Source organism: Rattus norvegicus, chromosome 19 (assembly GCF_036323735.1).
Source record: "Rattus norvegicus strain BN/NHsdMcwi chromosome 19, GRCr8, whole genome shotgun sequence".
Lineage (NCBI taxonomy): Eukaryota > Metazoa > Chordata > Mammalia > Rodentia > Muridae > Rattus > Rattus norvegicus.
In genome coordinates, this window is record NC_086037.1 from 26,884,610 (window position 1) to 26,956,698 (window position 72,089).

The following is a 72,089-nucleotide window of genomic DNA, read 5'->3' on the forward strand; positions in this document are numbered from 1 at the left end:
GTAGTAGGATTTCAATCATATCTTAAATCCTCATATTTTTCAATAAATAACTTCTTTCGACCCAACCATTCTACTGTTTGTTTTGAAACATCTACTTGATGTTGAAGTCTAGTATCAGTTTTAGTTTGCTCTATCCATAACTCATGTGAATCTTTATGCCAGTCTTCAACAAAATGCTTTGTCTCAATAGATGTTTTTAATGCTATGCTGGAAATGGCTGCCAAAGTAGCAACAGAAATAAGACTTAAAATAGTAGGTACAAACTCCAATAATTCTTTTACTGTTCCTCAGCAGATTATTAAAAAAATCAATAATCATATAATTAAGAGGATCTTGAGACCAATGATGTCTCAAATTAACAGGCATCCATACATATATTTTTTGCTGAATATCATAATAGAATATTGATTTATATTAAACTAAATAGATGAATTAATACATGAATACTAATGACAATTAGTACAAGCAAATCCATTAGCAAAATTAAATCTACCTATTAAAAAGAAATATGGCATAGGAATACAAGTAGTAACCTTTTCTTTCTTAAATGTTGTAAAATTATACTGAGAGGCAGATTGAGCAGTCCCAGAAAAGCTTCCATTAGCAAGCACAGCTTCTTTTAATGCAGTGACAGTCTTCCACAAATGAGCTTGAAACACAGTAGGATCTTCCACAGAGGCCAGTCGATTATCAGCAATGCCTCCATCTCCACACTCCATCAGCAAGCATCCATTAAGGCGTTCATTCTCCTCTCAGTTCATCCTGGTAACATTTGACAAATCACAAGTGGTAACATTCCATTCTGAACATGTATTAATAATTGGCCATAAGGACCCCAATTTATTCATTTATCTTGAATAATTTTTCGAAACATGCCAGGGCAGTATTTCCAATTGCATGGGAGATATTTTAAGCCTACATAAGTAAACCAAGCACAAATAGGATATACTGGCTCGCTAACAAATGTAATGTTATTCCAATTTTGGTTATAGACCAAGCTGTCAATCCTGGAGACTGTAACAATTTTTCCTGGTAATCGCCAATTTTAATAACCCATTTGTAGGCCTGGTCTCTTTCCTAAACACAAAGGCATCTTTAATCCAGCATAAGGAAAATTATACAAAGCTCCATCACGTCTATTCAAAAGGTCAAATTATTCCAAAGAGATGACAAAATGCTTGGGGTGGTGTATAAAACCACATCTGTTTCCCCGCCAAGTAGCAGGTTCAAATAAAGGTGGACAAGGAATATAAGCCTGATAACTCGCATTGGCCACAACAGAAGAAACCATGAGTAAAGCACACACTGCTAACAATACGTGCTCAGCAGTAAAGGACTTTCCTGTAGGAGACAACATAGTTTTCCTTTCAGTGCTTAATCGCCTCACCTAGGTAATGGGGTTGTCACTGCATCGATCCTTCTCCGTTGTCGTTTGGCGACACTAAGAGAAGCCAGGGCCTCAGTAATGGAGGACACCTCCTTCATCTCCGGAGAACATCCATCAGGAGAGAATGTAGCTGGTTTAACTGGATTCTTCTGAGGGTAGGGAGCGGTTCTTATCATTCTGTGCTTGGATCCGTCTCCTGGGTAACCAGAATTGTCCCCCATCCTGTAAGGAGACAAAATCCTCTCCCCTACATACAGTAAAGTCCCTTCCTGTCATTCAGCATCTCGGGCAATTTTTATCCATATTGTCTGTTCCATGCCTTCAGGGAGAAGTCCAATAAAGTGTCTATCTGCTCTGCATATAACTTCACCTTGTGGTAAATTAAGAGGAGTAATAAAAAATAATGCTTATGCCAATATTACTCTGGGACTGGTATGCCAACTCCATTCAGGCTGTGTAAGGTCATCTCTTTTCCTCCTTTTTAATTTTATAATTTGTCATTTCAGGGTATGGTGAACTCTTTCAACAAAAGCTTGTCCTTGTGGATGGCATTCTATACCAGTAATATGTACAATATGATATCATTGACAAAATGGTTTTTTTTTTTTTGCTCTGATTGGTATTTTATTTCTCCTTTACAAGTTCCACATAATAGACAAAGGCTTTTTGATAACATTGTTATCTTTGCTGGAAATGATCATATAATCATTTTAAAAAGCACAAATGTGCACATACAGGACTGAGGTTTCTGCAGCCTGTAAACACCTCTGTGGGTTTAACAAGGAAAAAAAGCAATATACTGACAATTCAACTGTAACTCTTAGAAAAACACCGGTTTCCTTACCAATCACGAGTGTCCTGTACAGGGACCTATCATCCCAGATGGCAATGAGTTCAAGCCTAGGGCAGCCAGGAGCAGCTCCCCATACCGGGTCAGAAGACCCTCCCCACCCAGCACTTCTTCCAAGTGCTCCTTAACCTCATCACAGGTGACAGCAGTCACCCCAAGAGAGGACAGAGCAGCAGACACAGTGGTGGTGGTTCCCAAGTGTTGTATGCGGCATTTCACATCCAGCGTCTCAGGAACGTGTCCATGCAAGCATGCGTACCATTCTTTAGACTGCTCCCCTCATTTCTTGAGTGAGGGGACCAGGCCTTCCTAATTCACTTTTGGTGCCTGGAATAACAAAATATTTCACCAGAAGGGGTGCAAGCAGTGCTATCTGATAAGAATACGAAGAAGAAAAAAGCAGATATCTTAAAGAAAACGTGGGTTCTACTCACACTAAAATGTCAGACCAATGCATAATATACTGCAAAGCTGTAACACAATACGGCCAAACACAATGTTCAAATATTGAACTGTTCAAGCATGTGAAGATCATCTTCTGAAAGACAAACTGGGTTCTTATTTTGTAGCTACCTTTGTGTAACTTCAACTGCTGTCCCTCAACAAGGTCTGACACTGTCTTGGTACTTGTTTGGAAGTTGGATGAGACAATGTAAGCTCAACAGTCAACTCCCGGGATCTCCCAGCGCTCATTTTCAGCATTCATCCGAGGACTGGGCATCATCTTCATCCCTCACTTCTCGGTATCTCCCTGAAGACTCCCCTTCTGGATTGTAGCTCTGCATTGTAATATTCAGTCTCTCAGCTAGTTTCTGTGCTGCGAGCTTTGCCCGCATCTTCTCATAATTCTGCTTCTGCTCTTTCTGCAAAGCCAGTGACTGTTCTATGGAGAGCAGCTGTGCAGGCAGGGGGTGGAGCAGAAGAAGGTGAGCTGCTGTGACATCATCAAGATGCTGCCTAGCCCTGCATAGCTGCTCTTCTGAGGAAGCAGGAGACTGAACCCTCTGACAATGACTTGTTGAGTCACTCTGTTGTGTGGGTAACACATTGGTCTTAAACTTATGAGGAGGGGGCACTGGGTTTCTAGCTCGCATTTCTAGCACTGTCATGTAATGAGGCTTCTTAGGAGTCTCACTCTGCAGTTCTGGAAAGTTCTCAGTGCTGGTGTTTTCTTCTGAGGGTTCAGTCTGGTCTGCAGTTGTGATCTTTTGCAATTTAGTGATAAACAGACTGTCGACGCTGCTGGAAACCTCTTCCGCTTGACTTGAATGCTGGGGGAGTTGTTCATTAACTTAAGATGGGGGAGCCTGGGCTGTGATGCGGACAGACGGGCTGGTACTCACTGTGCAGCCAGTCTCCAAAGTCTCTTCATTGCCTTTGTGAGTGAGCTGTGTAGGTCCCTGAGTTTCTGAGGTTGTTTTAGATGATTCAATGTCTACTGACGAACATTCAGGAACTAAGGATGAAGTATCAAGCATCAGGTCAGAATTCTGGGCCTTGTCTATGTCGGTATCAACTCTTGTGGTTGCTTTATGCCTTAGCTTACAGTCAACACTAACAGGATGAAGTAGTTCAGTTCTCCCTCTGACCTCTTCACTTTCTGAAATGGCAGCTTTCAGTTTGGCAGTGGTGTCTGAGATCTTTTTACCTTTGTCGGGCAATTTGCAAATGAATTTTTCTTTGCGCAAAAGTCTCTCCTTGTGCCTCAACCTCTCCCGCAGCTCCGCCAAACTCTGCCGCCCCACGTCCTCAGGAACTGGGGGCTCGAAGCCTCAGGGCAGGGAGCACATTGTGTATGGGCTGAGGCTGGCCCCGCAGGCAGGGTTCCCCAGCAGGGCCCATGGTGGTCGCAGGCTTCGTGGGGGCCGCAACTCTGGAGCACGTGCAGGAGTCGCCATTTTCCTGGAAGAGCCGACAAAATTGTTTAAATTGATAAGAAATATATGTTGGTCCATAATCAGTTTTAATTTTAGAAGGCGGTCCCATAACAGCAGAAGTTTCCAATAGATGCTGTATAACATGAGCAGTGCGTACTCCTGGCAATGGTGTAGCCCATACAAATTTTGAAAAATTATCTATGCTTACATGGATATATGAAAGGCGACCAAACTCAGAAATATGGGTTCCATCCATCTGCCACGATGTATTAGGTTGCATTCTTCTGGGATTAATTTCAGATGGAATACATTTTATAAGTGAAGGCTTACAAATACGACAATTAGCAATAATTTGTTTGGCTTCAGAATAGGGAACCTTATATTTAATATGCAAATATCCTGTATTGGCATGATTATGACTGTTTTCTTCTGGGGTAGCAAATGCCACTAATTGATCTACCATATGATTGCCATGTGTTAAAGATGCTGGCAATCTTGAATGTAATCTAATATTTGTAATAAATATTCTAGAGTTTTAGAATAACAATAGTCCTTTAATATGTGAGAATAACATTTAATATCGGCTTAGATGTAGAAACAACAGCAGTCGCAATATTCTGTACTACTACAACATAAGCTGACTCGGCTTTAATATTTTTACATCATGAGTAAAATCCTGCAATACATTAATTACTTCTAATACTTCATTTTGTTGAACTGACCCAAAAGAAGATTCTTGTCCCCAAAATTTATCTTTGGTCCAATAAGCCATCTGTCTTAGATGTTTGGTCTTAGAGCCATCTGTAAACACAGTAAGGGCAGATGGTAATGGATCAACAGAAATTAGTGTATTTATCACATTTTTTTTTTTGTTTTCTTAAGCAATCCCAGAATTTACTATGGGGAAAATGAAATTCAGTATTTCTAGTGTAAGAAATCATGGGTAATTGAAAAACTTCAGACGTCTGCATTAAATATTCCACTTTATTTTTGCTTAATGAGAAAACAAAAGCAGCACAATCATATCCCCACAGTGTAACAGGTCTTTGTATGCCTTGCTGAATAATTAAAGAAATTTGTTCCTCATATGTTGTTAATGTTTTGTTAAAGATAAATTTAATATGTATCCATTCTAAAGGCAACTCATCTTGAGCTAAAGTGCCTATAGGATATTCAAGAGTATTTCAATGTATAAGTTAATAACTCTATCTGGATCAATATGTGCCAAATATGCATCTTTCCATTTTCAGAAAAGATATCCTCTTCCATGCCTTCATATAAGCATTAATATCCCCAGTTTCCTTTCTAGGTAATAATGCTCTCCTGTACTCTTCATTAGCATTTTCAAAAGCAAGCATTTTCAGCAGTTGTCCTCTAGCTTCCTCTCCTACCACTGTTCTTTCCATTGTTAATTTTAGTATACATAAAAACTTAATATATGGTTCATAGAAAGTTACTGCCTTTTTCAACCAACTACTATCTTCCTTTATAATAAGTTGGTTGGGCCACACCTTGAACCGATGATAGACATTGTCCCAGGATAGACATTCTTTATCAGCAGGTCTCAGGGTAGGACTGGATATGTGACCCTGTGCTATAGCACTGTCCAGAGTGGTAAATGCAGCTTCTGAAGAGGAATGCAGGCCTGGCCTCTAGACCTCCATCTTCCAGGCCTGTCTGCAGAGCCTGATGCCCTGGCAAAAGAGACTCCTTCTCTCCAGAGGAGCACTGCAGTCAAATGACATCTCAGTGATGAAAACTACCAGTCCCCAAAGGCATGCCACTGAGCAGAGATAGCCTCAGTCATGCACCTCTGCCCATCCCCAGTTCCTTGTGTCAGTAACTCAACCCTTTCATGAACTAGATGGCAATACTTGAGGCAGGATGATCAGTAGTTTACTGGCCAATCTGGGCTCTATGAGATGCTCTCCCTGAAATCAGAGCCAGCAGGAAATTCAGTATGAAAGCTCTTTGTAGCCAAGCTCAACAACCCGGTTCAGAGCCTGGGACCCCACACGGTAGGATAAAGTGACTCCCATGGCTTTTTCCTCTACCTTCAACACTCATGCTTTGGAATGCACACCCCTACAATGAGATCAATACACATGGAATAAAAATTAAACAGAAAAATTAATGAAGACAATGCAGACAATGTTTTAAAGGATCCTGGGAGTCCTCACTCTGCACTTTCCTTTCCTTTGCCTTGGGAACATCACCTGCACCAGAGGCTGAGACTTCCTGCAAGAGAGAGAGGAGAGATGCACTGTTCATTCCGCTGGAGCTGTGCAAAGACCAGAGCCACCTGTCTTTTCCTGATAGTGGGAGCTGGGCCCAAGTGTGGGCTACTCCTACTAGAGGCACCACAAGAAGAGGACCACCTTCCTCAAACCTTCCAGCAGGGCTGGGAGCTGGAGGCTTCTGGTATTGGCTTCTCCCTGCAGCAGGGGGCAAAACGTGGGCATATGAGGTAACATGGAACCCTGTAATTCTACAAAGTGCAGAAGATCCTGATGTCCCTCATGGTGCCCCAGAGCCTGCTCACCACACATGGAGGCTTCAGTAACATGGCCTTGTCCTGACCTGTGTGCACTCTGCATCCTCACTCTCTACCCCCTGCTTTTCGGCGTTGGAAGTCTCAGGTGTAGGAGGCGCCTACCATAGGCCTCTTCTCTCAGCATTTCAGCATTTTACATTTTATGTAGTTTGTGGTGTTCCTGTGCCATGATATGCACATGGAGAGCAGAGGACACAATGTGGACTCAGTTCTCTACTTTCACCAGATGATCAAACTGAGGCCATGAGGCTGGGTGGCAGAGCCTTTACCTGCTGAGCTGTGATACCCACTTGACCTTCACCAAGCATCCTTTGCTGTACACAGTTACATCAGCCTGTGACCCTCATCCTCCAGACTCTTATGAAGCAAACCCCATAGGTGTGGAGCTCTCATGTTAGCCAGGCCTAAAGGGGAAGGCAGCAAGCCCTTCAGGAACTCTAGAAAAATGTCTATACTGGGACTAAACTCGTGCTGCCATGTAGGGCTACATTTTTCCTTTAAAACAGGAGGATTTGTGGTGGTGGTGGTGTACACCTTTGATCCTAACACTTGGGAGGCAGAGGCAGACAGATCTCTGTGAATTCTAGGCCAGCTCCCTCTATAGAGCTAGTTCCAGGTCAGCTACACAAAAGAAACCCTGTTTCCATGAGTAAAACAAAGAAAGAGAAAGAAAGAAAGAAAGAAAGAAAGAAAGAAAGAAAGAAAGAAAGAAAGGATTTATATTTTGTATACAATGAGATGCCTGCATGTCTATACCTGAACCATCATGTTAACTATAACTCTTGTCACATCTGCATTAATTCAAATACTGAGGGCTAAATGGTTAAATATTAATGACAATACAATTGGGGGTGGTGCTGAAGAGATGGATGGTTTAGTGGCTAAGAGCAGAAGACCAGGGTTCAGTTCCCAGTGCCCACATGGTGGCTCGTATTAGCCTGTAATTGCAGTTCAGTGGAATCGTTCTGGACTTCATGGGCACCAGACATACCACATGGTGCACAAGCATTTATTAGGTGAAACACTCAGGCCCATAAAAATAAGTAAATAAAATATATGGTTAACAGACACTGTGATTCAGGAAGTTCTTAGTGACTTTGGTTATCATTTCTCTCTCACGGAGAAATGTCTTCCTCATGGCTCGGCCTCCCTGGCTTCTAGGACATTCCCTAGCTCTGTGGAGCATGAAGTACTCAGCACCATAAGCCAAGCATTGCAAAGCCATCTGCACCTTCACTGCTACACCTTCACCATGGCTGTGTCTAAAGGGAGAGACTTGGAATCCCACAGATCCAAGGCCAAACCTGTTGGGCTATGTGAGCCCACCCACCCAATAGTCAGATCTACTCCTGTCCTTGGCTATGGCATGAGGCTCTTAAGACAAATTAATCTGAAGGATCTCAACAGCTATGCTGTTAGACCTCTCATTGCTCTGCCCGACCTACAAGCTCCTTTCCTGGCTGAAATTCACACCCGAACTCCTCTCCTGCCTCAGCCACCATCAGCTCTTCTACTCCTCTCCACCTGTGCTCTGAATAATCCACACTAAGGTGGACGTTAACCTCTTGTGGACCTCCAGACGTATGCTTGTGATTACTCTTCATTGGCTGTTTTGTATGGGTAGGCGGGTTCTTCTAGTCTCATGCAGAACACTGCTCACACATTTTGGATCTTACAACACCCTCTTGATTGAGAATCCTGACTAATGACTGACTGACCTTCCATGCCTGAAGTCACCCTCTGTCTCCCAGTCCAAGATGAGAATCCCCACCCTAACCCCATGGTGTCCAGTTTCATCTCAGAAGCTAGACTCTGCACTACCCAATATCATTTGGATCTCGGCCACTAATTCTCTGTTAAATCGTTCCTCTCTTCTTTAAAACAAATTCATTTTGTTGTTTATTTTTTGAGACAGGGTTTCTCTGTTTGGCCCTGGCTATTCTGACATGCTCTCTGTAGATCAGACTTGTCAGGAAACCAGATATCGGCCTGCCTCTGCCTCTTAAGCACTGGGATTACTGGATTGTGCCAGCATGTTTAATTAAAAATTAATTAGTGGCAGTGCATGTTGGCACATGCCTTTAATTCCATCCGTTGGGAGGTAGAGGCATTGTGAGTTCCAGGACAGCCAGGGCTATAAATTAACACCTTGTCTCAAAGAAAACAAGCCAAAAATGAAACAAAAATGTTGCAATATGGTCTTAGGTATGTAACTGAGTCTGTTCTTGAACTCTGAATCCTCCCACTTTCACTCAGGTGCTAATCAGCAGGCTTCTGTCTTGACTTTCACTGTGCACTCAGGGCTGCCAGGACTGTTACCTCTCCCAGTGTAACTCCTGACTCTCTCATCAGCATCATCACAAAACTCCTACTAAGAATTAAGAAAACCTGAATTCTAAGGAACAGTCGGAGCTCCAGTATTTCCAAAGCTCACTCTAATAGAGATGGATCCTATGCTGCAGTAAAATGGTCACAGCTGGAGGTCTTAATTCCAGGACTTGGGACAGAGGGGTTGGAGGATCTTGAATTCAAGGTTATTTTTATGTTACAGTGTTGCTCAAAGCGAGTTGGGCTGCTACAAGATACCCTGTCTCAAAACTATACCAAACACACCTAAAATGAAACAGAGGAGTTTGAGTGGGCACAGATGGGAAAGCTGGGCACTTTATGGCTAAGCCACCTGCTGCCAGCACCAAAGTCCATGCACAGCCCCAATTCTGAGCTGTGTCTGGGACCCCACTTAGGAGCACGCACCAAAGTAGCTCAGATCCAGGGCTTTTGGTCTAAGAGGAATTTAGGCAGTCACACTTTGGATGCCAGTTCTCCAGCTCAACTGCCTGTCAGCCAAGGATCTGGTCTTAGTCATGGCTTGGCATCCCTAAATTCCTCCCAGCTGTGCTCTGAACTCACCCTGTGCCCGGTTCTGATGAATCTGCCATTCTCCATGGGAGTAGCCTCAAGAAGTCCCTCACATCTGAAGCACCACTCTGAGTGCACTAAATACTGCAGGGGAGGGGCGTGGCCAGCAGAGCACCCACCCCTTTCAGCTGTAGAACATTTAGCTCTAGAGTGAGCACTGCTGTGCATTGTGGATCTTAAGCAGTATTCCAGCCTTGGCCTGGGAAGAGCCGTTGACACACACACTTTCTGGGGTGACATTGTCTCCTGAGGATAGAGTCAGGTGAGGAGCGGCAACTGATGTTCATGACAGACAAACTTTCTTCACCACCTGCCCATGCTGGCCCTAGGATCTGGGCTTTTTGGGTGACATGAGTGTTGAGCCCCCCAGGTAGATGGGTTTTCAGGGGTCAGGTGGTTATTGTCACCAAAGGTATCCACAAGGATAAGTCATACTGTACTAATTCCCATATTAGATCCCTTCTCATGGGTCACAGAGGTCGTGCTGGGTCCTAAATGTGGACCCAGGTTCCTGGCACTTTTGAAGAGACTGGTCAGGGCGCAGGCTTCAGGACATTTTGTTTGAATTATTTTGGGGGATTTTATTTTTACTGTTGGGGGCAAACCTAGGGCTGCCATGTGCTGGGAAAAGGCTTTGCCACAGCTGTAGATCATCCCTAATTATAAACTCCTAAATTCTCCCAATCCTGGAACTTTCTAGGTCCCTCACATGATGCAACCTTTGGGGGATTCCTCACATAGAATCATGGGGTGGATTGCATCCCAAAGAGAGACAGTGGGAAATGTTCCCCAGTGTCTGCCTGTGGCTGTGGTGATGAGAGTGGATGTAGTGACCAGTGGATGGCAGGGCCCATGTGAAACCCTTTTGGTTTCCACTTGAGTGGAATCTTCACCATGCCTTTTTTTTTTTTCTTGAAACACAGGTTGGCCTGGAACTTACAGTCTTCCATCACTCTGACTCAGTTTCCCATGACTGGGATCACTGGCTTAAATTACTATGCCCATCTTTCTTTTTTTGTATTTATAAATCTTCTAAAAGCCAGAAGGATATAGAATTTAAAATTTTGCGGTCCAAGGCATTTCCAACAGGGGATTCTTGACCTAGGAGTGTCCAGACCAGTGTTTATTGTGTGGCTACTTCATTCCCATAACAGCTTATTTTTGACAAAGAGTTCCAAGGTGTGATGTCACTGGGCATCAGGCAGTGTCCCAAATAGCAGCACTGACTCAGGTTGTAATTTAGGCTGGAGAAACTTACTAGGACCCTGGTAATCCTAGCACCCTGGGGCCTCACATGTCCTTAGTCTGATCTAGTGATGAATCAACTGCTCTTGAGGGTGGATTGGAATTCTAGTCACTGTGAGGCAGGAGCATTAGTATCCTACAGCCACTCTGGGCTCCATAGGAAGACCCTGTTTCAATATAAAAGGGGTCACCTGCGAGTTCTTACTGTCTTCCCTGAGGCCTTCCTGCTGGAGTTAGAATAGCTGTCTCACCAAGTTGAAGTAGAGGGCAGAATGTTGGTGCCTTCTATAATGAGGACTAGTAACAGATAGTCTATGGAAATTCTAGAAAGTTCTACAGGTATTTATGTCCTGTGCATGGGAATTGCTGGCTTCCCTGTGTCCTTTGCCTTTAATTTGCAGTCCATGGGGCACCTGGGAATGTCCCCAAACCAGGCTGCACACAGGGCTTGTCCCATGATTCTCACTTGCACCCAGTGCCTGCCTGATTGTCATAAGTCTGACAGAGCCACTGTATGCTCACCTGACACCTGCAGAGAGCACTATATGGGGCCCTACCGTCCCCACACTGCCCATCAGTGTCTACAATGTCCCTATATGGCACTGAGATGATCTAAGCTGCTTCCGGCCTATGTGCTGCATCAGAATCTGACCATTCCTAATTTCCTCCTCTCTCACCCACACTAGAAGCCCTGTACCCACACTAGCCCCAGCTGGCCTGTTGCCTACTGACATCTCATGGACTCTGCCCCAATCCCCTGCCTTGCCCTGCCCTGCTGTGCCCTGCCCCAAACCCCTGCCCTGCCCCAATGCCCTGCCCTGCCCTGCCACAATCCCCTGCCCTACCCTGCCCTGCCCTGCCCTGCCCGGCCCCAATCCCCTGCCCTACCCTGCCCTGCCCTCACTCAGCTGACAATGTGGACATCTCAAGACAGTCACTGGACAATGGCTGACACACTTGTCTGAAGACTGGAAATGTTTCTCGATCTTGGAGAGGAAAGAAGGACCCTCCAACTACACTGTCCTCTAAGGAAGTTTATTCAGGTGAGGGATGACAGGGACTGTTTTGTCTCACGTCACACATGTCAGTAGAAAATATCCTAGGTATTGGATGGCGCTGTTAGCATTAACAGAACAAAGCACATAGTGTTGGGAAGGATAATAAATTATGAGTAGGATTAGAAAACCCCAAGCCTCTTCCAGGTTCTAGGAGAGCAAAAAAAAAATACCAGGAAATACAGCATTAATGAGATAGTTTGGTTAAATCTAGTTACTAGTTTCTATTGTGACACCTATTGTCAGTGCCTGCGCCGACAGTGTGTGAACATCGGGTGTAGGTTTGTGGGGTTGAAAGAAAACACGTACACGGGTCACCCCTTTTTAGCCAGTGCCACCAAGGCTTTACTGAGATCTCCTTATATACCAGAGGCAAAAGCCGTGGAAAAACAACAAGGCAGGTGAAAATCCACAACCAGGAAAATAGGACAAGTCTGTGTGGTGAAAATTCCAGCCCAATCAGGGGCATAAACAGCTTCTTAAAAACAAGAAGCAGAAAAGCTCAGTGGGGAGGAAGGGTGCCATGGAAAATCCCAGCCCCAAATCAGGGGCTAAGAGCAGCTGTCAAAGGTGTAAACAATTTCTTTCTATAGCAGGCTGAAAGGCTCAGCGAGGGGGGAGGGAAACACCAAGGTAGGGCCCAACAGGAGCCTTCACTGGTGGCTCTAATGTTTCACTTTCCTCTGCCAACTGGCCTCCACACTGTTTCTAGGACCATAATGATTTCAAGTCTTCCTCCTAAGGAATTTTGTGGCAACCGTTGAATGCTAAGCACAAGGCTTCATGAGTGTTCCCCTAACACACACCCATGTTGCAACCTTCCATGCAGGCTATTTCTTGATGTGATTTCAAGCACCTGCACATAATAAGACAGGAGAACATTTTGACTGCATATTCAAACTGGTATTATTTCTCAGGAATTTTTAATGGCTAATATTGGTGAAGGAGGATAATTTGAGTTAGGATGAGACATTTTTGGGCAGGATTTGGAAGGAAACGTTCATTTAGATGCATAGGAATTACTAAGGTTTTTATAATCAAGCCTTGAGGGAAATTTGGATTTGGAAGCAGGAGATGCTCAGTGGCTCTGCCCCGGGAAAGTCTCCTGGAAATGGCACCTCTGCTTATGCTCAGTACAGGGAGAACATTAGCAGGGAGGCAAAGTCTGCTCCCCATGACATCAGCTGTCCCTTCTTGGACATTCTATTGTCTCCTAGAGAGTTCTTGGCGTCCTCTGCTATGTCACCAATGTTGTAGTGACAACCAGTGCCCTAGTTTCTCTCAGTCCGAGTCTGGCAGATACACCCTAAGACATGTTTTCCAGTCTTAGAAGTGTTTTGGGAGGGGGGATGTCGATTGTGGAGAGACTAGGGTGAAGGAGTCTGACCTTTCCTCTCAACGAAATGATGGACAAAGAAAGTGGTTCTGGGAAATGTGGAGTAAGTTCTGGGCAGTGTCTTTTGAGCTTTCTGTGGAGGCGGGGGGGGGGAGGGGTAGTGGGGGTCCTGCAAGCTTAAGCTGACCTTTCTAGCAATTGGCCACAACAACTGGAGCATCTGCAAAGGAATTGAAATTCCATGAATATCACAATTCCTGAAAGTCATGGATTTCAGAACATTAATTTTCCCATCCCCAAAGAAAGGATATGGTAAGGCCAATGCTACTCTTCTGTGAACTTCTGGCCTTTACTTTTAAAGTTGATTTGTGGCTTGTTTTTTGTTTGTTTATTTATTTATTTAGTGGGTAATATTATTTATTGCCAAAGTCAAACATCTGGGTTACATCCTGGGACCCAAATGACAGAAGGAGAGAAATGGCTCCTGAAAGTTGTTTGGTCATGTGCTGCACACACACACACACACTCACACACACACACACACACACACACACAGACACACACACACTCACACACACACATTCACACACACACACTCACACACATACACACTCACATTCACACTCACACTCACATACACACAGACACACACATACACTCACACACACACACTCATACACACACACATTCACACACACACTCATACTCATACTCACACTCACACTCATACACACACAAACTTTAAAACAAAAGTAATTTTTCTTACAGTCTGATATAATTGGTTCTAATAAAAAGACAGCCTGAGTGTAGTTACTATGTAATTAAATAGTACTCATGCTCTCAGGCAAAGAGTTTAAAGTTTATAGGTACCTAATAAACTAGCATTGGGACATATGAAGAACATTTAAATGTTCAGCTGAAATACAACGAATAGCTAATTTAATTTGTTAAAAGTGAAAGCATACATAATTCTGAAGGTTTTTATACTAGTTTTATTATACATATAACTATGAAACAGAAAACATACATATTTGATCAATGAAATGAGGAAGATTGATTTAATGAACAGAAACATGGATGGTACTTCAAAATTTCCGTGATTACATATTATCTATTTTATTCCCTCCACAATAGCAAGAAACGGACATTATTATTTATGCAACATTACAGATACATAAACCGAGAAAATATTAATTGTTTGGCCTGCTTTTCTGAGCTTCCTTAAAGATATAGTTAATTGACAGAGCTGTGGTTTAAAATTAGGGTACATATTCTTCTGTTTTGAATGTGTGCCTTTTCTTTCTATTTTTTTCTCCATCTTTATTAAATTGGGTATTTCTTATTTACATTTCAATTGTTATTACCTTTCTGGGTTTCCAGGCAAACATCCCCCTAACCCCCTCCCCTTCTCTATGGGTGTTCCCCTCCCCATCCTCCCCCCATTACCACCCTCCCCCCAACAATCCCTTTCACTGGGGGTTCAGTCTTGGCAGGACCAAGGGCTTCCCTTTTATTTCTAGTGGGTGCTGCTCTCCCTGCTCCGTGGGAAGTGGATGGGGGGAAGGCCCGGGCCTGAGGTGAGTTGGAACTGGGGTAGAAAGGCATAGGGTCTCCTAGGTGAGAATGCCAAACCACCACTGCTGCTGCAGCCACCATGGAGAAGCCCTTGTTCCTGCTGCAGGGAGGAGAGTCTGGTGCCCACAAGATGGCTGAAGGGGAGCTGAGAGTAGACAGCTTCATCACCCGCCTGCTGGACGTATGAGGATATCGTCCGGGAAAAATTGTGCAGATGACTGAAGCAGAAGTCCGAGGGCTGTGTATCACGTCTCGTGAAATCTTTCTTAGCCAGCCAACAGCTGTGAACACAGGTTTCTTTTGGAGAGCAGGCCTGTGCAGGCCCAGAACCTAGGTGGGACAGTTCAAGCTACCCTTTTTCCATGGCCAATCTCAGATCATATTCAGAAAGTATTTCTTGGGCTAAGGAGATGGCTTAGTGGTTAAGAGCACTGACAGCTCTTCCAGAGGTCCTGAGTTCAAATCCCAGCAACCACATGGTGGCTCACAACCATCTGTAATGAGATATGATGCCCTCTTCTGGTGTGTCTGATGACAGTCACGGTGGACTTGTATATAATAAATAAATAAATAAATAAATAAATAAATAAATCTTTAAAAAATAGAGTATTTCTTCCAGGTGATGGATTTCCAATTTATGGAATTGAACTAACTTACTGATGGTGGAAGTGACACAGAGAGTTAAAGTACAGAAGGAATAATCCAGAATGTCCACCAACAGTTGCTGTCACACCAGGACTTTTAAAATCTCAGCTGCTAGAGAAGCAATGTAGTCTTTGGTCATTCTGAAGCTTAGGTCTTCTAGTCATTATACGCTGACCATGACACAAAAAGAGTCATCTATATCAAAATAGAGAATAGTAACTAGATTCACACCACACTATCACATTACTACTGTATTTGAGGTTCTCAGTTAATATCTAAGAACCTGGAAGAGGCCTGGGTCTTGCTACACATACTCATAATTTATGTCCCCATTGTCAGCTGAGAGTCTTCATACAGCCTGCTCTGTAATTTTGTAGAAGATTAATAGTGTTCTAGTGAGCACAATGTGATTAGGAAATCGGGGGATCCCAGGAGCCTCTCTGACTTCTAGCCCTCCATGCACTGTCAGATGCAGCCAGAAGACAAGGGGCTGTCGGTTCCAGGACTCTCCACATCCCTGCTGGGGTGCCATGCCCAGCCTGGAGAGTGAGGGTCGGTCCTGCTGTCCCCAGTCCCTCATGCCCAGAGCCTATCCACTGGCTGGCTGGGCTTGGCTTTCCTGTGCCTGGCCCTCCTTTGCCCATCCCTGCCCTGCCTTGCCCTGCCCTGTTGACTCTCACTACTTAGGCCAAAGAATTTGAGATTTGGGCTCCCTGGCCCTGCACTCAGAGCCTCTGGGAAGCAAGGAGACCCAAAGGGACAGACCCCAGGCCTGGCCCTGGATTCCTGCATCTCCCCCTACCCAGAGGTGTATTCCACAGTTCTCCACTCCAAGTTTAGTTTCAGGGACCCCAGCAGGTGGCGTTCTTTGCTGAGCCTCACATGTGAGCCTGGGATAGTGGTGGGATGTAAAGTGCTGGAAGTCTTTCAGAAAATTCAGGCTTTTCTCAAACTCTCTGACCATCCAGTGCCCTCCCTGGTTCACCCACCCCGTGGAAGGTGGGAATCCACTTTTCGATGTCCTGTGTGACTTTCCCTGCAGACTGGGCTCTCCTGCAGGAGATGCTTTCACATGCTTCTTTAAAAGCACCTGTTCCTCAGACTTAGATCAGCTGTGAAAACAGGCTTCTTCAAGTCAGTGTGCGAGCTCCCCCTCCCAGCTCAGAGCTGCAACACCATAGGATCCTCCAGCCCCAGTGCTGGGTGAGTCCCCCAAAGGACTTAGAGCAAAGTGCCCCTTCTGAGAAGTGACCTTAGAACAGAAGGTTCAGAAGTGACAGTCAACCCCAAAGTGCTTCTTCCAGGAGAAAGCAACCAGCTGTCCCTTTGAAACAGTGATGGCTCCCACATGACCCAGTTCTGTGATTGGAGAAGATTTTCTGGTACTTTGTTGCCCAGTCACAGTGGGGATACATTCTTGATCCATGCTCATTCCTACAAGAAAAGGTCCTCCTCCCCACCCAGGCCTTGAGGTGAACCCAGGTACTTAAAGATCAACGGACCAGAGAGAACAGAATGCAGTCCAGGGGAGAGGAGAGGCCAGAATGATCTTAAAGCAGAGAAAAGCCCCATATCGGCCATCTAACAACTTTAGGGTTTGTGCATATTGTGTACTTCAGAACCTTAAGGTCACATTTTCTGATAACACTTTTAGGAGAAGCAGAAGTCTACTGTGGGTGGGATTGTCCCAGGCAGGTAGGGGATCTGACTCTGCAGGCCTGGCCACCCTCTGTGTTCTCCTGAAAATAATTGTTGGTCAGCTGTCAATCTGAAGTGAGAATTTTTTTTAAATTTATTTAATACTTAATAATAATTCTTTGGTTTCCGGGCAAACATCCCCTCCCCCCTCCCCTTCCTTATGGGTGTTCCCCTCCCAACCCTCCCCCCATTGCCACCCTCCCCCCAACAGTCTAGTTCACTGGGGGTTCAGTCTTAGCAGGACCCAGGGCTTCCCCTTCCACTGGTGCTCTTACTAGGATATTCATTGCTACCTATGAGGTCAGAGTCCAGGGTCAGTCCATGTATAGTCTTTAGGTAGTGGCTTAGTCCCTGGAAGCTCTGGTTGCTTGGCGTTGTTGTACATATGGGGTCTCGAGCCCCTTCAAGCTCTTCCAGTTCTTTCTCTGATTCCTTCAACAGGGGTCCTATTCTCAGTTCAGTGGTTTGCTGCTGGCATTCGCCTCTGTATTTGTTGTATTCTGGCTGTGTCTCTCAGGAGAGATATACATCCGGCTCCTGTCAGTCTGCACTTCTTTGCTTCATCCATCTTGTCTAATTGGGTGGCTGTATATGTATGGGCTACATGTGGGGCAGGCTCTGAATGGGTGTTCCTTCAGTCTCTGTTTTAATCTTTGCCTCTCTCTTCCCTGCCAAGGGTATTCTTGTTCCCCTTTTAGAGAAGGAGTGAAGCATTCACATTTTGATCATCCGTCTTGAGTTTCATTTGCTCTAGGCATCTAGGGTAATTCAAGCATTTGGGCTAATAGCCACTTATCAGTGAGTGCATACCATGTATGTCTTTCTGTGATTGGGTTACCTCACTCAGGATGATATTTTCCAGTTCCAGTGAGAATTGTTTTTTGTCAACTCAAACGGATGATATTTCAAGTCTCACACACTATGTGACTTTACACACAGGGGACTTGAACTTACTTCTAGAGAAGTGACTATGGGCCGTCAGAGGGAAACCATTCTTGACTTTAGCATTCTGTCTGTATAACAGTCTACAGGGACTGGCTTCCTGGACAGACATGTTCAAGCAGACTCACATTGTTATGGGGAAAACCTGAGGCAAGAAATGTCCTGGGGACAGTGATTTCAGATTGTGCCTTTAGCCGGGAATCTCTGTTGTCATTAAGGCCTGCTAAATCATGTAACTAGTTCAGGGCATCTCTGCTCTAACAACTGTTCCGGGTTCTCCTGAGAAGAAGGCCTTACTTTAAAAGTATTTCACAGAGCAATGTTTCTCAACCTGTGGGTCACGACCCCTTCCCAGGCCCTTTTTTTCTGATACTTTCCCTATCAGATATGTTGCATATTATGACTTACAAGAACAGCAATATTAGTTACAAAGTCATAATGAAATACTTTTATGGTGGGGGTGACCACAGCATGAAGTGCTGTATTAAAGCGTTTCATCATTAGGAGTGATTTGAGCCACTGCCATAGAAGCTGACACATGGGAGCAGACTCCTCATGTGAGTAGAGACCCATGGCAAGGGATACCGTGTCACACCCTAGAACCCAGAGATAGAATCTATCCCAGGAGTCTGTGGGTCACCTTGTCTTAAATTCTTCCAGGGTCAAGAATAGCATTGATCATCTCAGCAGAGTCAGCTTGCACAGCCACATCAGGCCCATGGCTTCCCTTTACAGAGAAGCATGTGGGTCTGAGTGACAGCCAGTGAGACTGAGGGGACCCTGATACTCATTTGCTTTGAGCTGTGGTTTCTTCACCTGTAAAATGGACGTGTTTCTGCTGAATTGGGTTGTTGTGGAGATTAACAGAACATACAACCTGCTCAGTGTCTGCCTGGCATGGACCCTGCTGGTTAAATGGAAGCTGTCGATGGTGATGCATTTAAAAGAAGAATCTCTAGCCCCATAGTGTTAGATGCCGGGTTGTGGGGAGCGGGTGTGGGGGCAATCCCAAGATGGCGCCCGGGACAGCTGCCAAGTCTTATGACTAGCACCTGACTTCCTCATACAACCAAAAGTAAGCCACGCCCATCGTGAGAGCTGCGCAGGCGCACCATGACACAAGATCAGGCCATTTGGCGTGGACCTATGAACTGAGACTATGTAGACTGGACTGATGGGGCGTCGTTACTGGTTTTTTAGTAGGGAGTGTCCTTGGGGGTAGGAGATTGCTGCTTGCATGCAGAAAGAAAGGTTCCTGAATAAACTGCTTTGAGAAGAACTTCGTGGTGTCTCTCCTATCTGCAGGACGGAGACGGAGACGACACCGGTGCCATACAGGTATTGTAAGCATTTTGTGACTCTACGACCACCACAGATTAAAACCGAAGGCTCTTGTTTTAAATTAAAAAAAAAAAAGAATCAAGTATAAATTACTAATATGAAAAAATCATAGTCAGAATTGAGGTAATTCCTGTGAAGACATTTAGTTTTTCATTATTTTCTCCTTGAGGACTTCTCAAGTGTCTTTCCAAAATGTGATGGCCACACAAATGGTTCCCAGCGGGTGTGATCTCTCTGTCCATGGGCCTTCCCAAAAGCTGCAGAGCCAATGTGTTGTTTTACAACACAAAATTCCAGACATTAAGTTTACCAATGAAGTCTCAGGAATCAGATGCTGAAGTCAAGTAAAGCTCCCAACTATCCTTCCTAATTCACTGACCTCTCAGAAGAAGAGCATTCTTGTTCCCTCTGCACACTTTCTTAAAAATCCTTCAATTCAAAGACTTTCCATTGCATTAGTCATCTTCATTTCCTTTCAAGATATACCTTGATCTCCTCTGGACCTAAGTGCACGTTTTACCTTTGCAATGAAGGTGTGTGGTAGGTGAGTCATATGGTAATAAAGTCCATGTTTGCAGTAAACAAACAACTTTTTCTTTAAATGTCTGTGCCATGGCAATGCTATACCACACACTAGTTTTTCACTAAATAATACATTCATAGAGATCACCGTGTGATCTAATATTTTGTAACATAACTTAGTAATGTTCTCTCTATTATAGAAATCAAGTTCTCTCATGTGTATTCTGGTCTTTTTTCTGTCCTGTCTGAGTACATCATCATGGGAATCCCAAGGAACATCAAACCTGGGCTTTTGAAACTGTTGCATGTGGCCAACCGGGAACCAAAACCACCCAGGAGACTACTGATACTTGACACACATCAATTCCCCTCCCTATTTTCATATAGTTTATGGGAAGAGGTCACCATTGCCTGCATTCCTCTTCAGAAGCTGCATTTACCACTCTGGACAGTGCTATAGCACAGGGTCACATATCCAGTTCCACCCTGAGACCTGGTGATAAAGAATGTCCATCCTGGGACTAAACTCATGCTGCCATGTAGGGCTACATTTTTCCTTTAAAACAGAAGGATGTGTGGTGGTGGTGGCACAGGCCTTTGATCCTAACACTTGGGAGGCAGAGGCAGACAGATCTCTGTGAATTCTAGGCCAGCTCCCTCTACAGAGCTAGTTCCAGGTCAGCTACACAAAAAAAACCCTTTTTCCAAGAGTAAAACAAAGAAAGATAAAGAAAGAAAGAAAGAAAGAAAGAAAGAAAGAAAGAAGGAATTTATATTTTGTATACAATGAGATGCCTGCCTGTTTATGCCTGAACCATCATGGTAACTATAACTCTTGTCACATCTGCATTAATTCAAATACTGAAGGCCAAATGGTTGAATCTTAATGACAATACAATGGGGGGGGGTGCTGAAGAGATGGTTGGTTTAGTGGCTAAGAGCAGAAGACCAGGGTTCAGTTCCCAGTGCCCACATGGTGGCTCCTATTAGCCTGTAATTGCAGTTCAATGGAATCGTTCTGGACTTCATGGGCACCAGACATACCATATGGTGCACAAGCATTTATTAGGTGAAACACTCAGGCACATAAAATAAGTAAATAAAATATATGGTTAACAGACACTGTGATTCAGGAAGTTCTTAGTGACTTTGGTTATCATTTCTCTCTCCTGGAGACCTGTCTTCCTCATGCTCAGCCTCCCTGGCTTCGAGGACATTCCCTAGCTCTGTGGAGCATGAAGTACTCAACACCATAAGCCAAGCATTCCAAAGCCATCTGCACCTTCACTACTACACCTTCTCCATGGCTGTGTCTAAAGGGAGAGACTTGGAATCCCACAGATGCAAGGCCAAACCTGTTGGGCTATGTGAGCCCACCCACCCAATAGTCAGATCTACTCCTGTCCTTGGCTATGGCATGAGGCTCTTAAGACAAATTAATCTGAAGGATCTCAACAGCTATGCTGTTAGACTTCTCATTGCTCTGCCCGACCTACAAGCTCCTTTACTGGCTCAAATTCACACCCGAACTCCTCTCCTGCCTCAGCCACCATCAGCTCTTCTATTCCTCTCCACCTGTGCTCTGAATAATCCACACTAAGGTGGACGTTAACCTCTTGTGGACCTCCAGACGTATGCTTGTGATTACTCTTCATTGGCTGTTTTGTATGGGTAGGCGGGTTCTTCTAGTCTCATGCAGAACACTGCTCACACAGTTTGGATCTTACAACACCCTCTTGATTGAGAATCCTGACTCTTGATTGAGAATAATGACTGACTGGGCCTTCCATGCCTGAAGTCACCCTCTGTCTCCCAGTCCAAGATGAGAATCCCCACCCTAACCCCATGGTGTCCAGTTTCATCTCAGAAGCTAGGCTCTGCACTACTCAATATCATTTGGATCTCGGCCTCTAATTCTCTGTTAAATCGTTCCTCTCTTCTTTAAAACAAATTCATTTTGTTGTTTCTTTTTTGAGACAGGGTTTCTCTGTTTGGCCCTGGCTATTCTGACATGCTCTCTGTAGATCAGACTTGTCAGGAAGCCAGATATCTGCCTGCCTCGGCCTCTTAAGCACTGGGATTACTGGATTGTGCCAGCATGTTTAATTAAAAATTAATTAGTGGCAGTGCATGTTGGCACATGCCTTTAATTCCATCCGTTGGGAGGTAGAGGCATTGTGAGTTCCAGGACAGCCAGGGCTATAAATTAACACCTTGTCTCAAAGAAAACAAGCCAAAAATGAAACAAAAATGTTGCAATATGGTCTTAGGTATGTAACTGAGTCTGTTCTTGAACTCTGAATCCTCCCACTTTCACTCAGGTGCTAATCAGCAGGCTTCTGTCTTGACTTTCACTGCGCACTCAGGGCTGCCAGGACTGTTACCTCTCCCAGTGTAACTCCTGACTCTCTCATCAGCATCATCACAAAACTCCTGCTAAGAATTAAGGAAACCTGAATTCTAAGGAACATTCGGAGCTCCAGTATTTCCAAAGCTCACTCTAATACAGATGGATCCTATGCTGCAGTAAAATGGTCACAGCTGGAGGTCTTAATTCCAGGACTTGGGACAGAGGGGTTGGAGGATTTTGAACTCAAGGTTATTTTTCTGTTACATTGTTGCTCAAAGCGAGTTGGGCTGCTATAAGATACCCTGTCTCAAAACTATTCCAAACACACCTAAAATGAAACAGAGGAGTTTGAGTGGGCACAGATGGGAAAGCTCAGCACTTTATGGCTAAGCCACCTGCTGCCAGCACCAAAGTCCATGCACAGCCCCGATTCTGAGCTGCGTCTGGGACCCTGCTCAGGAGAATGCACCAAAGTAGCTCAGATCCAGGGCTTTTGGTCTAAGAGGAATTCAGGCAGTCACTCTTTGGATGCCAGTTCTCCAGCTCAACTGCCTGTCAGCCCAGGATCTGGTCTTAGTCATGGCTTGGCACCCCTAAATTCCTCCCAGCTGTGCTCTGAACTCACCCTGTGCCCCGTTCTGATGAATCTGCCATTCTCCATGGGAGTAGCCTCAAGAAGGTCCTCACATCTGAAGCACCACTCTGAGTGCACTAAATACTGCAGGGAAGGGGCGTGGCCAGCAGAGCACCCACCCCTTACAGCTGTAGAACATTTAGCTCTAGAGTGAGCACTGCTGTGCATTGTGGACCTTAAGCAGTATCCCAGCCTTGGCCTGGGAATAGCCATTGACACCCACACTTTCTGGAGTGACATTGTCTCCTGAGGATAGAGTCAGATCAAGAGCAGCAACTGATGTTCACGAGAGACAAACTTTCTTCACCACCTGCCCATGCTGGCCCTAGGATCTGGGCTTTTTGGGTGACATGAGTGCTGAGCCCCCCAGGTAGATGGGTTTTCAGGGGTCAGGTGGTTATTGTCACCAAAGGTATCCATAAGGATAAGTCATACTGTACTAATTCCCATATTAGATCCCTTCTCACAGGTCACAGACGCCGTGCTGGGTCCTAAATGTGGACCCAGGTTCCTGCACACTTTTGAGGAGACTGGTCAGGGCGCAGGCTTCATGACATTTTGTTTGAATTATTTTTGGGGGATTTTATTTTTACTGTTGGGGACAAACCTAGGGCTGCCATGTGCTGGGAAAAGGCTTTGCCACAGCTGTAGATCATCCCTAATTATAAACTCCTAAATTCTCCCAATCCTGGAACTTTCTAGGTCCCTCACATGATGCAACCTTTGGGGGATTCCTCACATAGAATCATGGGGTGGATTGCATCCCAGAGAGAGAAATGTTCCCCAGTGTCTGCCTGTGGCTGTGGTGATGAGAGTGCTGACCAGTGGATGGCAGGGCCCATGTGAAACCCTTTTGGTTTCCACTTGAGTGGAATCTTCACCATGCCTTTTTTTTTTTCTTGAAACACAGGTTGCCCTGGAACTTACAGTCTTCCATCACTCTGACTCAGTTTCCCATGATTGGGCTCACAGGCTTAAATTACTATGCCCATCTATGTTTTTTTTTTTTTTTTTGTATTTATAAATCTTCTAAAAGCCAGAAGGATATAGAATTTAAAATTTTGTGGTCCAAGGCATTTCCAACAGGGGATTCTTGACCTAGGAGTATCCAGACCAGTTTTTATTGTGTGGGTACTTCATTCCCATAACAGCTTATGCTTGACAAAGAGTTCCAAGGTGTGATGTCACTGGGCATCAGGCGGTGTCCCAAATAGCAGCACTGACTCAGGTTGTAATTTAGGCTGGAGAAACTTACTAGGACCCTGGTAATCCTAGCACCCTGGGGCCTTAGCTGTCCTTAATCAGATCTGGCTATGAATCAACTGCTCTTGAGGGTGGATTGGAATTCTAGTCACTGTGAGGCAGGAGCATTAGTATCCTACGGCCACTCTGGGCTCCATAGGAAGATCCTGTTTCAATAGTAAAAGGGGTCACCTGCGAGGTCTTACTGTCTTCCCTGAGGCCTTTCTGCTGGAGTTAGAATAGCTGTCTCACCAAGTTGAAGTAGAGGGCAGAATGTTGGTGCCTTCTATAGTGAGGACTAGTGACAGATAGTCTATGGAAATTCTAGAAAGATCTACAGGTATTTATGTCCTGTGCATGGGAATTGCTGGCTTCCCTGTGTCCTTTGCCTTTAATTTGCAGTGCATGGGGCACCTGGGAATGTCCCCAAACCAGGCTGCACACAGGGCTTGTCCCATGATTCTCACTTGCACCCAGTGCCTGCCTGATTGTCATAAGTCTGACAGAGCCACTGTATGCTCACCTGACACCTGCAGAGAGCACTATATGGGGCCCTACCGTCCCCACACTGCCCATCAGTGTCTACAATGTCCCTATATGGCACTGAGATGATCTAAGCTGCTTCCGGCCTATGTGCTGCATCAGAATCTGACCATTCCTAATTTCCTCCTCTCTCACCCACACTAGAAGCCCTGTACCCACACTAGCCCCAGCTGGCCTGTTGCCTACTGACATCTCATGGACTCTGCCCCAATCCCCTGCCCTGCCCTGCCCTGTCCCAATCCCCTGCCCAGCCTTGCCCAGCCCCAATGCCCTGCCCCAATGCCCTGTCCTGCCCCAGTGCCCTGCCCTGCCCTGCCCTGCCCTCACTCAGCTGACAATGTGGACATCTCAGGACAGTCACTGGACAATGGCTGACACACTTGTCTGAAGACTGGAAATGTTTCTCGATCTTGGAGAGGAAAGAAGGACCCTCCCACTACACTGTCCTCTAAGGAAGTTTGTTCAGGTGAGGGATGACAGGGACTGTTTTGTCTCACGTCACACATGTCAGTAGAAAATATCCTAGGTATTGGATGGCGCTGTTAGCATTAACAGAACAAAGCCCATAGTGTTGGGAAGGATAATACATTATGAGTAGGATTAGAAAACCCCAAGCCTCTTCCAGGTTCTAGGAGAGCAAAAAAAAAAAAAAATACCATGAAATACAGCATTAATGTGATAGTTTGGTTAAATCTAGTTACTAGTTTCTATTGTGATACCTATTGTCAGTGTCTGAGCCGACAGTGTGTGAATATCGGGTGTAGGTTTGTGGGGTTGAAAGAAAACACGTACACGGGTCACCCCTTTTTAGCCAGTGCCACCAAGGCTTTACTGAGATCTCCTTATATACCAGAGGCAAAAGCTGTGGAAAAACAACAAGGCAGGTGAAAATCCACAACCAGGAAAATAGGACAAGTCTGTGTGGTGAAAGTTCCAGCCCAATCAGGGGCATAAACAGCTTCTTAAAAACAAGAAGCAGGAAAGCTCAGTGGGGAGGAAGGGTGCCATGGAAAATCCCAGCCCCAAATCAGGGGCTAAGAGCAGCTGTCAAAGGTGTAAACAATTTCTTGCTATAGCAGGCTGAAAGGCTCAGCGAGGGGGGAGGGAAACACCAAGGTAGGGCCCAACAGGAGTCTTCACTGGTGGCTCTAATGTTTCACTTTCCTTTGCCAACTGGCCTCCACACTGTTTCTAGCACCATAATGATTTCAAGTCTTCCTCATAAGGAATTTTGTGGCAACCGTTGAATGCTAAGCACAAGGCTTCATGGGTGTTCCCCTAACACACACCCATGTTGCAACCTTCCATGCAGGCTATTTCTTGATGTGATTTCAAGCACCTGTACATAATAAGACAGGAGAACATTTTGACTGCATATTCAAACTGGTATTATTTCTCAGGAATTTTTAATGGCTAATATTGGTGAAGGAGGATAATTTGAGTTAGGATGAGACATTTTTGGGCAGGATTTGGAAGGAAACATTCATTTAGATGCATAGGAATTACTAAGGTTTTTATAATCAAGCCTAGAGGAAAATTTGGCTTTGGAGAAGGAGATGCTCAGTGGCTCTGCCCCAGGAAAGTCTCCTGGAAAGGGCACCTCAGCTTATGCTCAGTACAGGGAGAACATTAGCAGGGAGGCAAAGTCTGCTCCCCATGACATCAGCTGTCCCTTCTTGGACATTCTATTGTCTCCTACAGAGTTCTTGGCGTCCTCTGTCACCAATGTTGTAGTGACAACCAGTGCCCTAGTTTGTCTCAGTCCGAGTCTGGCAGATACATCCTAAGACATGTTTTCCAGTCTTAGAAGTGTTTTGGGAGGGGGGAATGTCGATTGTGGAGAGACTAGGGTGAAGGAGTCTGACCTTTCGTCTCAAAGAAATGATGGACAAAGAAAGTGGTTCTGGGGAATGTGGAGTAAGTTCTGGGCAGTGTCTTTTGAGCTTTCTGTGGAGGTGGGGTGGGGGGAGGGATGGTGGGGGTCCTGCAAGCTTAAGCTGACCTTTCTAGCAATTGGCCACAACAACTGGAGCATCTGCAAAGGAATTGAATTTCCATGAATATCACAATTCCTGAAAGTCATGGATTTCAGAACATTAATTTTCCCATCCCCAAAGAAAGGATATGGTAAGGCCAATGCTACTATTCTGTGAACTTCTGGCCTTTACTTTTAAAGTTGATTTGTGGCTTGTTTTTTGTTTGTTTATTTATTTATTTAGTGGGTAATATTATTTATTGCCAAAGTCAAACATCTGGGTTACATCCTGGGACCCACATGACAGAAGGAGAGAAATGGCTCCTGAAAGTTGTTTGGTCATGTGCTGCACACACACACACACACACACACACAAACACACATACACACACACACACACAAACACACATACACACACACACACAGACACTCATACTCATACTCTCACTCATACACACACAAACTTTAAAGCAATAGTAATTTTTCTTAATAGCTTCTCGGCCTTTTGGCTAAGATCAAGTGTAGTAATTTTTCTTAGAGTCTGATATAATTGGTTCTAATACAAAGACAGCCTGAGTGTAGTTACTATATAATTAAATAATACTCATGCTCTTAGGCAAAGAGTTTAAAGTTTATAGGTACCTAATAAACTCGCATTGGGACATATAAAGAACATTTAAATGTTCAGCAGAAATACACAGAACAACTAATTTAATTTGTTAAAAGTGAAAGCTTATACAATTCTGAAGGTTTTTATGCTGGTTTTATTATACATGTAACTATGAAAAGAAAACATACATACTTGATCAATGAAATGAGGAAGAGTGATTTAATGAACAGAAAAGTGGATGGTACTTCAAAATTTCCATGATTACATATTATCTATTTAATTCCCTCCACAATAGCAAGAAACGGACATTATTATTTATGCGACATTACAGATACATAAACCGAGAAAATATTGTTTGGCCTGATTTTCTGAGCTTTTTAAAGGTTTAGTTAATTGACAGAGCTGTGCTTTAAAATTAGGGTCCATATTCTTCTGTTTTAAATGTGTGACACTTTTCTCTTTTTTTCTCCATCTTTATTAAATTCGGTATTTCTTATTTATATTTCAATTGTTATTACCTTTCTGGGTTTCCAGGCAAACATCCCCCTAACCCGTTCCCCCTCCCCTTCTCTATGGGTGTTCCCCTCCCCATCCTCCTCCCATTGCCACCCTCCCCCCAACAATCCCTTTCACTGTGGGTTCACTCTTGGCAGGACCAAGGGCTTCCCCTTTTATTTCTAGTGGGTGCTGCTCTCCCTGCTCCATGGGAAGTGGATTGGGGGAAGGCCTGGGCCTGAGGTCAGTTGTAACTGAGGTAGAAATGCATAGGGCCTCCTAGGTGAGAATGCCAAACCACCACTGCTGCTGCAGCCACCATGGAGAAGCCCTTGTTCCTGCTGCAGGGAGGAGAGTCTGGTGCCCACAAGATGGCTGAAGGGGAGCTGAGAGTGGACAGCTTCATCACCGGCCTGCTGGAGGTATGAGGATATCGTCCGGGAAAAATTGTGTAGATGACTGAAGCAGAAGTCCGAGGGCTGTGTATCACGTCTCGTGAAATCTTTCTTAGCCAGCCAACAGCTGTGAACACAGGTTTCTTTTGGAGAGCAGGCCTGTGCAGGCCCAGAACCTAGGTGGGACAGTTCAAGCTACCCTTTTTCCATGGCCAATCTCAGATCATATTCAGAAAGTATTTCTTGGGCTAAAGAGATGGCTTAGTGGTTAAGAGCACTGACAGCTCTTCCAGAGGTCCTGAGTTCAAATCCCAGCAACCACATGGTGGCTCACAACCATCTGTAATGAGATCTGATGCCCTCTTCTGGTGTGTCTGAAGACAATCACGGTGTACTTGTATATAATAAATAAATAAATAAATAAATAAATAAATAAATAAATAAATCTTTAAAAAAAAAGAGTATTTCTTCCAGGTGATGGATTTCCAATTTATGGAATTGAACTAACTTACTGATGGTGGAAGTGACACAGAGAGTTAAAGTACAGAAGGAATAATCCAGAATATCCACCAACAGTTGCTGTCACACCAGGACTTTTAAAAGCTCAGCTGCTAGAGAAGCAATGTAGTCTTTGGTTATTCTCAAGCTTAGGTCTTCTAGTCATTATAAGCGGACCATGACACAAAAAGAGTCATCTATATCAAAATAGAGAATAGTAACTAGATTCACACCACACTATCACATTACTACTGTATTTGAGGTTCTCAGTTAATATCCAAGAACCTGGAAGAGGCCTGGGCCTTGCTACACATACTCATAATTTATGTCCCCATTGTCAGCTGAGATTCTTCATGCAGCCTGGGGTCAAGGAGGTCATCCCACAAAGCACAAAACACCCATCTCAGATTAACATGTATGGTTTATTGAATCCAAAACATCCATGAATTTCAGGACACAATTAAATGTTGAAACCTAAGGATAATAGATAGAGAAGAGAATTAAGATTTCTAGTTCATAGATCCAGTAAACACATTCAACAAATCATAGCAGCAAACTTCCATAAGGTAAAGAAAGAAAAGGCCATAAAGGTACAACAAGCCTACATGACATCAAACTAATTGTACCAGAAAAATTCCTCCATTCACATAATAATTAAAACGCTAAATGCACAGATCAAGAAAGAACATTAAAAGGGGTAAGGTATAAATATCTAGTAACAAATAAATTCAGACGTATCTGAATTACACCAGACTTCTCAACAGAGATTCTAAAAGTCAGAAAATCTTGGGCAGATGTAATGCAGACACAGGCTCCTATATCCAGCATAATCCTCAATCACCATAAAAGGAGGAACCAGGATATTTCATGACAAAACCAAATTTAAACAATTCTTTTCTGTAAGAAAGCACAACTGAGGCTAATAGGAGGAAAACTCCAAGACAATGAACTAAACTATACCCAAGAAAAACCAAGAAATTAATCTTCTCTCAATAATTAAAAAAAAGAGAAGCACACAAACATAATTTCACCTATAACCAGAAAAAGAAGAGAAAGCAGCAATCATTGGCTTTAATATCTGACCAGATCCTCTTTCCCTAATCCCCAAGCTCCCAGGGGCCAAACTGCCAGCCAAAGTGTATGCAAGGATGCTCTATGGTTCAAGGTGAGGCCTGTTGCCCACCAAAGGCAGATCCTAGAGGTGTGAGGTGGGAATGGATATGTGTGGGTGCAGGAGCACTGTCACATAGGCAAAGCTGAGCAGAAATGGGATTTAAATTTGATGAGGGGAGTGTGGAAAGCAGGACAACAGTTGAAATGTAAATAAATAAAATAACCAATTAATACAAAATAGCCAAAAATAAAATAACAAGTAAAAAGGTAAATGAAAATTAAACCAAACCAAACAAACAAACAAACAAACACCCCTGTAGTGTATTGGCCTAATGCTGCTTGTATTTTAATGCTAATTTGTAGAACTTGAGACTGGTTAACCCCAAATAACTGACCCTGCTCCCAGTTAACTGGGATTATAAAGAAGCCAACAGCCAACAGCTGCACAGCAGAGAGATGGGGGAGGGGAGCTTTGAGGGCTTTGCTAGAGAGGATCATGAGGAGGGAAGAAGGAAGAAGAAGCTGCCATAGAATAAAGGAATAACATGTGTGATGGAGAGGAGAGAGGAAGAATACTGCAGCCATGGTTAAGGGAGAGGAGTGCCTAGTCCTGAGGGCTGTCCAAGTGGAACGAAAACAGCCAAGATGCTACACAACCTGTAAGAGTTAGCTTTATTGTTTGGAAAGTAGATCTGGTACCATGGAGGGCAGGCAGCTGCACAGCTACTGTGCTGACTAATGCACACTAAAAATAAATTTAACACAATATGAGTTACCAGTAAGACAGCTCTGTAGAGGATCCTAAAAGGATTACTTTAGTTTGAAAGGAAGGACAAAATACCAGAGAACACAGGGGATAAATTAATAAAACTAGGAAAGTTAATCAAAGAAGACTGTGAAAACCACAAAAATTAACAAAATGACAAAATTTAATACATAGGTTTAAATAATAATTACATATCACTAAACTCAATATCTAGGGTGGTGGGGCATGAATTCTGCCATGGTCTGAACTCAGAAAGGTGGGGTTGGGAGAAACATGTCTGGTTAAATAGTCCACCCACCTTGTGTCAATGTGATTTAATCTAAGGACAAAGAAGTGGAGCATCTCTCACGGCTTTCTTCTAACCCCTTGAAAGGATCACTGGGGTGTGGCCTCAGTACTTCATACTTCTTGCTGGGTCAGCGAAACACAAGGAAGCTTGAGATTGTCATAGCACAGTATTAGGCTAGATATACTGAGTAGATGATACTAAGTTGTTCAGATGGTGATACCCATTTGCATGTGTTCTTAATGTGGACCTAAGGAAAGAGAGATCAAGGTCCTTAGAATAGAAGGAACATTCCCAGTCCTTTTCTACCATTCCAGACTGAAAGGCTGGTAGGGAGAAAGTGGTAAATAAGAAAGAATTAATAGATGATGCTTTGAATGAAGGGTTGGTTTTTGTGCTGGTTTTAGACAGGGTCTCAAGTATCCCATGTTGCCCTCTCCCTGGCTGGCCCGGTTCACTTTGAAGTCAGTGCTTCCATTTCCAATAGACAGTCTTACAAGAGGGGCCTCCGAGGTCTCTGAGGACAGCATTAGCCATTGACAGTTGAGGTGTGCAACCCACAACTATAGTTTTAGCCACTTTGTTCCACGTCTACCAGCTATTTCAGATTGTTGCTGTTCTATGCCTGACAATCAAGGACACAGAAAAATAACCTGATAGAGAGCAAGGACATGGTGATCACTTCCTTGCCTCTGCTGTATGTTCTGGATGAGGTTTGTTAAAATTCCAATATTGCAGAAAGCTTTATATAGGGCCCATCACATTAAGGGTCATTATGCACTGTTTCATCTAAAATGGCCTAATCAGAACTGACCGCCAGACAACACTTCCTGCGAAGTTCCTATGAGAAGCTTAAGTTTTTTGTGTTTTTTCTCCTTCCTTCCTTCCTTCCTTCCTTCCTTCCTTCCTTTCTTTCTTTCTTTCTTTCTTTCTTTCTTTCTTTCTTTCTTTCTTTCTTTCTTTCTTTCGCTTTATAGGTTTAGAGGAATGTATTTTGGGCCACGGATCTGCCCCTAGTATCCTAGCTATGGATGTGATCAATCAGTGTTAGTGTGTGCATTCAATAAAATGTCCATTTTTGACTAAGGTAGATGCTTCTGTGTTTTGTGGGGTGACCCATTGTCAATGTCTAGTGAGTTGGGGCCCTGGGTATGGTCGCATACCACCAGGACACAGGGGGTGCAGAGCAAAGGCAGAAGAAACTGCACGCAGTTGCAAGCTTTATTAATCCTTATTAAGCTAAGAATATGCATTACTACAATTTTCATTGTGTCAAGATACCATAAGATCATTATTCCCAGGATACCAGGAACAATGAGGGAAGATTAAACAAAGAAAGACGAATAAACGAAAGCTTCTTCTAAAAATATTCATATAACAAATAACCTCTCTTATTATAATCAAAATATACTCACCATTACCAAGAGAGCGTTAGAACCACTTCCACAGAAACGAGACACAGCAGAACATAATTTAAGGCCAAGTGAGAAAAACATTTTCTTCTCCAGGGCGGCATTCCAGCCCCTACTTGAATCTGTCACCAGGCCTTTCTTGACCCTACCTGGGAGCTGCATCTCTATGTCTTAACAATTCCTTCTTTTTTCTTTTGTTTTAAAGTAACACTTTACATAACATAGCTAAAGGTCCTTGTAGGGGTTTAGTCATGTAAAAATAAAGCAACATAATACATAATGTACATAAGATTATGGCAAAACTAGCTCCTCCCATGCTATGGAAAATCCTTTGAAGCCAAGCCTTGGGATCTAATCCTGTCAATTGATCAGCCAATAATTTCGCTATTTCCATAGGGGTAGTATCTTCTTGCTGTTTACCAAAAGACATTCGAACATCGTATTTCAAGGCATTAATTACTTTTGAAGCACTTTCATTACCCTCTAAATAGGCTTGAATTAACTTCCAATCATGTTCTGTGTCATTATCCACATATTTACTAACACATAAGTAGTAGGATTTCATCATGATAAGCAATATAAGCCCGACAACTGGCATTGGCCGCAGCAGAAGAAACCATGAGTAAAACACACATTGCTAAGAATAAGTGCTCAGCAGTAAAGGGCTTTCCTGAAGGGGACAAAATTATTCCTTTCAGTGCTTAATCGCTTCACCTGACCCCACATAGGTAATAGGGTTGTCACTGCACGGATCCTTATCCATTGGTGTTTGTGGACACTAAGAGAAGCCAGGGCCTCAGTAATGGAGGACACCTCCTCATCTCCTGAGAACATCCATCAGGAGAAAATGTAGCTGGTTTAACTGGATTCCTTTGAGGGTAGGGAGCAGTTCTTATTATTCTGTGCTTGGATCCATCTCCCGGGTAATCAGAATAGTCTCCCATCCTGTAATGAGACAAAACCCTCTCCCCTATATACAATGATGTCCCTTCCTGCCATTCAGCATCCCGGGCAATTTTTATCCATACTGTCTGTTCCATGCCTTCTGGGGGGAAGTTCAACAAAGTGTCTATCGGCTCTTGATATAACTTCACCTTGTGGTAAATTAAGAAATTTAATAATGTATAATGCTTGTGCCAATATAGCTCTGGGACTGGTCTGCAAACTCCATTCATGTTGCATAAGGCCATCTCTTTTCCCCCTTTTTAATTTTATACTTTGTCATTTCAGGGTATGGTGAATTCTTTCAACAAAAGCTTGTCCTTGTGTATTGTGTTCTGTACCAGTAATATGTACAATATGATATCATTGACAAAATTCTTTATATTGATAAGAAATATATGTTGGTCCATTATCAATTTTAATTTTAGAAGGCAGTCCCATAACAGCAAAAGTTTCCAATAGATGCTGTATAACATGAGCAGTGCGTACTCCTGGCAATGGTGTAGCCCACACAAATTTTGAAAAATTATCTATGCTTACATCTATATGTGAAAGGCGACCAAACTCAGAAATATGGGTTATATCGATCTGACACGATGTATTAAGTTGCATCCTTCTGGGATTAATTTGAGATGGAATACATTTTATACGTGAAGACTGACACATAGGACAATTAGCAATAATTTGTTTGGCTTGAGAATAGGGAAGCTTATATTTAATATGTAAATATCCTGTATTGGCATGATTATGACTGTGTTCTTCTGGGGTAGCAAATGCATCTAATTGATCTACCATATGATTGCCAGTGTTAAAGATTCTGGAAATTTTGAATGTGATCTAGTATGTGTAATGAATATTCTAGAGTTTCATAATAACAATAGTCCTTTAATATGTGAGAATAACATTTAATATAGGCTTAGATGTAGAAACAACAGCAGTCGCAATATTCTGTACTACTCCTACAACATAAGCTGACTCAGCTATAATATTTTTACATCATGAGTAACATCCTGGAATACATTAATTACCGCTAATAATTCATTTTGTTGTACTGACCCAAAAGAAGATTCTTGTCCCCAAAATTAATCTTTGGTCCAATAAGCCATCTTGGTGTTAGAGCCATCTGTAAACACAGTAAGGGCTGATGGTAATGGATCAACAGAAATTAGTGTATTTATCAAATTTTTTTTTTTGTTTTTTAAAGCAATCCCACAATTTACTATGGAGAGGATGAAATTCAATATTTCCAGTGTAAGAAATCATGGCTAATTGAAAAACCTCAGACATCTGCATTAAATATTCCACTTTATCTTTGCTTAATGGGAAAACAATAGCAGCACAATCATATCCCCACAGAATAACAGGTCTTTGTATGCCTTGCTGAATAATTAAAGAAATTTGTTCCTCATAATTTGTCAATGTTTGGTTAAAGTTTTATTTAATATAAACCCATTCTAAAGGCAACTCATCCTGAGCGAAAATGCCTGTAGGGTATTCAAGAGTATTTAAACATATAATTTAATAACTCTATCTGGATCAATACGTGCCAAATATGCATCTTTCCATTTTCAGAAAAGATACCCTTGCATGCCTTCATATAAGCATTAATATCCCCAGCCTCCTTTATAGGTAATAATGCTCTCCTGTACTCTTCATTAGCATTTTCAAAAGCAAGCATTTGCAGCAGTTGTCCTCCAGCTTCCTCTCCTACCATTGTTCTTTCCAATGTTAATTTTAATATACATAAAAACTTAATATATGGTTCATAGAAAGGTACTACCTTTTTCAACCAACCAGTATCATCCTTTATAATAAGTCGGTTGGGCCACACCTTGAATCGATGCTGGCCTAATTATAGGAAAAGAAAAAGCAGGTGAATTCGTCATTATCATCGTGTGAATCTAATGGTCAACATGCCATCCTCAGAAAAGACTTAGAAAAACCTGCTTCAGGCAATTGTGCAGAGCGCAAAACTTTTACTTTCGTTTTGTCTTAATGAAGCTCTAGCTTCTTGTTCTGTATTCGTTATTACCCTGTCTGCATTCATGGCCTTGAACACAGTAAAAATTACAGCCCAAAGAGACCAGAAATTGGAATCTTTTTGCCCTGCCTGACAGCCTTTTTCTCCTTAACTTTCACTTTGACCCAGATATCAGAATCCCTGGAACCCTCGTCAGGGAACCAAGGAGTTTACTCTTGTTGTCTCTAAACACTTTTCTAAACCAGACTGATAGACATGAATTCCCTGCACTCTTAAAGATGCTTAAGCATAGCGAGATGAAGAGAAGATTTATCTTGTCCCATTTCCTTGTAATAAAATGTACTTACCTTATCTGACTGTCCAGACTTACCTTCAGGGACCCTGTTCCAGTGCCATAGGTCGACGTCTAGGGTGTTGGGAGCCCTGCGTCCAGTAGCATTCCTTTCTGTGTTTCCGATGCTCAGTGGCCATGCAACTCCAGCATGCTTTGAAATGAACCAGTCCGCAACCACCACCACCAGCACCACCACCACCACCACCACCAGCACCAACACCAATTTGGTTTTGTAAATAAAGTTTTATTGACATCGCCATACTCAGTATTTACATCCTGTTCAGTGCTGCTTCTGGCTGCAGCTGCAGGGCTTAGGAGCCACAGAGCCCTTTAGGCTCCCAGAGCTGAGAGCATTGACCTTTGCCTTGTTTGTGAAAGAGGTGACTGACCCCTGTGCTCGAGGTGGCCTTTCTGTGCCCCTTAACCCATAGCATAGGTCTCTGTGCCATCCTCTCCCTTTGCTATGGTGTGCACTTCCTGGTACATTTCCTTTAGCTCTTGACATTTCCAGAGCATTGGGTCTTGCAAATTGAATTTGCATGGCACCAGGAATAGACCTGATAGCAGGGTGTGGGACACTTCCTATGGGGACCCTGCCCAGGGGCATAAGCTTACTTTTCCAGTCAACTCCCTGAACAGTGAGCCTTTGTGGGATAAGGTACTTCACGACATGACTTGACCTCTCTGCAGTGCACCCAATCCCTGCTTGGCTCAGATGTCCCCCAGAGAGGTTGTGTGAGTGTCCCCAGTAGAGGCAGCACTCTGTGTGGTGGCATTGACATGGCATCCAGGAAAGTCAAAACCAGAGGGACATGTCAGGCAGTTGGAAGCAGATGTCTGCGTCCATGGAGAGATGGATGGACTAGACACTCCTACAGGGGGTGAGCTGAGAAGCACTTCCTTGGCTTTTTCACAGCCGTGTAGGCTGCATGCCATGCTGTGTACCCATGCTGAGCTGAAGCCCCAGGCTTTGAGTCTCCCACAGCTGCTGTGTCCTGGGGCCAGGGTAGGATTAAGCAGACTTCAGCAGGAGAAAGGTGAAAACCCTGGTTGCAGGGTGGGGATGGCACAGTCATAACACACCTGCACATGAGGCCCCTGGCTTAGAGCCGTATAGCAGCTGTGACAAGCCAGCTCTGGTGACACTCATCTGCAATGCCAGGCCATGGGGGGTAGAGGCAGTAGGATCAGTTGTTTAATTATCCTTGGCTACACGGCAAGTTCGAGGCCAGCCTGGGCAACTTTGTCTATGAAAATAAGACAAAACTAGGTCTTGACTCTGAGCATCACTGCCTGTACCTGCCATGGTTGCCCCACCCCAGGTAAGAAACCCCTCTGTTCAGAGGCCATAACTGCAGGAGACCCCTGGCCAAGTGTCTATACAGCGCCCTGTTTGACTGGATTGTGCTGAGGACCAACCACAATCTCAACAGGAAGGACATGGGAGAGGCTGTTTCTGTGAGGTCCCAGGCCCTGAGACGGCCAAGAATAAACCCTGTCCTTGGGAAAAGCCATGGAGTCCAGGAACCCAGGGGATCTCTGCAAACACCAGGGCTGGCAGGGGACTCTGATCCTCTACAGCAGCTGCTCTCAATCTGTGGGTTCTGTATCAGAGCTCCTGCACACCAGACATTTACATTACAGTTCCTCACAGTAACAAAGTGACACTTATGAAGTAGCTCTCCAATAAGTTTATGTTGGGATGACAACGACATGAGGAACTGAAATAAAGAGTCACAGTGTTAGGAACGGTAAGAACCGCTATTCTATAGGAACCCAGGCATCTGCACTCGAAGTCTGGAAGTGTGATAGGCTAGGTTTCACCCTCAGCAATGCCAGCATGTGGGCACCAAGCCTAGGTTCCACCCCAATGCTTACTGGATATGTGCAGGCCTGGTTCCATCAAGAAGTAATAAAGGAACCCTTGGCAAAAAACACTGGGTACCAAACAGGTCAGGAAAACACACCCCCTCTTCTGCAACTCCTCTCAGGAAGGCTGGTCTTCCCAGGAGGCCCCGGCTATAACCACAGCTCGTCTCCCAGTGCTTGCCCATTGGTGTCTTGGCCATATTCAGATTTGAGTACATTGAACAGAACAGCTTCGAGCAGATTTGCATCAACTACACCAACAAGCAGTTGCAGTCCTACTTCACCCAGCACATCTTCAAGCTGGAGCAGGTGAGAGTGGACACCTATTCCCCAGCCCAGCCCAGCCATCACCCTGAATGTCAGCTGTGTCCCTCAGTATCAGCAGGATGGGACCTGGGCACCATAGGTTCCCCAGGACCTAAAGCTATGTCCTTGAACTCAGTGCCATGCTCAGCCCTTCCAGCCTCTTTCAACCCTTCTGGATGTTCAACTGCTCCTGCAGCAAGGCAGCAGTGTGCACATTCTGTCACGTCATTTGTGGGTGTCTACAAGTGGTCAGAGCCCGTCCCCTCTGGTCCTTTCTTTTGCTGTATTTGCCTTTCTGAGGAGGCAGCACCCACAGGTATGGGAGGAGCCACATGCATATTCTGCAGCCATGTCTGACTCCTCTGAGCCTCAGTCCCACTTACACACCTACCATCCAACCTCTGCACTCCATGTCACCCCTGGAGCTCTGTAGACCTTCCTGCTTTCTGTCTTTATATAACTGGTGACACTGCAGGCCTCAGTGGTGTCATACAGTGTTAGTTTGTCTTTGCACTGCCTGGAGGTCTGACTTAGGAGAATGGCTACCATTCTCATTCCTGTTCAAGGGTCAGAATCTGAATCCTATGTAAGGCTGAATAATATTCCAGCACATGGCTGTGCCATGTTGAATTTACAAAGCCACCTATGAATCTTATTTTTTGGCTTGTAAACACACACATATAAGACTCAAGTGACACCCAAGTGGAGAATTGCTGGAGTCCTCCATGGCTTTCTGAACCGTCTGAGAGACCATCCTGTCCACAGTGTATAGTGCACCATCTACTCATAGCTCACACAGCATGAGAAGATTAAGGAGGGTTAACCTGGCTTCTCTGTCTCCTACTTTCTGCCACACTAGCCCTAGCATCTTTCTGTATTGCAGTGAATGTTTAGAACCCAGGAGGATTCCAGCTTCCTTGCTCAAATATACCAAGTTCCTCCTTGCCTGCTTTGAGACTGAGTCTCATGCAGCCCAGGCTGGCTTTGATCTCACCATTAGTTAAGATGGCCATGAACTCCTGGTTCTCATGCCTCAGACGTCTCTGAGTGCTGGGTGACAGGTATGCACCACTCTTAAGTCCTGCCACTGGGACAAGAGTGAGCAGAGCCAGCTCTGAAGCACACACTTTGCTGGTGTCAGTGATGACTGACTTATGATCCTGTCTTCCTTGCCCATGGCCCTTCTCCTTGGTGCATGCCATCCTTCCTCCCTGTGACTCATGGGGACACCAAGCCTGAGGATGTCAGGAAGAAGTTTACTTACTTCACTGGGTTGGAGGCTGTTAGGTTCCTGCGTCAGTAGGTGAGATTCAAGCTAGAAGGTTTGTGGCATGAGAAACTGGAACAGAACTGGCATGGCAGGAACAATCGTCACCTGGCTCTGAGAAGACCAGGTGGGCAGAAACTCATCGTTGGGCAGGTAGTGAGCTCAAGACCAGGCTGGGCATTGCTCAGCACATGTGAACAGGTGTGCTTACATGGACATGTGTTTCCCCCACATGGTCACCACTTATCCAGGCACGGTGAATACTCCAAGGAGCTTTTTATGTTTTAACATTGTGTGTGTTTGTGTGTCCAAACATACATATACACACATACATTCGTACATATACCTGAATACACGTACCTGAAAACACATGCATATACATGACTATACACATTCATGCTGACACACACATATATACACACCTACATGCATACACACATACACACACACATACACACACATACACACATACACACATACACACATACACACATACATGCATACACACATACACATATACATACACACATACACACACATACAATACATATACACACATACAAATACACCTATACACACATATAGACAGACATATACACACATATACATATACACGTATACACATACATGCATACACACATTCATATCCACACGTACATACAGACATATACATATATACTCACATACATGTAAGCACATGAGTGGAAGCCAGAGGACAGCTTGGCCCTTGGTTCTCTCCTTTTTACCACGTGGGTCCTGGGGATTGAGTCAAGCTCATCAGACTTGACAGCAAGCCCCTTTAACTGTAGAGCCCTCTTGTTGGCTGCCAGTCACCTCTTTCCACAAATTCTATCCATGGTGGAATGTTTACAGTTGTTATTCTCATGATTCCTTCAGCAATAGCGCAGACATCATTTACACTGCATTAGGAGTTATAATTCATGTAGATGTCAGGAGAGCTGGAGGCGTGGATCAAGAAGAGAGCCCACTTTCAATGTCATTATGTGGTATTGCCTTAGGCCCTTTTATACACTCCCCTGGCTTTGTCTGAGTATATGTTTGAGGTCTCTCTATGACTGTGCAAAGAAGTAAGAGATAGGGCTGGGCCACAAAATAGGAAAGTACTTGTTCATCCAAAAACAAAAACAAAAAACAAACAAAAAAACAAACAAAAATAGCTCTAGGGTTAAATATTGGTGCTAGTACTGAACTACACAGTCAGAAGGTATTTTTCTAAGTAAATAACACAATATTGGGGATGACAATATGATCAAATATCCTACAACATAAGTTTGCAATGTTACCTACATTTTATAAATCAAGTCTGACCACCGTTTTGGTTGTTTCCAATCATGTCTGAGTGCATCATCACGGGAATCCCAAGGAAAATCAGAAATGGGTTATTGAAGCTGTTTCACAGGGCCAGTATAGACCTAAATACCACAGAGGAAACCTTGATTCTTATCTCAAGGGATCATTCACCATCCCTCTTGTCACATAACTTATGACAAGACGTCACCTTTCCTAAACTTAGCCTTTTTCCCAAGTGCTGCAGAAGGGAAGATCTGGTGTCAAGGGGTCTGGATTCAAACCACAGGACACTGAATTCATTTAAATAGGTGAAGTTTATTAATGCACACACCAATACAGTTCAACCAGAGCAACAGCTCACAACTGTGTACTGGACATTGCTAGGCCCAGCTCATTGCAAAATCCACATGGGCTCATGCACAAGTGTTGGAAATGCTTCGGTCTATGGGCCCTGACTCAGGCCATTTTACACATAATTGTTCCTATTTTCCTTGAATCTATTGGGTCCTATGTGAAGAATACACTTGGGGAACTTGTTAAGATTAACAAACCTCATAACATACAGAACATTACAGGGTATGTGACCAGCACCACACAGTTCAACGTCAGAGTTTTTTGTTCTTTGTTAGTGTTTTTCTTGGCATCCATGATGTGGAGACGTATTACAGAACAATAGGAAAGAGCTGGCTGCTGTGTAACAAATTCGCTGCTATTAAGGTAGGTATGGGGGCAAGACCTCAGCAGTAGCCCTTAAGATGGGAAGGAGATGATGTGTTTGATAACTGAAAGGAGCTGCCTCAGCTGTGTTTCTCTGCCTGCTCAGTGCCCATTCAACATCACTCTGTCCCTGAAGAGGAACTCAAGGTCTGCCCCCTGCTGCCTGTGAGCCAGGAAGAGGCACAGAAAGGCAAGGCCACAGCACTGGTTTCCAATCCCTCAGTAATGCTGGATTTCCAATAATGTACTTGTATACACAAATACAGTGTGGTAAGTTGCAATAGATACTAATCATTTCTCACATAGGGCAGCACTTGATTGACTACAACTAATTCTATTAAAAAAAAGAAACCTGGCTCTTGTAGAAATATACAAAGAAATACCTAGGATGGTGGGGGATGAATTCTGCCATGGACTGAACTCGTGGAAGTGGGGTTGGGAGAAAGATGCTGGTTAAATAGCCCACCAGGTTCACATTGTGTCAACTTGATTTAATCTAAGGACAAAGAAGTGGAGTATCTCTGATCGCTTTCTTCTAGTCCCTTTAAAGCATCACTGGGGTTTGAACTCAGAACTTCACACTTCTTGATGGGGCAACTACACTCAAGGAAGCTTAAGACTGTCATAGGCACAGTATTATGCTATATATACAGAGTAGATAATACTAAGATGTTCAGATGGTGATGTCCATTTGTATGCACTCTTAATGTGGACCTAAAAAAAGAGAGATCAAGGTCCTTAAAATAGAAAGATCAGTTCCAGTTGTTTTCTACCATTCCAAACAGAACGACTGGTAGGGAGAGAATGGTAAATAATCGAGAATTCGTAGATGATGCTTTGAATGAAGTGTGGATTTCTGTGCTGGTTTAAAACAGGGTCTCAAGTATCACATGTTGCCCTCTACCTGGCTGGCCAGGATCACTTTGAGCCTTGATAAACCTCCTTTCACTTTGCAATGAATAGGCTTATAAGAGTGGCCTCCAAGGACTGTGCAGACAGCATTAGCCTTTCACAGTTGAGGTGTATAACCCACAACTATAGTTTTAGCCATGTTTTTCCATGTCTGTCAGCTATTTCAGATTGTTGCTGTTATATGCCTGACAATCAAGGATGCAGAAAAATAACCTGATACAGAGTAAGGACATGGTGACCACATGGTGATCACATGGTGCCTCTTCCGTACGTTCTGGATGAGGTTTGTTAAAATTCCAATATTGCAAAAAGCTTTATATAGGGCCCATCACATTAAGGGTCACTATGCACTGTTCTATCTAAAATGGCCTAATCAGAACTGACTCCCATATAACACTTCCTGCAATCCTCATATGAGAAGCTTGAGCTTTTAGTTTTGACTTTTTCTTTTCTCGTTCTTTCTTATTTTTTGCTATATAAGTTGAGACAAAGATAGTTAAGGCCATGAATTTGCCCCCAAAATTTGAACTACGGATGTGATCAATCAGTGTTAGTGGGTGCATTCTATAAAGTATTCATTTTTTACCATGATAGATGCTTTTGTGTTTGGTGGGGTGGCCATTTCCCAGTGTACAGGTGCTGGGACCTTGCTCTATCCACTTAATGATGTTTATAGCCTCATTTTAGACGTTTCTGTGCACCCTCTATATCTCTTGTGTATTTTATTTTTCTGATAGAAGCTCATGGTACATCTTACTCAGGCCTGTGAGCAGTGCTCCTTTGGTGACATTGGTGCAGAGAGGAGAACCCCACAAGCAGCATGAGGTTCCCTTCATTGGTGGCTCCAATATTGCACTTTCCTCTGCCAACTGGTCTCCACACATTTCCTAGCACCTTAAAGACTTCAACTCTTTCTCCTAAGGAATTTTCTGGCAATTGTCGATTGCTAAGCACATGACTTCATGAGTGTTCCCCTAATACACACGCATGTTGTAACCTACCATGCAGACTATTTCTTGATGTGATATAAAGCACCTGTACATAATGAGACAGGAGAACTTTTGACTGCATATTCAAGCTGGTATGAAATCTCAGGAAGTTTTAATGGCTAACATTGGTGAATGAGGACAATGTGAGTTAGGATGAGACATTTTTTGGGAAAGATTTGAAAGGAAACATTCATTTAGATGCATAGGAATTACTAAGGTTTTATAATCAAGCCTTGAGGAAAATTTGGCTTTGGAAGCAGGAGATGGTCAGTGGCTCTGCCCCAGGAAAGTCTCCTGGAAAGGGCACCTCTGCTTATGCTCAGTACAGGGAGAACATTAGCAGGAGGCAAAGTCTGCTCCCCATGACATCTGCTGTCCCTTCTTGGACATTCTATTGTCTCCTAGAGAGTTCTGGCATCCTCTGTGATGTCACCAGTGTTGTAGTGACAACCAGTGCCCTAGTTTCTCTCAGTCTGAGTCTGGCGGTTACAAGCTAAGACATGTTTTCCCGTCTTCGCAAGCTTTTTGGGAGGGGGAACGTCGATTCTGGAGAGACTAGAGTGAAGGAGTCTGCCCTTTCGTCTCAAAGTAATGATGGACAAAGACAGCACTTCTGGGGAATGTGGAGTAAGTTCTAGGCAGTGTATTTTGAGCTTCCTGCCAGGGTGGCTGCAGGCTTAAGCTGACCTTTCTAGCAATGGGCCACAGCAACTGGAGCATCTGAAAAGGAATTGAATTTCCACGAATATCACAATTCCCTAAAGTCAAGGATTTCAGAACTTTAGTTTCCCCATCCCCACTGGGAGGATATGGTAAGGCCAATGCTATTATACTGTGAACTTCTGGTCTTTACTTTTCAGTTCATTTGCTCTGTTACATTGATATAATAACACCATCAGTGGTCATGGAGGGTCCACCTTTTCTGAGTTTAGACAGGGCAGCAATGTATTTCACTATCATTGCTTCTTTAAATACAGTGGGTATCTGACAGTAGTAACAGGGAGAGATTGTGCTTCAGGCAATAATCTTATGTTCTTAGACCTTCTCCGATTTCTTCTAACTGGCAGGGTCATCGTTTGCTTTATATATTAGAGGTTGTATGTTACAAAAATTTTTCTACAATACCAAAACTATTTGGAACGTGTAGACCAAGATTCAGCCTGTAACCTATTCGCACTTCTGGGGCATTTGGTATTTCACATAGGGACACTGATAAGTCTGTTGAACATATCCTCCCTGGAAATGCGTTTTAAATCCAAAGTTGTTGCTTTAGAGTATCAGGGTAGGACATCTGAGTGTCTCCAATCACTCAAGTTTTGTGGATGGTGAATTTATCATCTGAGTTCTGAAGCCACAGGGGTGAGGGTCCTGAAACCAAGCTGTACCCTGTTCAGCTGATAATAATCCTGGAGAAGCCATCTCCGTGGTACATGTAAGCACGTGATGTCCAGCATAGGGAACACCTGGCTGCTTACATCTCTTGGTCTCTATAGAGTAGTGCGAGAACTGAGATCCCCTGAGGAGGTCTCTTAAGCATAGACCAATCGCCTAGCAGTGACACTGGGTTCCAGGCTTGTTCTCCTGTTTAGGCCTCACTGTGATCTATGTACACTCTATGCATTCTCCCCATGCAGGTTCACTTGTGTTCTTCTACCTACAGACGCTGGGATAGAAACATCTTCCCATGGCACTGACCTAAGCAAGAATCAGGCCATGAAGGAAAAGGAGAGGCTGATTAAAGAGCTGCAGCTCATTACCGAGGAGAGAAATGACCTGAGAGATCGCCTGAGGTTTCTGACAGAGAGATCCATGAAGAACAGGTATGAATCACACCAAATGCTCTTGTTTCATTCCTGGGTCTGCAAGGTCACCTTTTTCTTATCCTGTTAAGGTTTTGGGTTCTAGAAAGCTGTGCCTCCCTAACCACCCTGTGCTAAACCTCACCTCCCATATAGTGGAGATTCAGAACCTTACCCTTCCTCAGGAGTGAGATTGAAAATGGACTCATCTGCTTCCACTTATTTAAAAGCAGAACATGTGGTCTGAATGAAGAATTCAGGGATAAAGTCAGGGAGAGTGAGTTCCCAGTGTGCATTTGCAAAGCCCTTGACAGCTGGTGGCTTTGCAAGATTGTAATTGCAGTGAGTTTATGGTGAGTCTCTGTACTTGCTAGGCAGGGGACTGAGTGCTGGAAGATCCAGGCAGCAGCCTGGAGTAATATAGGACCCACCCTGAGTTCATATATTCCTAAATGCCGATGTTCATTGTATTCTATCATTTGGGGCCAGGCCACACTTCAGGCCAAATCCATATTACGAAGACCTGGAGAGAATGGAGGAGGCGGTCATGTCAATTCTGCACAACTTAGAGATGGAGAACACTGAGGTCCATGAGAACAACCATAAGCTGAAGAAGGAGATTACCTTCTCTAGGTAAGTCCTGGTCAGAAAGGCTATCACTTGTGGAATGGCCATTTCTGACTTTCTTTGTTCTGGATTGGACGGTCTTCAGCTCTGGTTCTATCTCTTGTGCTATTTACCCATCAGTGTTCCAGGGTCATTAGGACTCAGTTTTCAGTTCCATATGTCACCAAGGTTAAAGCCAATGACAAGTACTAATTTGACATTTGCACTTGGTTCTTATCCCAAAGGTGCTTCCTACACAAGAGGTCACATGACCACAGAGTGTCAATTGTTCAAGAACCAAGAAATTGTTCAAAACTCTACATAGGATCCAATCTATCACATGGATATGCAATTTTAGATATGTTATTCATCTGTCACCATTTCTAGATTGCAGCTTCAAAAAGAGCAGCAAAATATGCTTGCACAATAATTCAGTTTCTGAAAAGTGGTTAACTTCCCAGAATACTTGTGCATAGGCAGAGCAATGAACAATTCCATTACATGAGGTGGTTGGCTGGTTGTGAGTGTAAATTAGAAAGGTTACTAAAAGACTGTTACTCATCCCAGGATTGTCTAGGCATCTTCAGAAGGCTCTAGATAGAACAGTACTGATTGAAGTCAGCAGAAGGTTATTAGGCTGACCTGGACCTATGGTGTCACACCAGGTTTTATAAAATTCAGTGCGTGGACGACATGGTTAGCATGACCTTCTCTTGGTTCTACTGACCTCCTTTGAGGGTGTTGGCCCACTACTAATTGATGTTGGCCCCATGCATTGGGCTTTCATGGATAGTTGTAGATCCATGTTCTTTCTCAGAGGTGTGGACACTAATTGGTGTCAGGCCAAGCAAACAATTTATTCTTCCCCGAATTAACTCTTTATGGTTTGTGCAGCAGCCTTATATGTATCAAGATGCATTTTATTAAGTCTTCATGGGTATCTGGGATCTGGTAGAGTTAGTGGGACTTGGGAGTAGGAATGGGAGGAAGGGCCAGCATGATCTTACTATGCATACTGTATTTCCAGAAACCTGCTTAGCCAGCTCCTGATGGAGAACACATGTAGGAAGAAGTTGGTCCCCCTGAAGCAGGAGAGCAAGGAGGTACATCTTGATTGTGCACTGAACCAGAAATATTTGGTTGACTGCAACAAGAAAGATAAAGACCATCAACGGCCAGAACCAGCATTATCAGGTAGGGATGAGCAGATGTGTTAGCTTAACAATATCTGATAAAATTTGCCAATTTGATACATCTTTGCTTCTCTTACCACCTTTCTAATTTACACTCACAACCAGCCAACCACCTCAAGTAATGGAATTGTTCATTGCTCTGCCTATGCACAAGTATTCTGGGAAGTTAACCACTTTTCAGAAACTGAATTATTGTGCAAGCATATTTTGCTGCTCTTTTTGAAGCTGCAATCTAGAAATGGTGACAGATGAATAACATATCTAAAATTGCATATCCATGTGATAGATTGGATCCTATGTAGAGTTTTGAACAATTTCTTGGTTCTTGAACAATTGACACTCTGTGGTCATGTGACCTCTTGTGTAGGAAGCACCTTTGGGATAAGAACCAAGTGCAAATGTCAAATTAGTACTTGTCATTGGCTTTAACCTTGGTGACATATGGACATCTCCTTTCTTCCTGCAACCCGATGAGGTCTCTTCCCATTGCCCTGTTCTTGGTTTGCACTGGTATAAGTCTGGGTCCCAGATTGGCAGCCCACATTACTGTGAGGCTTGCTGGAGATTTTGCCCTGCCCACAGAGTTTGCAACAATGATATCAGTTAAAAGGTCCATGTCGACTGTCCAATAGAACTGAGGTGGTAGAAGGCAGCATTCTGACAGCTGGCTTGCATTTCCCGACCAAATCAGTGTCTGAAAAACTGCCTTCCTCTCCCAGGTCTCAGAAAGTGCAAGAGAGCTGGAATTGGACACACCCCAGTAAGAGAGCTTCCTGAAGAATAAGTTGCTTTCTCAGGAGTCCCTGATGACCAACATCCTGAATGGTAACAACATTTTTTGGATGAGTATTCTTCCTCAGAGTTAATTTGTCATTTATTAGAGACCCTAAATTTATATACCACTAAGCCATCCTGACTGATTGAGGTCTTACTCACTTTCTTCTTCAGAAAACAGCACTTGAGAGACAACTTGGGGGACCGCCTTTCATTATTTGTGCTAGAGGAGAAACAGCAATACGTCTGTGCTTCTAAATGTTCGTTAAGAATATGCTGTTTAGAAATATTTTTGTTATGATTTTAATTGAAGTTTTCTTTTTGTTGTTTAATATTTATATGTTCTTGTTACTATTTTTACTTTCAAATATTTTTAAATATTTTTATTCATTTTAATCCTGTTTTGTTGTAAAAATGTATTTGTTATGAATAAAAATTGAATTCTATGTCTTGACTCTTAAGACTATCTTTCTTACTCAAGGGTTCTGTCCCTTCCTGTGGACCTAGAACTTACAGCTACAGATGGATCTCTGCATGTTCCATGGAGCCTGGGCTAATAAGTGAATTCAAAGTCACCAAGGTGTACCCAGTGTGACAGTGTCTTTTGTGTGGATAATGTGGCTGTGTCTCGGACACACACTTTATGATGTAATCACTGACACACTTTACCCAATTGTTAGGGTCCATGTGGTTCTTCTGAGAGAGCAGCAGATGCTCTACCCTGTGAGTCATCACCACAGCTCCTGCAGGTGGCTTTTGTTATTCCACATGAGGTGCTGTATTAGGTGGACAGGATCACCTCCAATTAAATAGAGAGATCTCAGGAGATGTGTGTTCACAGGGAACTTACTGAGGCGTGCGTGCTCAACGTGTTAGGTTGTCAGGCATCCCTACAGAGCTCTGGTGTTCCCACTGCTCATTGTGTGTCAGGATCATCCTCCAGCATCACTTAGTTTTCATATTAGAGCAGATCTTTCACCTATTATCAGTGATGACCATATGTATTAAGCACATCTGATAAAATACAGAATAGAAACTAGCTTCTTGTAGGCCAGATTGGCATAATCAGTTTTTTGATTGTTAGCAAGAAAATTATTTTAATCTAAGCAGTTTAGGAAGGAACCTCCAGAGCATCCATAGTGAGTGTAGCTTGCAGCTGTGAACACAGGTTTCTGTTGGAGAGCAGGCCTGTGCAGACCCAGAACCTAGGTGGGAAAATTCAAGCTACCCTTTTTCCATGGCCAATCTGGGATCGTATTGAGAATGTATTTTTTCCAGGTGACTGATTTCCAATTTGTGGAATTGATCTAACTTGCTGAGAGTGGAGGTGACTCAGAGAGTTAAAGTACAGAAGGACCAATGCAGTATGTCCACAAAAGCTTGCTGTCACCCCAGGGCTTTTAAAAGCTCAGCAGCTAGAGAAGCAATGTAGTATTTGGTTACTCTCATGCTTAGGTCTAGTCATTCATTAAAAGCTGACCATGACACAAAAAGTGTCATCTGTGTCACAATACAAACTAGTTGTAACTAGATTCACACCACACTATCACATCACCACCATATTTGAGGTTCTCAGTTACTATCTAAGAACCTGGAAGAGGCCTGGGTCTTGCTACACAAACTCATAATTTATGTCTTCATGACACTGTGTGCTTTGTTCTGTTGATGCTACCATTGGCATACAATACCTTGGATACTTTGTGCTGACATCTGTGACCTAAGACAATAGTTCATGTCATCCTAACCTGAATAAACTGTCCTTAGAGTACAGTGTAGTGGGAGGGGCCTTCTTTTCCTATGAGATACCAAAACATTTCCAGTCTTCAGTCAAGTCTGTCAGCCATTGTCCAGTGCCTGTCTTGAGATGTCCACCTTTTCAGCTGAGAGTCTTCATCCAGGCAGCTCTGTAATTCTGTAGAAGATTAATAGGGTTCCAGCCCTATTATTTAATTCACTGTGACTGTACTTGCCGAACATGCTCAAAGCCCTGTGATCCACCCTAGCCCTCTGTGCTTTAGAGAAAGAAAATAAAGAACCACATTGCACTTGAAGTTTCTCCTCCAACAAAAGGAGAGCCTGCATAGGGCCTTTAAGTAACTCTAAGCCCCAGCTTCCCCACAACTCCCTCCATCAATTCCATGATTGGTGTGTTTTCAGTACTACTCACTTTCTTCTGTGTGCAAAGAATGTGCACCATGTCAGTAAAGGGTGTGTGTGTGTGTGTGTGTGTGTGTGTGTGTGTGTGTGTGTGTGTTTGGTCCCTAGTGAAAACTGTCGAGATACATGCAGACTCATGCTACTACTGTCCCATGGTACCTTGCAGGGAACCCTGAAATGGTGTGCTACTTTAATACAGTCTAAACCGGGTGTGCATGGTTTCTGTAAGGTCACCACTACAGAGAGCAGGAAAAGCTTCAGTAGTCACATGGATGTGATCAATCAGTGTTAGTCATGCCCTTCCAGCGTGGTAGACTGCAGGTTGTCTGTCCCCATCACTTTGCTCTCTTGTGCCCAAACAATGCCAAGGTCAGGGCCATTGAGCCGTGAGGCAGAGGCTTACCACCCTCAGTTCTGCCTACGACCCCTAAGACTGTCTCTTTTGGGTGTGTGTGTGCTGGACACTCATGGATCCTGAGATCTCCGCAGCTGAGGTGAAACAGTACCGGAGCCATTGCAATGTGGGCACACATTTGGTTGTGGAGCTGGGCCACTCTTTGACATTTGGTGGGTGGAGAGACAACTGTTGGCTGAGCCTTTGGTGAACCGGATGGCCCCTGGCCACATCAGCAGTCAGCAGTATCAAAGCTGAGCAACCAGTGTTTTATGTTCCATTTTGTCATCGCTGGTCAGTGTTCTGATGCCACAGCACATGGCTGGTCTCAATCTCCCCATGTGGCCACAATCCCTAATTGATATTGCCTCCACTTCCCAAGTGCCACTGGGATTTCTGTAGAACCCCTAAGGCAGCAGCAAGCAGGAGCTCCTGGCTATTCCCTCCCTGCTCTCTGCATCTGCATGTCGTTCTGTGTACATATGGCTATGTCCTCATATACTCTTGATGCCATGATACCTTAATAAACACTTGAATCATGCCCTGATGGCCAGGTTTCAACTGCTACCTGACACAATCTATAATCGCCTGGGAAATGAGGGACAGTCTGGATCAGACTGGCCTTTGAGCATGACTATGCGTGACTGTCTTCGTTGCTGTGGGAGATGCCAGGCAGCCTCTTTTCTGATCCTAGAGTCCCTATACCCAGCCACTTGTCCCCTCTACAGCCAGACCCTACTTCTGCTCCTAGGCACTGTCTTGGACTTCCTTCCCTCAGGTGGCTTCTCTCCTTTGGCTGCTACAGAAACCTGTTATGAGGACAGGAACAGGGAGTTAAGAGTTCAGAGCCATCTTCCCTTTGATGTTCTTTCTCAGAGGTCAGTGGGACACTTAAAGAGTTTTGTGTATACATTTTATTAAGCAAGGGACAATCATGCATCAGACACAGGAAACTAACAGCACATCTACCGGACCTCCTTCAACACCTGGGCATCTCTTCTGGCCTGTGCTTCTGTGTGCTGAAACCTGGGGACCAACTTCCTGTGGGGTTTCCCAGGATGACTGTGCACATTACTACACTGACGTAAATCCTCAAAACTCACAAACAGCAACAGGACTGACCGCCACAGGAAAGGTTCTCCATCAACAGATACCACAGACCAGCAAGCAGAAGCATGGGCAGGTGGTGCTGTGGTTCACACACTTCTCTTTCCTCACTAGGGCAGGTGACCCACTGAAGAAAACAAGGAGGCAGCAGGATGGAAGAGGAAAACTACAACCCAGTCCTTGCATTAAACACCCAAGCACATTTAGACTAGAGGAGAGAAGTTTGCCAAGAATGAGGGCCACTTTGGACATCCATCATCAATAGCCCTGGCTGTCTAGGCCAGCATCAGATCCAGCCGTCTCCAGGCAGGTGTCCGCCAGGCCCTCAAGGGCACTAAGAGCATTAACCATGAAAAATAGAACAAGATATCTGCCTCTTGCCTGCCTGACAGCCAAGCATGTGTATGCCCTGGCTATGCTCACGCTGGGACCCCTGCTAGATATTAAGATATAGAGACCTGATAGTTAATTAGGACCCTGTTCGAAAAGGAAGATACAGGATATTTCCCTCTGGCATCCATATGTGCATGCATGGTTGTACAAGCTGGTAGAATCTCTCTCTCTCTCTCTCTCTCTCTCTCTCTCTCTCTCTCTCTCTGTCTCTCTCTCTCTCACACACACTCTCTCTCTCTGTCTCTCTCTGTCTCTCTCTCTCTGTCTCTCTCTCTCTGTCTCTCTCTCTCTCTCTCTCTCTCTCTCTCTCTCTCTCTTTCTCTCTCTCAAAGTTTTGAAGCACAGCAGAAGAATCTCTGGGACTCTAAGCCTGAGCAACCTCATCTGTGAGCCACAGCTTCTGTGTGAGAGCTCCTTTGTGTGAGAGGCATAGGGTGACTGAGGAAGGTTGCTGGTGTCCATCCCTGGCCTGCATGTGCATGCATACAGACACATGGATACATGCACACGCTGAGTTCCCCTCATCCAATCCTGAAATCTGAAAACACTGAATTTCAAATCCAGGCGTTCTCCTAACCTACACCTTCCCTCAGGAATTGGAGATGAGGCCTTGCAGGAATCCTCAACCAGTGAGACTGGCCCAGACCTTCTGAGATCCATTCTGCCCCAGGAGAACACAGCAGGTGGTATCAGGACAACACAGAAACTCAAGACTCCAGCCTGATGCAGGGACCGCCTGCTGGGTTAGGAGAAGACTCAGCATCAGGTTCCTGAATGAAAACATCACCTCTGAACACACAGGGTCTCTGTGGCTATGCCTTCAAGGCATCTTCAGCAGCAGCTTAAATGGACTAGGGATGACTATGGGAATCTGCCTGCAGGGTGATGTGGGAATCCTTTTGCTAAGGCTTGATCGCTAGATGTTGCCACAGAAACCCTTGAACTCTTCTTGGAGTACAGTCCAGGCAGAGGCTGAACACAAAACATTCTGATTATGAACTGAGTTTAACAGATAATCCGGAACCTGAAGGCCACAGGTCCAAAGGTCTGCACTGCAGGGGTGAGGCATCACTGCAGGGATGACCACACAGTGCAGGGGTGAGGTGTCACTGCAGGAATGACCACACACTGCAGGGGTGAGGTGTCACTGCGCGGATGACCACACACTGCAGGGGTGAGGCATCACTGCAGGAATGACCACACACTGCAGGGGTGAGATGTCACTGCAGGGATGACCACACACTGCAGGGGTGAGGAGTCACTGCAGGGATGACCACACACTGCAGGGGTGAGGCGTCACTGCAGGGATGACCACACACTGCAGGGGTGAGGAGTCACTGCAGGGATGACCACACACTGCAGGGGTGAGGTGTCACTGCGCGGATGACCACACACTGCAGGGGTGAGGTGTCACTGCGCGGATGACCACACACTGCAGGGGTGAGGCATCACTGCAGGGATGACCACACACTGCAGGGGTGAGGAGTCACTGCGGGGATGACCACACACTGCAGGGGTGAGGTGTCACTGCAGGGATGACCACACACTGCAGGCGTGAGGAGTCACTGCGGGGATGACCACACACTGCAGGGGTGTGGTGTCATTGCGGGGATGACCACACACTGCAGGGGTGAGGTGTCACTGCGGGGATGACCACACTGCAGGGGTGAGGTGTCTCTGCAGGGATGACCAGGAAGTTGATTGAGCTCCTCAGGGCTCTCCCTGTCCTGAATGTGCTTCCCTTCTAGGTGAGCACTGCAGCTTTCAGGGTGCTGGAGCCCTGTGTGGGCAGCAGTAGAAACTGCTAGCCTTGTTATTCACAGCTGAAACTATCACACAGGGCATTCCAGAAGTGAACACCACCAAAGTGGGGCCTTTCACAGCATTCTGGGTAGGATGGCACAAAGCCCCATGACAATTTCGCCTGTGATCCATACCAAATGTCTGCTGTCACTGCCTGTCTCTTAGGAGCCACCTGGATGATCCAGGGGATGGTCCTGAAGAAAAGGCTTGGCAAAATTGAGGTCTCCAAAGCCAGAGGAGCAGTGAGGAGGTGCAGGGGCCGTAGACCATGGAGACTGATATATGCTGATGTTAGACTACCCAGACTCATCCCTGTGTCCAAGTCTGGATGTCACAGAGGCACCTGGCAAAGGTCCCAACAGTTTCCTTCAGGATTCAGCTGTCTCCCTACTTGCCCTCCACCTAACCCACTTCCTGTGGTTCTGGGAGTCAAGGACTTCATCACCTTTTTCGTTTTCTTGTCATATTGCAGGTACTGTGACTCGACCACTCTTCCTCCTGCAGGAGACACATCGTTTGTCACAGAACAGGACTGCTGCACCAGGAAGACCCATAGCATAACCAGGACGCTACAATGAAAACATGACTGGCCCTTCATGCTGAATGACAGGAAAAGCACCCAGCCTTCTCTTTGTTGCAGACTGGATTCCTCAGCCTTCCTGTTATGAACAGGGCATTAGTACCCTTCACAGGATACTTAGTGTTTATAAGACATTTATAGAATTCATCTTGTATATAAGGCCATTGGGCTAGGAGCCAGCATCAAGGCATCAAGTAGGAGGAAATACAGAAACATTCTAGGAAGGGACAGCCAGGGGCCAGTGGGATGGCTCAGTGATTGAGGACCAGAGTTCAGTTTCCAGCACATGGATGTTCACAGTCATCTGCAGAATCAGATCTAGGGCGTCCCATGACCTCCGCAGCTCCCAAGCAGCTACATGTATGCGTCTTAGACACTTCCTACTTACCGTGAAACAACCTAAGCCACAAAACATCCCACACCTTCTTGGATGGGCCCATCCCTGGGGGAGTCTTGTGTGTTCTGGGCTTCAACTCTAGGAAGGCTTGGCCTTGTTTTATAGGATGTCTTATTCCTTGTATCAGCAGAGAGAGAAAAAAAAAAAGATCCAGTCCTGGAACCCTAGAGGACACTGCCATGATGTCACTGCTGTGCTGGCATAGGCTTAGAGATATCTCCATGATCCATCCGAGTCACCTAGAGCTCAGGGAATGATAGAAAAGTCCATGTGAGATCGCCCAGCGCTTGCAACCATGAGAAAGCTTGGAAAACACAGGGCACATGTGGTGTTTGATCCTGTGACAGTTCAACCCTCTTGAGCCTGCAGCTAAGACAAACAGTTACACTGGCCTGAGTGCGCAGGCCAGATCTCAGAACCTGTTTGCCAACCATGGAACACTCTGGATCCCTCCTCACAGCTGGACCTTGATCTGCTACACCTCATCCACCCAAGCTTCTCAAGAAATGAAGCTACCATTTTAATATAACAACTAACTGAAGGCAGCAAGAGCCTTCAGCCGCCCTGTGGCAGTAAGGTCAGTCCATAGGTCTCCTGTCCCTGCACCCTCAGTACCTGTGAGAGCCATGGCCACCTATTCCCTTCTGAGGTGAGAACAATTATACACACAACCTTGCTTTCAACAAATCCTGCCTTGGCCACTGGTGGGACCCTCATGAGATGCAGCAATCTGATGCAGACCTCCTCAGACACTTTGGCTTCCTTTCTGGCTGCTGGAGCTTGGGCCCTCTGGCCTGGCCTAATGTAGGATCAGCAACACACAACTCTGTTGGGCCTCAGCCATCCCACATTGGGGGCCCTGCTTCACTCCTAGGTGCATCCGTTTCCCACATCTCTCCAGTCTCTCCCTCATCCCTAATTCCCCTAGCCTCTCAGGCCCAGCCCTTCAGTCTCTGATGGAGACTGTCCTGGAAGGACAGGAGCCACTCCCCTGAGATACTCTCCCACCCCATGCTGCTGGACTCATCTCTACAGGAACAGCCTGCTGCTCCCCTGCCCCTGCAACCCACTTCCTAGCTCTGCTTCACACAAACACTCTAAGATCTCTACACTGGATTCCTGTTCTATTTTGCTCCCTCTCTGTCCTCCAGAAGTTCTGCTGCTCTCTCTCACCACAGCAGGACCCACCAAGACACTGCTCCTGACCCCAGCAGCCACCAGCAGCCCAGGTCATGGGGCTACTAACAGCTTTGGCCCAGGACTCAGGGCTCCTTCCTTCTTCAGTATCGAGTCCAGGCTGAGACCATCTGGCCTGCTGCTGGGTCCTTGAAACCCTCAGTCTCACAGCCTCTGGGCACTCTGAGCCCTAGTCCTTATGGCTAACAAGTAGCTGCCCAGTCAAGCAACATGGGCCTCACTGGCTTCCTGGTGTGCCATGATGCTTTCCCTGCATGGCCGGGGATGACTGCATGCTAGGATTATGTCTGGAACTAGACCTGCAGGTAACACCTGATGGGTTGGCCAGGCTGTCCTCCTACTCCTGTTCTCAGGAGATTCTCCTGACTAAGCCTCCCAAGTGCTGGGATGAGAAGTATGTGCCACCATGCCAGCTAGGGGTCTTCAGGTGTGATGAAAGACTGGGATCTGTGGCCCTGGTTACTTCCAAGAGTGGGGACACCAGTGTTCTGAGCATTCTGTCATCTGGGACTTATATTCCATGTACTTCACACGAACACTCTGAGACTTCTGCACTGGTTACCTGTTCTCTTTGAAACCTGTCTTCAGGTATCTGACAGTGGGAGTCTCCATGAAGTTTTTGTCACCCTGAGGATGTGGCTATATTAATAATCTCAGGCAGCATGCAAACACAGCAGAGGTTACAAACAAGACTACCAGGCTGGGGCCACTTAGTGATAGAGTGCTCCTTTGGCATGGTGAGGGCCCAAGTTCTCTTGCAACCAACATCTGCTGGGGATGTAGCTCAGTGATTAGGCACTTGCCTAGCATATGTGAGGTCCTAGGCTCCATCCCTAGGACTAAACCCTCATCCCCTACCCTGAACTCACCAGGTCCAGGCATCACTGTCAATCCTGAGGGCTTGAGTTTGATCCTTAGGCCCTCTCTGATACAAAAAGAGAAAAAAACTCCCTTGATTTGTGTTTGACCCCCACATGTGTCATGCCCGCCCCACTTCGAGTGTACAATTAAGGAAAGCATGAGTAAGTGGTTGAGAGGCACACACTGCCCTTGCAGGAGACCCCAGTTTGCTTCTCAGCACAAACTGCATGTGACTCAGCAGGTCTCAGGGTGGAACTGGATATGTGACCCTGTGCTATAGCACTGTCCAGAGTGGTAAATGCAGCTTCTGAAGAGGAATGCAGGCCTGGCCTCCAGACCTCCACCTTCAAGTCCTGTCTGGAGAGCCTGATGCCCTGGCAAAAGAGACTCCTTCTCTCCAGAGGAGCACTGCACTCAAATGACACCTCAGTGATGAAAACTATCTGTCCCCAAAGGCATGCCACTGAGCAGAGATAGCCTCAGTCATGCACCTCTGCCCATCCCCAGTTCCTCATGTCAATAACTCAACCTTTCATGAACTAGATGGTAATGCTTGAGGTAGGATGATCAGTAGTTTACTGGCCAGTCTGGGCTGTATGAGATGCTCTCCCTGAAATCAGAGTCAGCAAGAAATTCAGCATGAAAGCTCTTTGTAAAGAAGCTCAATGACCCAGTTCAGAGCCTGGGACCCCGCACAGTAGGATAAAGTGACTCCCATGGCTTTTCCTCCACCTTCAACACTCATGCTTTGGCATGCACACCCCTACAAGGAGATCAATACACATGGAATAAAAAATTAAACAGAAACATTAATGAAGACAATGCAGATAATGTTTTAAAGGATCCTGGGAACCCTCACTTAGCACTTTCCTTTCCTTTGTCTTGGGAACAGCACCTGCACCAGAGACTGGAGACTTCCTGCAAGAGAGAGAGGAGAGATGCACTGTTCATTCAGCTAGAGAGCTGTGCAAAGACCAGAGCCACCCTCCTTTTTCTGACAGTGGGAGCTGGGCCCAAGTGTGGGCTGCTCCTACTAGAGGCACCACAAGAAGAGGACCCCCTTCCTCAAACCTTCCTGGAAGTCAGAGCACTGGCTATGGATGTCCCTCAGTCCTCAGAGGACTCTCTTTCAGCGATGGCTCAGAGCCTCTTAGGACAGAGAGGGACCAGAGCTTCCCCCCAAAGCAAGATCCCTGTCTTATCTGACAGGTATGAGGGCTTAGGGATGGGACAGAGGATGTGACAAGGTTACATGTAGCACAGGGCTAGGTTAGTAAGGCAATCAAAGAGGAAAGAATCCTGGAACATTCCTCATCTGTTCTTTGTGCTATGTTCGTAGGGATGAGGGGCAGTGTGGGTAGAGGACTAGGACACAGCACAGCCTTCTCTGCACATGGTTAGCTTTCTAGGCTGCCTGGTCACTGTGACCAGCAAATTTTCAACTGTGCCATTCTACTACCAAGGCTGACACAACTGGTGCACCATGTAGCAATAGGACTTTACTGACTTAGCGACATTTGGAATCACACAATGATCATGTGTCACAGAAGAGTTTTTTTTTTTTTTTAAGAAAAGGATTTTAAAAAACTAATTATTTTGTCCATCTGAGTACGCTGTCCCTGTTTTCAGACACAACAGTAAAGGGTAGTATATGAGAGTAGAAATGGTTATGAGACACAATGTGTGGTTGCTGGGGATTGAACTCAGATCCTCTGGAAGAGCAGTCAGTGGTCTTAACCACTGAGCCATCCCTCCAGCCCCAGTATACTGTATTTTCAATGTTGTTTGTTTTTATTTCCTTTTTCACGTATGTCTGTATGGCGTTTCTGTGAGTACAGGTGTGTGTGTGCCTGTGTAAAGGTCAGAGACAAACTGAGCACAGGCCCTCACCTACCTCTCATCCATGGCTGTGATTGCTAGGCTAGCCCTTCCCCCTAATCCTAGAGACTGTCCACTTTAGGTTCATATTTCCCAGTAGGAAGGGCAGGATGACAGACACTACTGCATCCAGGTTTACGTGGCTTCTAGGGACCTAAACTGTTGTTGGGCTCGTTCAGCATGAAAATAAATCCCATTTCACAGCCCTGGCTGGGCCAGGCAGCGCACATGTCTTTGCTGCTCTTGCAGAAGACTTGGGTTCAGTCTCCAGCACCAAGGTCAGGTGGCTTACAACCACCTGAGACTCCAGGTCCAGGGACTTCCAACCTCTTTCTGGATAAACCTACATGGCAAAAGCAGGGCTGGGAGCTGGAGGTTTCTGGTGTTGGCTTCTCCCTGCTGCAGGGGGCAAATCATGGGCATGTGAAACATATAACCCTGTAATTCTACAAAGTGCAGAAGCTCCTGAGGTCCCTCATGGTGCCCTAGAGCCTGTCCACCACTCATGGAGGCTTCGGGAACATGGCTTTTTCCTGACCTGTGTGCACTGTGCATCCTCACTCTCTACCCCCTGCTTTTCGGGGTTGGAAGTCTCAGGTGTAGGAGGCGCCTACCATAGGCCTCTTCTCTCAGCATTTCAGCATTTTACCCACTTGACCTTCACCAAGCATCCTTTGCTCTACACAGTTACCTCAGCCTGTGACCCTCATCCTCCAGACTCTTGTGAAGCAAACACCCATGGGTGTGCAGCTCTCATAGTTAGCCAGGCTAAAGGGGAAGGCAGCAAATCCTTCATGAACTCTACAGCTCCTAAGGCCTAGGAAAATGTCTATACCGGGGCTAAACTCATGCTGACCTGTAAGACTACATTTTTCCTTTAAACAGAAGGATGTGTGGTGGTGTGGCACAGGCCTTTGATCCTAACACTTTGGAGGCAGAGGCAGACAGATTTCTGAATTCCAGGCCATCTTCCTCTACAGAGCTAATTCCAGGTCAGCTACACAAAAAACAACACTGTCTCCAAGAGTAAATCAAAAAGAGAAAGAAAGAAAGAAAGAAAGAAAGAAAGAAAGAAAGAAAGATAGAAAGAAAGGAAGGAAGGAAGGATTCATATTTTGTATACAATGAGATGCCTGCCTGTCTATACCTGAACCACCATGTTAACTATAACTCTTGTCACATCTGTATTAATTCAAATACTGAAGGCCAAATGGTTAAATCTTAATGACTATACAATTGGGGGGTGGTGCTGAAGAGATGGTTGGTTTAGTGGCTAAGAGCAGAAGACCAGGGTTCAGTTCCCAGTGGCCACATGGTGGCTCCTATTAACCTGTAATTGCAATTCTAGGGAATCAGTCTGGACTTCACGGGCACCACACATACCACATGGTGCACAAGCATTTATTAGGTGAAGCACTCAGGCCCATAAAAATAAGTAAATAAAATATATGGTTAACAGACACTGTGATTCAGGAAGTTCTTAGTGACTTTGGTTATCATTTCTCTCTCCCAGAGACCTGTCTTCCTCATGCTCAGCCTCCCTGGCTTCTAGGACATTTCCTAGCTCTGTGGAGCATGAAGTACTCAACACCATAAGCCAAGCATTGCAAAGCCATCTGCACCTTCATTGCTACACCTTCTCCATGGCTGTGTCTAAAGGGAGAGACTTGGAATCCCACAGATGCAAGGACAAACCTGTTGGGCTATATGAGCCCAGCCACCCAATAGTCAGATCTACTCCTGTCCTTGGCTATGGCATGAGGCTCTTAAGACAAATTAATCTGAAGGATCTCAACAGCTATGCTGTTAGACCTCTCATTGCTCTGCCCAACCTACAAGCTCATTTACTGGCTCAAATTCACACCCGAACTCCTCTCCTGCCTCAGCCACCATCAGCTCTTCTACTCCTCTCCACCTGTGCTCTGAAGAATCCACACTAAGGTGGATGTTAACCTCTCCATGGACCTCCAGACGTATGCTTGTGATTACTCTTCATTGGCTGTTTTGTATAGGTAGGCGGGTTCTTCTACTCTCATGCAGAACACTGCTCACACATTTTGGAACTTACAACACCCTCTTGATTGAGAATCCTGACTAATGACTGACTGAACCTTCCATGCCTGAAGTCACCCTCTGTCTCCCAGTCCAAGATGAGAATCCCCACCCTAACCCCATAGTGTCCAGTTTCATCTCAGAAGCTAGACTCTGCACTGCTCATTACCTTGTGTTTCTCTCCCTCTAATTCTGTTAAATAGTTCCTCTCTTCTTTAAAACAAATTCATTTTGTTGTTTATTTTTTGAGACAGGGTTTCTCTGTTTGGCCCTGGCTATTCTGACAGGCTCTCTGTAGATCAGACTTGTCAGGAAGCCAGATATCTGCCTGCCTCGGCCTCTTAAGCACTGGGATTACTGGATTGTGCCAGCATGTTTAATTAAAAATTAATTAGTGGCAGTGCATGTTGGCACATGCCTTTAATTCCATCCGTTGGGAGGTAGAGGCATTGTGAGTTCCAGGACAGCCAGGGCTATAAATTAACACCTTGTCTCAAAGAAAACAAGCCAAAAATGAAACAAAAATGTTGCAATATGGTCTTAGGAATGTAACTGAGTCTGTTCTTGAACTCTGAATCCTCCCACTTTCACTCAGGTGCTAATCAGCAGGCTTCTGTCTTGACTTTCACTGAGCACTCAGGGCTGCCAGGACTGTTACCTCTCCCAGTGTAACTCCTGACTCTCTCATCAGCATCATCACAAAACTCCTGCTAAGAATTAAGGAAACCTGAATTCTAAGGAACAGTCGGAGCTCCAGTATTTCCAAAGCTCACTCTAATAGAGATGGATCCTATGTTACAGTAAAATGGTCACAGCTGGAGGTCTTAATTCCAGGACTTGGGACAGAGGGGTTGGAGGATCTTGAATTCAAGGTTATTTTTATGTTACAGTGTTGCTCAAAGCGAGTTGGGCTGCTACAAGATAACCTGTCTCAAAACTATACCAAACACACCTAAAATGAAACAGAGGAGTTTGAGTGGGCACAGATGGGAAAGCTCGGCGCTTTATGGCTAAGCCACCTGCTGCCAGCACCAAAGTCCATGCACAGCCCCAATTCTGAGCTGTGTCTGGGACCCCACTTAGGAGCACGCACCAAAGTAGCTCAGATCCAGGGCTTTTGGTCTAAGAGGAATTTAGGCAGTCACACTTTGGATGCCAGTTCTCCAGCTCAACTACCTGTCAGCCCAGGATCTGGTCTTAGTCATGGCTGGGCATCCCTAAATTCCTCCCAGCTGTGCTCTGAACTCACCCTGTGCCCCGTTCTGATGAATCTGCCATTCTCCATGGGAGTAGCCTCAAGAAGTCCCTCACATCTGAAGCACCACTCTGAGTGCACTAAATACTGCAGGGGAGGGGCGTGGCCAGCAGAGCACCCACCCCTTTCAGCTGTAGAACATTTAGCTCTAGAGTGAGCACTGCTGTGCATTGTGGACCTTAAGGAGTATTCCAGCCTTGGCCTGGGAAGAGCCGTTGACACCCACACTTTCTGGGGTGACATTGTCTCCTGAGGATAGAGTCAGGTCAGGAGCGGCAACTGATGTTCACGAGAGACAAACTTTCTTCACCTCCTGCCCATGCTGGCCCTAGGATCTGGGCTTTTTGGGTGACATGAGTGTTGAGCCCCCCAGGTAGATGGGTTTTCAGGGGTCAGGTGGTTATTGTCACCAAAGGTATCCATAAGGATAAGTCATACTGTACTAATTCCCATATTAGATCCCTTCTCATGGGTCACAGAGGTCGTGCTGGGTCCTAAATGTGGACCCAGGTTCCTGGCACTTTTGAAGAGACTGGTCAGGGCGCAGGCTTCAGGACATTTTGTTTGAATTATTTTGGGGGATTTTATTTTTACTGTTGGGGGCAAACCTAGGGCTGCCATGTGCTGGGAAAAGGCTTTGCCACAGCTGTAGATCATCCCTAATTATAAACTCCTAAATTCTCCCAATCTTGGAACTTTCTAGGTCCCTCACATGATGCAACCTTTGGGGGATTCCTCACATAGAATCATGGGGTGGATTGCATCCCAAAGAGAGACAGTGGGAAATGTTCCCCAGTGTCTGCCTGTGGCTGTGGTGATGAGAGTGGATGTAGTGACCAGTGGATGGCAGGGCCCATGTGAAACCCTTTTGGTTTCCACTTGAGTGGAATCTTCCCCATGCCTTTTTTTTTTTTCTTGAAACACAGGTTGGCCTGGAACTTACAGTCTTCCATCACCCTTACTCAGTTTCCCATGACTGGGATCACTGGCTTAAATTACTATGCCCATCTTTCTTTTTTTGTATTTATAAATCTTCTAAAACCCAGAAGGATCTAGAATTTAAAATTTTGCGGTCCAAGGCATTTCCAACAGGGGATTCTTGACCTAGGAGTGTCCAGACCAGTGTTTATTGTGTGGCTACTTCATTCCCATAACAGCTTATGTTTGACAAAGAGTTCCAAGGTGTGATGTCACTGGGCATCAGGCAGTGTCCCAAATAGCAGCACTGACTCAGGTTGTAATTTAGGCTGGAGAAACTTACTAGGACCCTGGTAATCCTAGCACCCTGGGGCCTCACATGTCCTTAGTCTGATCTAGTGATGAATCAACTGCTCTTGAGGGTGGATTGGAATTCTAGTCACTGTGAGGCAGGAGCATTAGTATCCTACAGCCACTCTGGGCTCCATAGGAAGACCCTGTTTCAATATAAAAGGGGTCACCTGCGAGTTCTTACTGTCTTCCCTGAGGCCTTCCTGCTGGAGTTAGAATAGCTGTCTCACCAAGTTGAAGTAGAGGGCAGAATGTTGGTGCCTTCTATAATGAGGACTAGTAACAGATAGTCTATGGAAATTCTAGAAAGTTCTACAGGTATTTATGTCCTGTGCATGGGAATTGCTGGCTTCCCTGTGTCCTTTGCCTTTAATTTGCAGTCCATGGGGCACCTGGGAATGTCCCAAAACCAGGCTGCACACAGGGCTTGTCCCATGATTCTCACTTGCACCCAGTGCCTGCCTGATTGTCATAAGTCTGACAGAGCCACTGTATGCTCTCCTGACACCTGCAGAGAGCAGTATATGGGACCCTACCATCCCCACACTGCCCATCAGTGTCTACAATGTCCCTATATAGCACTGAGATGATCTAAGCTGCTTCCGGCCTATGTGCTGCCTCAGAATCTGACCATTCCTAATTTCCTCCTCTCACACCCACACTAGAAGCCCTGTACCCACACTAGCCCCAGCTGGCCTGTTGCCTACTGACATCTCATGGACTCTGCCCCAATCCCCTGCCCTTCCCTGCCTTGCCCTGCTGTGCCCTGCCCCAAACCCCTGCCCTGCCCCAATGACCTGCCCTGCCCTGCCCCAATGCCCTGCCCTGCCCTGCCACAATCCCCTGCCCTACCCTGCCCTGCCCTGCCCCAATCCCCTGCCCTGCCCTGCCCTGCCCTGCCCTGCCCTCACTCAGCTGACAATGTGGACATCTCAAGACAGTCACTGGACAATGGCTGACACACTTGTCTGAAGACTGGAAATGTTTCTCTATCTTGGAGAGGAAAGAAGGACCCTCCAACTACACTGAACTCTAAGGAAGTTTATTAAGGTGAGGGATGACAGGGACTGTTTTGTCTCACGTCACACATGTCAGTAGAAAATATCCTAGGTATTGGATGGCGCTGTTAGCATTAACAGAACAAAGCACATAGTGTTGGGAAGATTAATAAATTATGAGTAGGATTAGAAAACCCCAAGCCTCTTCCAGGTCCTAAGAGAGCAAAAAATACCACCAAACATAGCATTAATGTGATAGGTTGGTTAAATCTAGTTACTAGATTCTAGTGTGATAACTATGACCCTTTTTGTGTCATGCTCAGCTTATAATGACTAGAGGACCTAAGCTTGAGAGTCACCAATGCCTCTCCCTTGCTTCTCTAGCTGCTGAGCATTGAAAAGCACTAATGAGACAGCATCTGTTTGCAGACATACTGGATAAGTCTTCTGCACTTTATCTCTCTGAGTCACCTCCACTCTCAGTAAGTCAGTTTAATTCCATAAATTGTAAATGAGTCACGTGGAAAATATACTTTCTCAATAGGATCACAGATTTCCACGTAAAAGGTGAAACATGAACTATCCCACCTAAGTTCTGGGCTTGCACAGACCTGCTCTGCAAAAGAAACATGTGGTCACAGCTGCAGTCTGCATTCACTATGGATGCTCTTGAGGACCTCCCTAAACTGCATAGATTAAGATAATTATCTTGCTTTCTATCAAAAGAATTCATTATGCCAAGTTGGCCTGTAGAAGGAGGCTAGTCTCTTCTGTATTTTATCAGATGTGCATAATCTATATGATCATCGATAGTAAGTGAAAGCTCTGTTTGGAATTGAAACTGAGTGATGCTGGAGGATGATGCTGAATGCACAATGAGCAGTGGAGGCACCAGAGCCCGGTGTGGATGCCTAGCAGGCTACCACATTGAGCAGGCACCCCTCAACCACCTGTACATACAAATCTCCTGAGATCTCTCTCCTTAATGGGAGAAGATGGCGTCCATCTAGTATAGCACATTCCCTGGAAGGACAAAAGCTACCTACAGGAGCTGTGGTGATGGCTCACAGGTTAGAGCATCTGCTGCTCTCTCAGAAGAACCACATGGACCCTAACAATCATCTACAATGGGGAATGCTATTCCCTCTTTTGGATCATGAGGGAAATGCACTCAGGAGTGGCCCAGACATACATTTGAAAAAAAAAAGATCCATTGAGTTACATGATAAAAATAAATATAATCAGCAACAATAAAAAACACAGCATATGAATGATCAAATGAAACAGCACCTATAAAAACCTATTTCCCAAAATGACGTTGATGGTTATTATCTTTGTGGTTTAATACTAATGCTGTATTGTAAGAAAAACCGAGGCACATGGTTCTCGATTAGGATTATTCTATATTCCTTTGTGAAAGTTGTCATTTTTTCTGCAGCTCTACAGGCATGAGTGTGTGTTACTCAATATCTGGGCAAACAGTCAATAAGGAATGGGTGTTGTAGACTGATATAGATTAGGATGAGCAGAACACATGACAGCATGGATACAGTATGTCAGTGATTACATCATAAAGTGTGTGTCCATAAAAAAGTCACATTATCCACACAAAAGACACTATGACCCCGTGTACAGCTTGGTGGCTTTAAATTCCCTATTTACTCATGCTGCCTGGACCATGAAAAGATCCATATCCAGCTGTCAGTTCTAAGTCTACAGGAGGGGAAAGGACCCTTGAATAAGATGGTCTTAAGAGTCAAGAGTTACAAATCAATTTTTATTCATAAGGAATACAATTTACAAAAAACAGGCATAAAATGAACAACTAAAATGGTATAAAAAATGAAAAACAGTAACAAGAATATATAACTATGATATAACAAAAAGAAAACTTCAATGAAAATCATAACCAAAAATATTTCTTAACAGCATTTTCTTAATGAACATTTAGAAACACAGTTGTAGTGCTGTTTCTCCTCTAGGGAGATGTCAAGGCAGTCCCCTCATTTGTCTCTCAAATGGTGTTGTCGGTATGAGAGAGGAGAAAGACCTCAATGAGACAGGCTGGCATACGGATACATAAATTTAGGGTCTCTATACAATGAGGAAATTAACTGAGAAGAAGAATATTCTCCGCAAAAAAGTCTTTGACTGTTGAGGATTGTCGTCAGCAGGGAACTCCTGACAGAGAAACTCACTCTTCAGGGGGCTGTCTTCTTGGGATCTGTCCTATTCCATGTCTCCTGCAGTTCCTGAGACCTGGGAGGAGAAGGCAGCTATTAAGACACTGATTTGGTGGGGACACGCATACCAGGTGTCAAGTTGCTGCCTTTTGTCCCTTCAGCTGCATTGGACAGACAGCACTGATCTTTTCACTGAAATCATTGCTGATATCTCTGCAGCCTGGGGAAAGTCACCAACAACCCTCACAGTACTGTGGGAGAACAAGCTGCTCCTCAAACTTCTACCAGTGATAACCAAGAACGGGGAAAGGAGAAGAGACCTAACTGGGTTGCAGGAAGAAAGTAGAAGGCCACATGATACTGAGATCAAAGCCAATGACCAGGACTCATTTGCCATTTGCACTTGGTTCTTATCCCTACAAGGTGCTTCCAACCATCACATGACCCCTGTATGACCTTTTCACACGACCAAGAACTCGTTCAAAACTCTTCATAGCATCCAATCTGTAATAGGGAGATGCAGTCATGTGATATGTTATTCCTCTGTCACCATTTCTGGACTGCAGTTACAAAAAGGGCAGAGAAGTGTACTTGCCCATAATTCAGTTTCTGAAAAGTGGTTAACATCTCAGAATACTTGTGCATAGACAGAGCAATGAATAACTCTATCACATGAGGTGGGTGACTGATTGGGTGTGGGGATATTAGAAAGATGATAGGGGAAGCAAAGATGTATCCAATAGGCAAATGGTATCAGACATTGTTAATCTGACTCAGCTGCTTGTTCCTACCACATTTTGCTGGGTCTGGAGGTTGCTGGTCTTCTCCTGTTCGTCTTCAGCATTCGGGTTCAACTCAAACAAATATCGCTGTACCTCCTTGCTCTCCTGCTTCAATGTGACCAACTTCTTCTTCATACATGCCTGGTCCATCAGGAGCCGGCTGTGCAGGTTGCTGGAAACACACTCTGCATAGTAAGATCCTGAAGCCACTTCCTCCCATTCCAACTGCCAAATCCCACAAAGTCCACCAGGACCCAGATACCCATAAAGACTTCATAGAATACATCTCCATACATGTATGGCTGCTGCACAAACAGCAAACGGCCAATCCAGGGAAGAATAAATTGTTTCTGTGACCCAAGCACCAATAAGAGTCCATGTCTGTCCAAAAGAACAAGGGATCTACAACTACCCATGAGAGCCCAATGCATCGGGGCAATATCAATTAGTAGGCGGCAAATAACCACAAGAGGACAGTAGAACCAAGGGAGGTCATGCAAACCATGTGGTCCACACATTGAGCTTTGTTAAACCTGGTATGACCCCAGAGCCGCACGTTGGCCTAATAACACTCTGATGCCTGAATCAGTGTAGTTCTATCCAGAGCCTTGTAAAGATGCATAGACACTGTGGTGATAACTGACAGTCTCTTATGGAACTGAATCTGAGTCCAAAAGACCCACGGCACAGTGATATTTAAACAGCAGAAGAGATGGACCCAGAGCTACAGGCTCTCCAGTCCAGAACAAAGAGAGGCGGGAATGGATATTCCACAAGTGATGGGCCCTTCTGACAAGTACTTACCAATAGAAGTGAATCTCCTTCTTGAGCTCCTGAAATTTCTCACGATGTTCAATGTTCTTTGTGTCTAAGTTGTGCAGTAATGACATGACCTCTTTCTCCTTTATCTTCAAGTTTTCATAAAATGGATTTGGCCTGAAGTAGGGGCTGGCCCCAGGAAGATAGAACCCAATGAACATCGAGGTTTAGGATTATAGGAACTCAGGCTGTGTCCTGTACTACCCCAACCCTGGAAGGACACTTTCTGAATTCTACATATTTGGATCTTCTTCAGCTTCAGAAACTTGGAATTGTGTGCCCAGGACAACAAAAACTAAGCACCCAGATAAAGGGTTCCCTGGCTCACATTTTTCAATCAGGAGGGCTGGATCTGCATTCAAACCTGTTATGCTGTCAAGAGCCTAGGCCACAGAGCTTACCCAACCACACACACACACACAAACACACACAGACACACACACACACACACACACACACATCCAGAAACCTCTGATTTCATTTTTCCTGTTTTGACAAATGGAATGCTACAAGCCGAATAACTAATATTCTAGAGGCAGACAGTACACATAATTCTGGAGATGAGACCAGATATTGCCACAAACTTATAATCTGCCCAAGGCATACAAATGTATAGACAAATGTGACTACACAGGCAAAGAACTGTGCTGTTCTGCACACACAGACACACAAACTGGGGCACACCCACAAGAAAAGAAAAGTAAGGTCTCCAGCTCCGAAAAAAAGAACCAAAAAAAAAAAAAAGAAGAAAAGAAAAGTAAACAGACTCAGAGAATGAGAAAGAGAGACAAATATGGAAAGAGCACAATGAGAATCAGTAGAAATGCATGCACCATTACTGTCTCAGAGTGTAAGGCACAGAGACAAGAAGGAGCAGGCCAGAGCCTCAGGCCTTCTACTTAAGCATTGATATGAACACTGTGGGACCTGTCACCTAAGGCTGCTGCCAGGAGATGATAGTGTTCAGTCACCTTCCTAGCAAGTACAAACACTCTCCACAAACTCACAGCACCTAGAACCTTGCAAAACTACCACCTGTCAAGGGCTTTCCAATTGTACACTGGGAACTCATGCTCCAGTGACTTTATCCCTGAGTTCTTCACTCAGATTGCAAGTTCAGATTTTCAACAGGCAGAATCAGAGAGTCCATTTTCAATCTCACTCCTCAGTAAGGGTCAGGTTGTGAATCTCCTATCTATGAGAGATGAGGTTTAGAACAAGTTCGTTTGTTTGGAGCAATGCATACCTCTTGCTCATGGATCCACCTGTCACATAAAGGAGGCGATCTGTCAGCTCATTTCTCTCCTTGGTAGTTAGCTCCAGTTCTCTATTCAGCCTCTCCTCTTCCTCGTTGGCCTGCACCTTGTTTAGGACATTTTCAGGGGATGACGTCTGTCTGCAGGCCGCTGTAGGTAGAAGAACACAAGTGAACCTGCATGGGGCGAATGCATAGAGCATACACAGACCACAGTGAGGTCCAAAGAGGAGAACATGCTTGGAAGCCAGTGTCACTGCAAGGAGTTTGGTCTATGTGTAAGAGGCATCCTAAGTGGATCACAGTTCCCCCACTACTATATAGAGACCAAGAGATGTAAGCAGCCAGGTGTTCCCTATGCCCGCCCACACAGGCTTACAAGTACCAGAGAGATGCCTTCTCCACGATTATTATCAGGTACGCAGGCTACAACCTGGTTTCAGGACCCTCACCCCTCTGGTTTCAGAAGTCAGATCATCAATTCAGCATCCACAATGAATTGATTGATCAGGGATACTCAGACATCCTACACTGTTACTCTAGTCCAATAACTTTGCATTAAAAAGTCATGTAGGGGGAGGACATGGTCAACAGATTTATTAATTCCCCCTACTGAAATGACAAATGCCCCAGAAGTACCAATAGGTTACAGGCTCTTTCTCTACCTGCTCCATATAGTTTGGCTACTGTAGAAAAATATCTGCCACACAGAACCTCTAATATATGAAGGTAAGATTGGCCCCGTCAGCCAGAGGTAGTCAAAGGAGTTCTAAGAATATAAGGTCATGCCAGGAGCACAGTTCTCTCCCTCTTACTACTGTCAGATAGTCATTGAATTTAAAGAAGCAATGAAAGTGAAGTACATTGATGCCCTGTTTAATTCAGAAAAGTTATACCCTCCATGACTACTTATGGTGTTATTATATCAATTTAACATACCGAATGCACTGTAAAAGTAAAGACTAGAAGTTCACCCAATAATAGCATAGGCATTGCCATATCCTCCATGTGGTTATGGAGAAACTAATAATGTGAAAACCTTGACTTTCAGGAATTGTGATAATCATGGAATTCAATATCTGTGGAGATGTTCCAGTGGTTGTGGCCCGTTGCTATAAAGGCCAGCTGAAGGCCCCCACACTCACCCCTGAGAGGAAGCTCAACATACACTGCCCAGAACTTACTCCACATTCCCCATGTCCTGTGTCCATCATTACCTTTAGGTTTCGTTTGCTTCACTCTAGACTCTTCTCTATCAACATCAACTCTCCCAAAGCGCCTACAAAGACGGGCAAACATGTCTGTGGATATATCCTTTGGACACTAAGAGAAAAAGTAGGGAATTGGTTGTCACAACGATACTGGTGACATCACAGGGATTCCAAGGTCTCTCTAGGAGACAATAGAATGTCCACGAAGGGACGGCTGATGTCATGGATAACAGACTTTGCCTCCCTGCTAATGTTCTGCCTGTACTGAGCAAAAGCTGATGTGCCCTTTTCAGGGGACTTCCCTGTGGCATAGCCACTGAGCACCACATGCTTCCAAAGCCAAATTTGGCTCTAGGCTTGATTGGAAAAACCTAAGTCATTGCTATGTATCTAAATGAGTGCTTCTCCCCAATCCCTGCACAGAAATGTTTCATCCTACCTCAAATTCTCCTCAGTCAGCAATATTACCCATTAAAGATTACTGAGAAATCACACCAGTTCCTATAAGTAGCCAAAGAGGTCTCCTGTCTCATCATGTGCAGGTGCATGAAATCACACCCAGAAATAGCCTGTAGGGTAGGTTGCAATGTGGGTGTGTGTTATAGGTACAACCTGAAGCTTTGTGCTTAACATTTGACAGTTGCCACCAGATTCCTTAGGAGAAAGAATTGCATTCATTATGGTCCTGGCAACAATGTGGTGATCTGTTAGGAGAGGAAACTGAAATATTGGATCCACAAGTGAATGCACCCTCAGGCTGAGTGTGGGGCTCTCCTCTTTGCACTTAAGTTACCAAAGTAGGATTGCTTACAGGCCTCTCTAAGCTATAACGTGTGATTTCATCTGAAAAATAAAATAGTCAGCAAATGTGGGGGGGGGGGGGTATGCAGCCAAAGGAGTAGGACAAGCCTAGAGACATAACTCAGTGGACAGAGTAAGAAACAAGCATCTTCACTCCTGTTTCATGGATCACCCCACAAAACACAAAAGCATCTATCATACTAAAAAAAAAAAAAAAAAGTTATTTTATTGAATGCATTGAATGCATACACTAATACTACAGTATTAGTGGCAAAGCTCAGATTTTGGGGGCAGATACATGACTTGAACTATCTTCCTGACAACATATAAAGCAATAAATAAATAAATAAATAAATAAATAAATAAATAAATAAATAAGAAAAAAACACAAAAATAAAAAACACAAAAAGCACAAGCCTCCCATGTGAAGTTACAGAAGAGTGATCCAGTGGTCACTTCTGACCAGGCCATTTTAGCTATGACGGTGCATAGTGACCCTTAATTTGATGGGTCCTATATAAAGCTTTGTGCAAATTGTCATTTTAACAAACCTCATCCAGAACATACATAACGACACAGGATATGATTGCCATGTCCTTGCTGTGTATCAAGTAATTTTTCTGTGTCCTTGATTGTCAGGCATATTACAGCAACAATCTGAGATGGCTGGTAGACTTGGAAGAAAGTGGATATGAAAGATCCCCGTTTGATATCAGTACAGCCATTTCGTAAGCATGAGAATCTTTTAAGCTGGCCCTCACTTAGCCCCTAGACGTTAGACAATAGACCAGAAAGTACAGAAAGCACATTCCCACCCACTCTCTAGGAAGCCGCCCGACCATAAGAACAGAGGGTATAGAACATATTTACTGCAGGGCAATTACAAGACAGGAAACATCTCTGGGAAGCTGACTGACCACTATAGAAGTGAGATATCCTTGGTACTGAATGCAGCTGTGCTATAGGCTGACATCACTATAGCCTTGTCCTGGGAACTCCAGAAGAGAAACACCTACCAAGACAGATATCCTTGGTCCTTGTCCTGGGAACCCCAGGATAAGAAAACATATATCAAGTCAGAAATCCTTCCTATTGAAATAGCTACATTGATGTGGTTACGGCCTTATCCCAGGACGAGAAACATCTGCCTAGTTATTCTTGGCACCGAAATAGCTGAGCTAATGAAACTGTGTGATCATAAATGACGGTTTAAGCTGTACATTTCTGTTGTTTGAGGCTCCTTACATCCCTCCTCGTGAGGACTGTGTCGAGCCCCAGTGCATTGGTATCCCAAAGTAAACCTCTTGTTTTTACATCAAGACTGAGTCCTGTGTGTTCATGGGGTGGTGATTGTCCTCAGGACTGGAGCGAGAGTCTCCTCTGTCTGAGGGTCTTTCAGATAAAGCTATAGTTGTGGGTTACACACCTCAAT

General features: G+C 44.7%; 1 non-coding gene and 1 pseudogene across 1 annotated transcript; one reads left to right on the forward strand and one right to left on the reverse strand.

Annotated features, from left to right (window-relative positions):
• Positions 1–2,601: 2,601 nt before the first annotated feature.
• On the reverse strand, positions 2,602–4,027 carry LOC134483478 (DNA-directed RNA polymerase II subunit GRINL1A-like; annotated as a pseudogene).
• Positions 4,028–27,179: 23,152 nt separating this feature from the next.
• Positions 27,180–27,367, forward strand: LOC134483721 (U2 spliceosomal RNA). Its single transcript, XR_010060604.1, has one exon. It is a non-coding gene; the product is annotated as a U2 spliceosomal RNA (small nuclear RNA).
• Positions 27,368–72,089: the final 44,722 nt, after the last annotated feature.